A 72,089-nucleotide genomic window follows, 5' to 3' on the forward strand; every position below is an offset into this window, starting at 1 on the left:
TTAACGCATAATTCCTATAGCGTTGGCTTCAGTTCGACAATAAAACTCATAAATGGCGAAGCGATATAGACAGAATTCTTGGCAATGGCGACCACACTTAAGGAAATAATATCACATTTTTAGGAAAAGAAAGAAAAATCGATAAGCCTGTCTAGACAAAGATCACCATTTTGTTTGTCTTTCTTTTAAGATAATTTATAATGAAAACTCCAGTTAAGCGCGAGTTAGGCTAACACACGTATGGTTCCTTACCATTATTTACAACTAGCTGACCCGCGCAACTTCGCTTGCGTCACATAAGAGAGAATTGGTCAGAATTTTCCACGTTTTTGTAACACTTACTGTTATTCTGCTCCTATTCTATTGGTCGTAGCGTGATGATATAAAATATGCTTTTTTTTCACGAAAAATATTCTCAAAATTATTTATACCTCATAATATAACGAAGTCGCGCTAACGCATATCCGCCATTAAAACAGTTGCCATGACAACGGAATGTTGTTAATTCAATGTCAATATAATATTGGTTATTTGCGACTTCGTTCACCACCTGAATTTTCCCGGGAAATGCGCATTTTCCCGGGGTAAAAAGTAGCCTATGTCCTTTCTCGGATATCAAAATATCTCCATACCAAATTTCATGCAAATTGGTTCAATAGTTTAGGCGTGATTGAGTAGCAGACAGACAGACAGACAGACAGACAGACAGACAGACAGACAGACAGACAGACAGACAGACAGACAGACAGAGTTACTCTCGCATTTATAATATTAGTATGGATATGGCAAAGTAACGGCTATTGTATAATTGCCCTTAAATATTTATTTTATCCTGGTTTAAAGTATTTATTGTTAAAGCGACGGAAATACATTATCTGCGAAATTTCCATCTATGTTACGATCACGGTTCATGAGATAGGTACAGCCTGATGAGTGTTGACAGACAGACAAACGTACAGCGAAATCTCAGCAATATGGTCCCGTTTTACCCCTTTTTTAACTCTAAAAAGACTACAATGTTGATAAAGAAATTTCTCGCTTGATATGTAGGGTAAAAAGTTAGGAAGGTTCCTTTCCCTCCGGAATCCAGTTTTCTAACATAGTTTAGACCTTTCAAGTTAGGATAAACAAATGTGGATGTATAACTCCTCTGCCAACACTTCGGGTATAACAGGCGTGATGTTATGTATCTTATGATCTTTGAAGCTGAAGTAAGACGGGAGTGGCGGTGATTTGGTCTTATTATAGAGCCTAGAGGGATAGTGTTCTAAAAATATATAATGTTTTGCTAAAATCTGAGGTCAATCACCTCTGCATCAACCTAATACCCTGGTACTTGATTCTATTTAGTTACACATAAGACAATACGATATTTTCCTGTTTGTCAACTTGTTATAATTTTAAGTCTACTGCAACTGGCATGAACTGTTGCTAATTAGGTAATATGTTATCACTGCGAATTGCTCAAGGACACCTACAAGACTTGACCGTGGGAAGGTTGCTTAACCTTACGCGCTACTAATCCATCATTGAATCAAGAATAACTTTCTTAACCAAAGTTATTTATATTTTACCTCTTCCATCATAGTCACACGTGTCGAGATAAAAAAACACGAGGAAGTCTATGGTCGTTGTAATTTGGCGCCAACTCTTAATTTAAATAAAGAACAGTAGTTCATCATGTTAAAGATGGCGACCTTGCTTGAAATTGTTTTCCCGCCCTAAAGTGACATTGTGTGGATACTACAATGTCACACTAAGAAAAATACATACCTACATACTACATACATCATTATTATCACGCTTGTTATTCCCCTGAGGTGTAGACAAAGGTATGATATTATACCTACATCCACGTTTCACTATCAACGATGTCAGTCCCATGTAACAAAGGGCAAGTCTATTTTCATACAAATCGAAAAAAACTAAAGGGACTTAGTCCGACCTAGATCTCGTACCCGGGATCTGGTGGTCAGCAGTCGGATTCACTCCGACTACGCCACACAGGCAGTTAACGTCAATAAAAAAATACTTTGTAATAGGTCATAAATAGTCGTGTACGTAATTCTCTATGTATCCATAATTTGAGCTCTAAAGGCCAGATTAACTTTTTCTGGATCGCAGTAACTCTCGGATTGCCTATCTTGTAGATAAAGTATACCTAAACAAATGTATGAAAATACAGTTAAAATTTCACCTGCTATGAGTGCTAAGCTAACTATTAGATACTTATTTGTAAGTGATGAAACCGGCTCTTATAGTAACTGAATCTCAATTTCATTCTTATGAAAATTGATAATGATTTATTATCTGACTGAAAACATTGTCATATATGTAACTAAGATCGGAACCGAATGTTATTATTATGCAAACGAATCCCTGCAAGTCTTAGAAATACAATAGTATTTAATGCCCACATCAAACCAACCAACGTTCTTAAGAAGGGAATTTTATCTTACTTCCGGTCCCGGATGCTATAGACTAAGATTTTCTTTTTCTTAATCATGATTTTGATTTCGCATTTGGCGACTTTTTCAGCCTATGAATGATAGTATAACCCTATGCCTTGTTCAGAATAGGAGGTTTTATTGAATTATACGTTTTTGTATACTTGACAAATGTCGTAGAAATTGAAAGATTTGAATCATATTCCTGACGATAAGAATGAAATAATTATCGTATGTAGCCTAAACACATAACAATACACTTCACCGGATATTCTACAGCACAATACAGACATTATACAAAACATTCACTGCTATTATTCCTAATCTTACAATTGCGACCTGACTACGATAGATCCTTTACAATGAACTGCATTCATTAAAATGCACTTTATTTTGTAGAAGATAAGTATCAAATTAGCCTAAATGTAATCTAACAGCTGCGTATACATCTGTTTCGTTCATAAACGGACAAAAGAAAAAGGACACCTTGATCGCGTCGGTTACAGCCAGATTGTGCGAGTCGGAGCCGTATCGCGGCGACCAAATCATGTATTTTGGCAGACGCTGAATGAACTATTACCGTTGCCTACTGGCGCATGGCGTATTAAAAAACTGTTAAGTTTTTACTAGACTACATAATTGTGCTCTATTTTGTTGAAATTGTGTAATTAAATTGCATAAATTGTGGTTAGGAGCGTAACCACAGGGTTTCCTTCATCAGGCGCAGTCCATAGGCCATCTGTCCTATTTTAACGCCATTTTAAGTCTCTCGCGGGAAAGTCCTTAGCGAATCCTAGTCTGAGAGGAATGATTATCGAATGACTAATAAGATATTAATGGCATTGATGTAACTCTGGCTAACGACAAGGTAATTTACCTTGGTAAAAAACCTTTTAACATTTATTCACCTTCCCCATAAGGAAAACTGTCTTTTAAGGTATAATTGAGCGCAGGACAAATTACAAAACAGCCACTTTAGAAAAGCGTTAAATTAATTTTCTAAAACGTTAAGTTAAGGAGTTGTTGTTAAATTAAGCGCCTGTAAAGTAAAAAATAGCAAATATTCGTAAATCTCTATCATGGCAACGACAATATACTAAAAAAGGTTGATAATAATACTTATTACTCGTTAAATAATAATTTAAATTGAGTCAGCCATTTGTTCTTAGATAACAATATTGCTCCGATAAATTATTACCGAACGCGTACACGTGTCAATAATTGATGAGTCAACATAAATTGTAATTGCTACTTTGTAAGGAAGTGAAAATGTACCCTACATTTCGCGAAATGAAGTTTAATTTCCCTTGTACACGTCAATTCAAAGCGCTCTCAATTGCAAAAGTATTGATTGATAAGCCGTTCTTGAGGTTATTGCTTGCCGGCTCTAGTTTTTTCTATATTTAGAATCAGAAAATGGTAGGTAGCAGAGGTCACCTACATATATTATTATGTTGGTAGATACCTACCTACATTTTTGACTTATAAAAAATGGGGCTGTCGTACAGAAATTATTACGAATTCTTATCAAAAAGGACCTAAATTAAATGTCAACCCGAAGGTCATTGTGTACTTTTAAGGTCAATTTGGGGTATTTCCCCAAGCATGTCTTTCCTACTTTCATTTCGACGCGTTGTTACTTTTAGCTGCATCCTAGTTACGTAATAGCTAACCTCAAAAAAATATTTCCAAAAAGGTAGGTAGGTTTAACCTTTCTACTTTGGTAATGTTTTAATAAATTACGAGTTACCCAAAAGATAATGACCAATCTAAATAATAATACCTATGCTTATTTAATTGTCTCTTTAAAACGTGGCCAAAAACGCTAGTTCCGTTCGTATAGACAAAACTATTATAAAATCAAGCAGCCTTGACCTTAGTGCCACGAATAATGAGGCAGCGACGAGCCAACGTTTCAAATCGTAAAAGCTAACCTAAAAAATATTTCTCACTTGTGTGGCTTGGTACGACACCTACTGCACGAATTAATTCTCTAATTTAATGCTCCACGTGATTGTTCGTGACGTTATGTAATTTTGACGTCACAAATAGTTAAATATTTGACGGCATCTTCGTGTACTAGCTAGTACTCTACTTGTATCAGTTGTTATCATGAATGAATGTAGGTTCATGCAGGATACCAAGTCATTGAGGAAAATTTTAATTGTGGTCTCAATGGGAGCAGACCTTTTTCCTTTGTAGGATTTCAGTTTTGGAATCATTGACTTGATGTTTAAAAAAAATAATTTATACAATTAACAAGACAATTTCGGCCTTTTTAGGCAATTTTTTTAAAATTAAAACCTTTTTGAATCTTTGCATGTTTGCGCCAGGAAATCTGTAAATAGGTAACTCTTTGGATTGAATAAGAAAAGACAGTAAATATTTCTTTAACATTTAATTTCTATAATTATAATTATCTCTAAGCATGAATTTTTCCCTCAAAAAACTCACACCGAGCATAGATGTTGACAGGAGTTGTCCACCGCCTGAACAAGTAACAGCTTTGTTACCTAATGATGATCTTATACATGTGGTTGGAACTACATTGCATAACACTTTTTAAAAGTGAACTAAAATTAAAAATTTCTACTAGGTCACCATGCACACACCATAGCACAAACATACTGCATTGTTACATAAGAGCTTTCTCACATGATTCTGGATTCCATAGCTTTTACATGAGTGTCACTGCATTGTGATATCACTCTTATTACAAAGTACAAGGTCTCACTCCCAATGCCACTTAGGTTAAGTATTGATTAAATAACCACTGTGAAAACCTACTATTTTCACAATATAATCACTAATAGTAGTCTATTCCAACAACATTTTAGATAATTTAGTGCACATAGACAATAATATAATGTCTCAACCTTGGCCTCAAAGATAGAATGAAATGAGGTTGTTACATAACACACACTGGCTGAATGAGTGATCACTGCCACAGTCACTACATGAGAACTTCTAAATTCAAATAAATAGTAAAAAGTATGAATGTTGAGTTATGCAACAATTTCAGCTAGGTGTAGCCAAGCAATTATATAACATCTACATTTATAATAAAACAATTTATGTTGGAATTGGTGTATAACGCTTTTATTTAACTAAAATAAGTTACTAGGTTAATTCCGCGTCTAATAATACATGATTTTAAAGGGAGTGGCTATCAGTGGTGATTTGGAATCACATTAATTGTAATTATGGTAACAATTCTTACATTAGATTTAGAGAAGCTTCTTGATCTCATCGTATAACACAAGCACGAAGGCGCCACCGGTTCCTCTGAGTACGTTGGAGAAGGCTCCCTTGAAGAAGGCACCGGTTCCCTCGGACTTGGCGATGGTGGCCCAGCAGTGGAGGGTGTTCTTGTACAGGATGTCGGCCTTGGCACGTCCGGACTGCATCATCATACGCCTACGGACCGTGTCGAAGGGATACGAGATGATACCGGCGACGGTGGTGACGGTTTGAGCGATGGCCCAGCTGATGACGAGAGGGGTGTTCTTGGGGTCGGGCAACATGCCGCGGGCTGTGTCGTAGAATCCGAAGTATGAGGCACGGTAGATGATGATACCCTGCACGGATACTCCGAAACCTCTGTAGAGACCGACGAGGCCATCAGTCTTGAAGATCTTGGACAGGCAGTTTCCGAGACCGGAGAACTCACGCTGGCCATCACCTTTGCCGACATCGGCGGCGAGACGGGTACGGGCGAAGTCGAGCGGGTACACGAAGCAGAGGGAGGTCGCACCGGCGGCACCACCGGAGGCGAGGTTACCGGCGAAGTAGCGCCAGAACTGGGTGTTCTTGTCTACACCACCGAGGAATACCTGCTTGTACTTGTCCTTGAACGCGAAGTTGAGCGCCTGGGTGGGGAAGTAACGGATGACGTTGGCGAGGTTACCACGCCAGAACGACAGCGGACCCTGCTCCTTGGGAATGCGGACGAAGGCATCGACGATACCCTTGTAGCGCTGGTCAGCGGAGATCTGTTTGCTGACGTGCTGTACCTGGAGCAGCAGCTTGACGCGCTCGATGGGCGCGACAGCCGTCTTGGAGACGGCGGCGGAGACACCGCCAGCGATGAAATCTTTCGCGAACGCGACCGGATCAGCGAGGTTCGACATTTTGTTCGATTAGGTGGGTGCTCACTTGGTAATTACCTCGCGGGCGTCGAGGTGGAATCTACACACACGGAATGGAATAAATCACGAAACACGAACCCCTGATTTTATTTAATCAGGAGATTTAGAGTTATTTCGTGATCACGGGAGCACAGGGGTAGGTGTGTGCCTTTTTTGAAATTCGATCGATCACGTTCTCTCGCAGGTCTGCCCAGAGGATCGGCGCAAAAGAAGGAAGGAAGGGGCAGATGTTGCCAACATCACGATAAAGCACCACGAGGTCAGGGTGGCCATTGCAATAAACTATTTTTCCACTAAAATCTAAAAATAAAACTGTTGCTAATTAGCGCTATAATTTAAATGGTGGATCAAATATGCTGCTAAAAATTAAAATCAATATTTAAATATCATTTTAAGTTATATTAAACACCGCGGCGATTAAATTACGATAATACTTGATATGAAAGCTCTTTGAAAAAATCGTAACATTTACGTGTTACTTCAGATATGCGGGTTGATAGTGTAATCATTAATAATTGTAAGGATTTCATTCATAATTCAACAAATCCATAATATTAACATTTCCCACATTACTTATAATAATGCAACTTTGGGGTAAAATACTAGAGGATAGAAACACTGGTATGACGTACGCAGTTTGCGTTTGGTTTCAGCTACAAGGATGATACAGAATTATTAATTTCTATGCATTTAACTTCATAATACACCTGTTACAAGGTAATATGTATCATTAAAATTATAAAACAATTGAATTTAGCACTAAAATTACTTGAAATACAAATACAAAAACAAAACACGAGTTCCAAAAAAGATGCATTCAAATACCATAAACAAAACGTAATCATGTTAGCCAACCTGTTTGTTCAATGACAATGAATATTTGTAAAAAAAAACTTGAAGAGACATATTTTATCTGTGCAGAGTAAGCAGTGAGTGTATTTTGAGTATACAAATTGTTTATTTTCTAAATAATTTAGGCATGATTATTGAAACAGTGCCGCTGAGCCGCATGGGGTCCCCGTCTGTGATCGAGGATGACGCCGGAGCTGGGCACGCTTTGAGCGATTTTCTGCTGCAGTTGGAGAATTACAGTCCTTCGATTCCCGACTCCGTGGTGGCCCATTATTTAAACGCTTCTGGCTTCGAATCACAGGATCCTAGGTAATTATATCTTGACTAAAAAGGTTTACTATTGAGTTTAGAGTAGCTACAAGTATAATATTCGTCGATATAGCTTCTTAGTAAACCTGTATTGTAATTTCAATTTGTATATTTTTTTTTGACAATTTTACCTCTAAAACTAGTCTTAGAGTCTTCAGGGTTGAAGGTATTGGTTTCAAATTATCGTAAGTAATCATTTTGAGTAAGTTTTTGTATTAAAAATACTATAACATTCATTCATTAAAAGATTTCTCATGTCTGTGCAATCTTTTGACTCATTGTCTTTTTCAATTCTTTGAGACCTAATTTATATGCAATATAAAGCACAAATAAGATAATAATACCTTAAATAATATTTTCTTGCATCTATACATGTGTATCTTCCTAAATGAACAAATAGTAACAGTTCTCATTTCATGGTTTTCAGGTCTAAGATTTAGATGTCTCATCGACTCCTACCTCCTAACGAATAATTATAATTAGATATCATAAATAGACAAAAGGCTGAAGATTCCAACATAATTTTACTTTCTCAAGCAATAAATATTATGGTGCATGAAGAATCAATCAAAAGATTTGTGTATTGCCCATGAACAAGCCTAAATAAATATTAAGCTAAACCATATTGTAGTGATACATTACATAATTGTTTCTATATTGACACACAAGAAATAAATATAGACTATAATCAGACCCAAAAAAACTTTATTTGGATTCCAAAAATTTTAATACCAGTAGACAATAGAACTACCTTATATACTAGATGGCAACAGTAAAGGCAGCAAAGTCCTTATCTCAGTTTATATACTACAAACTCAATGCTCCTTGTGTCACCATTACACCTTATCGTCTTCAAAACAATATCTAATACAACTCTTTAAACTGATTCCAGGTTGATTCGTCTCATCGCACTCGCATCTCAAAAGTTCCTCTCCGACATCGCCAACGATGCTCTCCAGCACTGCAAGATGCGAACATCCAGCCAAATTACTCAGAGCTCCAAAAACCAAAAAGGTCCGAAAGAAAAAAAATACGTCATGTCTATGGACGACCTAGCACCGGCTTTACAAGAGTACGGAATTGTTGCGAGAAAACCACATTATTTTGTATGAAAAGGTATTTGTTTTTATTTGAAGATGGAGTTTGTTCTCAGAAGATAACGTTTCAATTCTACTACTTAAGTGATGACACAATGATATATTCAAATGTTAAGATCTATACAAGGCATCCTTACCCGTTACATTGAATTGGTCCTGTGGGTGGAGTACGTCTGTGTATTACTTAGAACATGTCACATACATCAGTGTTTCTGTGTGCTGTCACATACATACAATAATACTAGCGGACACGACAGACGTTGTCCTGTCTACACGTTACTAATAAATTAAAGAAATATTGTCCAGCTGACAAAATTGTGTATCTAAACCATTCTCAGATCCCCTTGAACACACACAAAAAAATTCATCAAAATCGGTCCAGTCGTTTAAGAGAAGTTCAGTGACATACACACTTACAGAAGAATTATATATCTAAAGATGTGTACCAGTTAGTGTAAGACATATCTCAGTTGACCACTAGTGTCCATTTTGACTATTGAGTACATTGCTGCTTCAATGTAATGTGTTAATTACTATAATCTAAGAGAGAAAACAATGTACATGAACTTTCAAATAGTTGTCAACTAGCCATCCTGATCATAGAAAGGAAGCCGTAAGACACTTAGTTAAGTGTCTTTTTTATCATTGTGAAACATTTATTACTTATGTAGAACAACATCAAAAATATACAGCTGCAATTCAATAGTCTGGCTTTATATAGCGCTTCCACAGAAAATAAGAAGAATATCAAAAAAACTCAGATTAAATTAAACGTGGTCTCGCTCTATCTATACTTCTATACTAATATTATAAAGCTGAAGAGTTTGTTTGTTTGAACGCGCTAATCTCAGCAACTACTGGTTCGAATTGAAAAAATATTTTTGTGTTGAATAGACGCTACGGCCTTTAGGAGCGGAGTAGCAACGAGAAATGTTACAAAAACGGGGAAAATTATCTCTCTTATTTGACGCAAGCGAAGTTGCGCGGGTCAGCTAGTTAGTTATACAGTGTTTTGTCACTTACAATCTATTTCAAAACTGTATATGAGATGAAAAAGGCAACGCTATGTTTCTAATCAGCTTACACAACTTTTATTACTAAGACAGCAATTAACACAGTATAAAATATTGACTTCAGTCTCTGAAAAATATGTATAAAATAACATTCATGAATCAAAAGGCAAGTCTTTTACTATGTAGATGCTTGAAAGACAAAAAAAAAATTAATTATGTGTCAGCTGACGCTGAAATATAAGGGCAGGCTCAAATTGACTTGAGAAAGAAGATGAAACAAAAATTAAAATTAAAATCAATAATTTGAGCATAGTACCTCCTTTTTGAAGTTGGTAAATATGAAAATGAAAATTAAGTATAATTTTGGTAGAAATGTTATATAATTTTGGTTTTATGGGTTTCAAATGTTCTTATAGAACAAAATTTCCTTTTAAAACACATAATAAAAAGGGTTTTGCCTTTCAAACGTTAATAAAAGAAATATTATAAAGTGTATGGCGGTAATCGTTGAACACTAATATTGTTGAGTATCGGAGACTTGCATAGCCTTGAAAGAATAATTTCATCTTTCTATATATAAATCTAAACTTGTTTTATATTAGACAATTACCCTCTTATTCATAAACACACTATAAACCTATTTTAGTTGAACTACTATAATATGTTTTCTCTTTTTCATTTCGCTAAGGAAAGAAACAAAACTCTTTATAAGCCTTTCATAACTTCATATATTATTATGAATAAGAGGGTTGGTTTCTATGATATTTCTTGTTGTGTAACTATTAGCTAATATTATATGGGAAACTGACTGCATTCAGTTTCTGCTGTTGAAATTATTATCTAAGACGGCCTCCGTGGCGCAGTGCTTAAGGTGATCACACTTCTGCCACTGCGTCGGTAGGGCGAGAGTTCGATTCCCACGTGAAACAAAATTTCAGTTTCACAGATTTTTTCGGGTCTGGTTGTTCTTTGTGTCCGTTGTTTGTATGTTTGTAAAAGTACTGAGTCACAAGAACAATTCTTAGTGCGGGAGTTGTCTTGAAAGAAATTAAGGTTTAATATATGCCATTGTCCAATGTGTGCCTGTTTGTGTTAATTCCCATAAAATATTAGTTATTAGCTATTTTTTGTATATTCATAGTAAACTTTTTAATTTGGGTTGTAGTTGGTTCCTTTAATCTTGCTTTATACTTTTCAGTTAATAACAACTAAAGCAATAATCTAGTTGTAATATTGATGACAATTTTATTGAAGTCTGAAGGCTAATTTTTAAATTTAAAACATTCATAGTAGCCCGGAGTAACGTGCCCGGTATATGGCAATAGTCTCGCCCCCTATTACATGGGACTAACATTGTTAATGGCGAAACTTGGGCGTATTGTAAACACCTCTGCCTACAACTACGGGTATGTATGCATGTTTTCAATACCTAAATGATTAGAATTAGCCTTCAGATGTGTATGAAAGTCTCTGTATTTGTCGTTTAAAATTGAATGGTGGTCAAGAAATTAGGAATTTGTATGCTATTTCTTTTTCTATTATAAATTTAGCCCATTTATGTCCCACTGCTGGGAAAGACTCTACTACCGTAATGAGGGAGGGGTTAGGCCTTTTTTCATTGTATTACTTCATAATTTTCTAGGGTAGCTGAATACTGACAATGCCATCTTTTGGCTAAAGGCTCTCAACCACGCGACAGTTTGAAGTTCGACATGTTAGTAAAAAAGCCTTGCATGTATGATTAATCTAATAATAAATAATTCTATGTATTACCAAAATAAAGTATCTGTATCAAACAGGCCACCGTCAGCTGTATAAGCCGAGTCACTGATGTTATAAATACTGAATGTTGTATACCTCCGTCAGCGAAACCTTGCGTACAAGGCTCTCTACTAAAGACTATCCTTCTTATTCATAAACACACTATAAACCTATTTTAGTTAAAACACTACTACAATATGTTTTCTCTTTTTCATTTCGTTGAGGAGTGAAAGAAACAAAACTCTTTTTAAGCTCTTCATAACTTCATATGTTTTTTTGAATAAGAGGGTTAGACTATTACTGCATGTCGTGTGCATGAAGTTCCTAATAATTTGACCACTAACATTCGTATCAATGTGATCAAAAGTAATTGAAAAGCTGCCGCATTCCTGTGAATTATTGTATTTAGAGAAGATCTTTACATCGCTAAATAACATAATTTTGACAGTTTCTCTATACATTAACCTACAAAAAATTACAAATATTACCCCGATTTTAATTTATATTATTTGACGATGTAAAAGTCTACCGTTAGTCTGTTTGACGATGTAACACGATTACAATGCAAATACTCAGATAGCTTCTCGACAGAATTGAATTCGATTTCAAACCAGCGCATGATGGAATCGACTGCAGACTATTTTCGCTTTATTAGGATTCTGTACCCGAAGAACAAAAACGGGACTCTCTCTCTCTCTGCCTGTCTGTATCTCATGAACCATGATAATTAGACAGTTTAAGTTTTCACAGATGTATGTGTTTCTGTTGTGGCTATATCGGCACGGAAACTCTTGTGCACGAGCATATTTTTATTTTAAACCAGCGTTTTATGTGCTACTCTAAAATTTAAGAGTAACAATTTGATATTAGTTCGGATTGATTTAGATCGAATTCAATTCTTTCGAGAATAAGCTAAGGTCTTAAACAACATAAATAAAAAGTAACGATATGTATATTTTTATTTTCTGATATTTTGGTACAACTGCTCGCGGAGGACTTGCGAGGTCAGACATGACACTTTCTAACTTGAACGAAATATCAGAAAATAAATAATCTTGTTTAAAACCCGTTTGCATTGTAATATGTGTACAAGTCTTGATAAATGTTAGTTTAAAATCATTAACTCTGTATGCCTATGACCAAAGACTATTATTAATAGTGACATTTAAATATAGAATAAACTTGATGCCTTGACTTGTGTGTTTGTGAAAAAAAACATAACATTCATTATGGTGCTGCCTTAAAAAACAATAGTATTAATTTATGTTTAGAATTTAGAAATAAAATGTAACACTAGTCTATGGTCATAGACATTCTAGAGTTATACTGCTTGACAAGAATGCTTGATCAAGCTTTTATAGTGTATTGAGAAGTTACATGTAGGATTGCGTCTTTCAAAGGACGCAATTTTATTTATGTTTTGTGGGTCAATTTAAGCTTAAATTCAGGTTGGTGGGGTCGCCACCCTTGTCCCCCAGCCACGAACCCTTTTTCCAAGATTGCGGCCGGTAGACGAGGGTGGCGACCCCACAAATTTGTTCTTTAGCTTCCATTGACCCCATCTACACATTTAAAAAAATAGTTCCTCTGAAAAACGCAAGATTATGCCTAAAAGTAAAATTTCAATCGACTATTATTGAATAATATTTTAAAATAAGTAATTAAGTAACACATTTATAATATTGTAATAAATCTCAGAACACCAATTTTATTAATCTACCTATACCAAGTACTTCCGATATAATAATAATAGGCAAATATAAATAAATGTTTTTCAAAATATATGATGAAGTTTTTTGAAGTTGTTCAGTGTTTTTATTTTTTATTTCAGGGCCCTATTATTATAATAACTATTCTTAATTCTCCCGTACATCAGAGAGCACGTAAAGCCGTCAGTCCTGCCTATGATCTCTTCACTGATCGTGTCTACCGTCCCACCGGAATATGAGAGTGAAGGAATAGAGAGTACCTGCGTATTTTGCACATACAACCCATAGTACCACATTGTTGGCTGATTTCAATGAAATTGGCTGCAGTAGCTGGCTTTCTGCTAGGAAAACATAATTCTTTTTCATTATTTTTATTTAATCTTCGCCTGTGTACCACTGCTGAATAAAATATTTCCTCAAAGATTTGAAGTCACTTTCTGTCTCTAGCTATTCTTCTAGGAACGTCTGGATCATCCCGCCATCTTCGTTGGGGCCTCCGCCGTAAAACCGTTACGGCACCAAGTTGGTGATAAAATTAACTTTTTTATATTTTTATCTCTGTGTATTTTCCTTTACATTATTTATGTCAAATCTCAGACTCCTTGGTCTGCTATTTCCAAAAAAAATATCCGGGCATTTTTCTAAATAAATCTGATTATTACAAATATTGAACAATCTCAAATAATTTTCATCACAAATTTTGAAAATATCTCAATATTTTTTAAGCCACGAATGAGAGTATCCGCGTCAAATTGTTGACTGTTAGAAATATCACCTTAGAAACAACAACACAGAACTGGGAGCCGTATGTGATGGATCTAGAAATTATTTCTTGTATTTTCTAGAGAATTGGAGACAGTTGTAACACATAAAATGTGTGTTTGATTTTTAAGAACATGGACTTATAAACGCTTTGAGTTTGACCCGGTACGTAAAAGTGATGTCTGGGATCGTTATTTCGATGAAAATATGAGTGTAGCAGTCGTACTTCACTTAAACGTTGTAAGACACAAGTAATATAAATACTATTTTTATAATTCTTAATTAAAGTACGCGTTTGAAATACATTCATATGCTTTTTTACTTTTTTATTATTTACCAACAATGGATTGTACTCAATAACAACATCCATAATTACAACCATTTTTGAAATACCTATCAACTTAAAATTTATTAATTCGTTTATACTTATTATACAAACCTATATAAAGGCGGGTTTAATGCCAAGTTTATTTACTGCCAGTATATGGCTGGCCCATCATAGATTACCGGTTTTGAGGTACATTTAGCGCGGCGGTAGTTTATCTATTCAATAGCGTTTAAACTCATATAAAAAAAATAATTGCTATTGAATAGATAAACTACCGCTTAATGTACTCGGGAACGGGGTATTACTAACGTAAAATTATTGAGGTTTAATGTAGGTATTTGTATAATTTGTGTTAAAATCGAGCAATAATTTGTAAGTGCACAATTTGTTGAATAACTCACTGTTTTAAATATAACTTGATTATTTCTATAACTATAGTGATTGTTAAGGTACAGATTCAGGTACTGTAACATTAATGCCAGATTTCATTAATTCTGAATAGATATTGGATAGCTTTTAAACTCTCGCGTTGCATTTTTAATGTATAATAGAATACGGGAATTAACGCGCATTTTACCTTAAAATGCCTAACGTTTCGGCGACCACGGCGAGTGCGCATGCGTAATGCGTGATCGCGTTAATTCCCGTATTCTATTATACCTACCTACATAAAGTATTGGATAGCTTTACAAGTTTATTTCATGTTATAATTTTAACTATCGAATACATTATCTGAAACTTCCGTAAGTCGTGAAATTGGCTCTTAATTTTACAGATTGCGCGTTTACTAATAATTTGTATATTTTTTTAACTGTCAAAAATTACTCCGCATGATTAACTCTCGCAAGTGCGTGCTAATTGCAAGGTGTGCATTGAACGTATAAACTGGAAGATCTGTGTTCATGTTACAATAATGTTTGGATGATAAATTCTTGTATCGCATGTTACAATGCGTGAATCTGTAATAAAATGTATTGATATGTAGTGTAAGGTGTTTTCGGTGCTTGATAACTAACTACCTATGTAAAATTAATTTCTTACTTTCGTGAATTTGTCTGATGCACTAAGGTCTAACTGAATGTACTAGAGCTTAATTCAAACCTTATCGAATAAGGTACCTTTAATTTTCAATCGCGTTTAAATACCCGTTTCATTATAATATTGTGTGTGCAAGTCGCGAGAGTTAAAAATCTAGTGTGTGAATTTCCTTTCGTAAAATATTTAATTGCTTTACTAACTGTCGTCATCAAAGGAGTAGGATAGTGTCTTTTTTTTGTTTTCCAATTAGTGACATCTATCGACCAATAGCAGAACTAAATAAAATTAATTAAAAACACGGCTTTCGGTAAGTCCTAGTCCTGTTATGTTATTATTATTCTCACTTATGTTCTAAAAGTGTTTTTTGTTAAACCTATCAAGTATATCTTATACCTATTGTAATGCCTTACACTATTTTTATAAATAGTTTTTTCTTTATACAAAGTTATCAAGCATAAATAACGTGAATGTATGTATGACTCCTTGATATGTTAAGTTGTTGGAAATAAATATAAGCATTATATTTTTTTGTTTTATCTCTGAGTGTGCTATGAAGCAGTGTTGGGACAATCAACAATTTTTTTTTTCAATCAATTAATTATTCATGACTAATTTAGTCATGATTGATTTAATCATGAATAAAAATAATAATCATAATCATGATTAAATAAATTACTCATCAGTCATTCAATCATCATTTTTGTATTGTTTGAAGAAAATTACATTTTATAAATAATGGACTTATTTTCTATCAGTCAACTTAAGGTTGTGATCGGTTATAGTTTTATAGATATGTGTTGAATTAAACTAAAATAGAAAGATAGAGTCACCTAACTTATTTTTTTAGTTTAATCATCATACAAAAGTAAATAAATAAATATTGAATGAATTTATTTAATCGTGATTATGATTATTATTTTTATTTATGATTAAATCAATCATGACTAAATAAGTCATAACTAAATTAGTCATGAATTATTAATCAATTGATTGAAAAAAATTGTTGATTGACCCAACACTGCTATGAAGCCAGTGCCTAATATTTTGGGATTTTCATTTAAAATCTATACTAATATTATAAAGCTGAAGAGTTTGTTTGTTTGTTTGAACGCGCTAATCTCAGGAACTACTGGTCCTTTCTATCAGTGTTAGATAGCCCATTTATCGAGGAAGGCTATAGGCTATATATCATCACGCTACGACCGATAGGAGCAGAGTACCAGTAAAAATGTAAAAAAAAACGGGGAAAATTTTGACCCATTCTCTTATGTGACGCAAGCGAGCACGTGTCAGCTAGTTAATTATATCTGAGAACGGCTTAATGACACTCCGAAATACAGATGCCTATTTTCACTATAATCGCCATGTCGCTTTACAACTATTAAAAGCTGAAACAGCACTCTTATTGATGTCAGGGATTACATAAAAAAACAACAGTCATAAAAAAAAGAAGTTTATTATAAAATCATTTAAATAAAGCTTACACAAGTAGACCCTAAAGATAGTCACAGTCATTTCATCAATGTATCACAACTTAACAATTTCATGAAATAATTTACACAATAAAACAAAATTTTGATTTCAGTGTCTTAAGTTTTGCAGTATTTTTTTTTTCGTATACAGATTAGTATAACCAAGTCTACACTATGACTATGGCTGTCATAGGAAATAAAATTTTAATTATATAAAAGATATTTTTTTGGTGATTTCAAGAAACTTCTGACAAATGACCAAAAACAATTCGCTCAATCTCGTAATTTTTTTTTATATGTACTGTGAGAAAGCTTGTATACCATCATATTAACTAAATATATTAGGTTTCAGGAACTGTAAAAAGCCTTACATAAAGTAAAAATGCACCTTAACCCTATAAAGTATAAAATATGAGAATATTTGGTATTAGATAGACAATAATGGCTTGTTTCAATCAATATTTTATCATAAGTAGTGAAAGTCTACTATAGTTATAGTTCTAGTATCTTATGAAGGTAGATCTATAATTGTTACTGATAAGGAATAATGAGTATATCAAATGGATTACAGACCTAACCCTTTACTAATTTTCTTTACCAATGATGGGAAAGTAACAGGTTAGTTATATTTTTTATCCATATTTAAAAGCATATTATAATCACATAGGTCGGTGTTATACCCAGGTAACTGTGTTGTGGAGGTTTGATAGGCAGTCGCTCCATGTAAAATACTGGTATTCAGCTACATCTGGTAAGACTGAAAGCCAAATCCAACAATAATTTTACTGAGAATTACTAAACTCTCGTAAAGTTGCAAAAAATTGCTTTTAAGACAACCATAGTAGACTTATCCCCAACATACGAATACAAACATTATTTAAATGGCCATAGAATTACTAAACTTTATTATAAACAGCCTTAAGATGTTGCGTGAGCGGAGTATTATCGGTTTCCATAAACAAAACGATTTCCAAAGTGTTCGGAGCTGTTAATTTCATCACCCGCTTCAGTTTCTTAACCGCTGGAGGTTTGGCGAACGACATACGTGATAAATTCACCGTTTCTAGTACAATTTCTTTCTTTTCAATGTCGAACGTGCCTTCTTCGAGAGACGTGAGGCCAAAGTTATGGCTGACCATGAAAGCTAGTTCATTAGTGCCCGGTTTGATTCGCAGGAAGCCTCGTTCTTGGTGCATCGGTGTGTGTTTTTCTGGGTGCGTCGATTTAGACGTGAAGTTGAACATTGGTTGGCCTGAAATTTAGCAAATTTAAGTTAATTAAAATTGTTACTTATTCATTATTAAAGTAATTACAGGTAAAGTTATTGACAGTCAATAAGGCCAAATAGTTCTTTGCTCTTGCTTAGAGAATGGAAGTTATGGAACATAGACTTTTGACCTTATCTAGTTATTATTGAATTAGCAGAGATAGCCAAATGTCAGTAAAAGGGATTATAATATGGTAAATAGTGACAAAGAATAAAATATTTTTTAAAAGGCTGTAAGTTAATTTTAATATTATTTACAACAATATACAAGGTTTCAATACACTTGAGGTATGTCCGACAACTGTATAAACAACAAATCATCGGTATTGACACCAATAGTGTTAATTACCGGCGAAATTGTTTACATAACAACTAAATTACATCACACAATATATCCGCCACTTTAACGACACGTAGACATGTTTTAAATCATATTGTTTAATATTAACACTCATTTATAACGTTACAGAAGTATTCAAAGAGAAATCTAGATAAAAAAATCACTTTCTTTTTACGCACCAATGCAAGTGAATTCCAACTCTTCATGGTATTCGAAATCTGGGATATTGGGGTACGTTCCTCGGCCTTCTGTAGTCGACCAGCGTCCTGCCAGCCACGATATTGGCATTAAAGCTTCGAAAGACATTTTATCAAGTTATTATTTAAATTGCGGAAATCCTGCTTTTGATTAAATCCGCGAAAAGACGGAATCTGTCAAACCGAGTCGCGAACCAAAATGTCCTGGGACACAACTGTCAAACTCACAGCATAGACAAGAATGGCTTTTTGTGAATGATAAGGTGCGGGTGCGGTCCAATTACCTAATAACAAATTTTCTATCGCGATTTCTTAAAAATTTAATAATAATTTCTATAGAAATATCTTTACTGCCCCTGTAGATCGAACAATATATGGGTAGGATTATAAATAGTCGACCACAAAAATAGCATTATAACATTAATTAGATATGAATTTTCTAATAAGATTCTTCTTTCTCTTCTCTATTCCACTTATTGAAAGAAGCAAAAAGTAACACAGTCGCTCATAAACTCTTTAGTCAGAAATGTCGTCACAACAATCAAACCATGTAAAATGAAATAGAAACAATAAAAATAACAAAATGAAGAGTTACAATTGTGTAAAATTAAACAACTTAAAAATGCCGACAGTCAACCTATTAAAGCGTAAGGAAAAAGTAATATATTCGAGGCTAAGACACTTGAATCCTTCGAGCTCGCTGCATACTATGATGTCTAAGAAAACAAAGGATTTTATTCAAAAGCTGTGCTACAAAGTGTCTCCATCCAAAGATATGACTAGATATGGTTTCGTCAACGATAGAAAAATACACCCAGTCTATTTAATGATGAAGCCATTGAAAACTCAATTTGAAAAAATAATCGGTAAGTTTTTTTTTCTTTTACATACTGTGACACAATCTACAGAAAAGGAAAGTTACTATAAAAGAAAGGCATGCTGTTGTTGCATGGGATTGCTGATTACGCATGTTATTTTAGCCATAAACTGTACCCTGTGCTTGAAACTACGGGATCGTAATATGACTTACTTGTCATGCAATGAGTCACACCAATGATTTTTGTTATGAGCATATTTAAAAACTAGGTACTTCAAGGATAAAAAATCTGTTTTTATTTTTTTCGTATCTTCAAAAATGACCGAGATATTAAACGTCAAAGTATGGCCTTCGCATCAAACTCCGGCGAAGCGGCCGCACGGACGTGTGACGTCATCTCGTGACACTGCTATTTCGTCAGTACTTGCCGATACCTACATAGGCTCGTTGTCTCTCGCGGTTTCGCTTTAAATAATTTGTTTTGCTTATACTGGACAAACAAAATGGTTAGAAAATATTGTATTGTTCCTATGTGCACTAACTCCAGTGAAAAAACACCCCAAAAATTGTTTTTTTATGTACCATGTAAACTGTTTTATATTTTTGCAAAAGACACCTAATCTAAAACTTAAAGCCCGGTTCAGATACTGTCAAGCGCAAATGTTAAATACAAGTTTATTGCCTTTTGAACACTTCTTCATGATCAAGATGCCATATCATGTTCATACCTACCTAGCAATGAACTTCTACTAAACAGTTGATACTATTTAATGAGCAGTTCAATGACCTCACAGGCGGCGGCGAGCCGAGCGCGGTGGTTGAGTTGGCGTTGGTTTTTTTGTTTTGAAAAAAGAACCCATGTTTATTAAATCTAATAATATCAAAATTAAAATGTTAGTTTAATTAAAAGTTCTCATTACACACCCAATCATATAAGACTAACTACCTACAGAGTAGAATGTAGATTCATGCGTTCATATGATAGCCATCAACCTGACTAAAATCAGAGGCAGGGGTGACAATTTTTTTTTTATAATATTATTTTAAAACTATGTTTTCCAAATTTACACTTGGTAGGTACGTAACACTCATTATTTGTAATGCCAGTTGTAACAAACTTTCAATTTTATTGTTAACTACACACAAAAATATTATTAGTAGTATACGAGTTCAACTTTCTTTACCTGGGTCTAGTTGATGATTGTGTGCGTGGCGATCGAGATCGAGGATATCTTAGTGGAGGCTTATTTTACAAAAAACACGATGATTAAATTTATAACACATACACATACACAGACTCTTTAAATATTAAATGCAAATCACTTTTCAAATCAAAACTCCGCATCACCCGCAGTCGAACAAGCGTGTCTGTCACGACGTGACGTCAGCGCGTAGCGCGCGAAGCAACGCAAATTTTAAAAAAGCAGTGAAACTTTATAACGCTGTAACTTCGGTAATTTTGACCCGATTTTGATAAAACAAAAACTATTATTATCAGCATAAGTACACAAATTAAATGCAGTATGTTTAATAGTCATATTTTGATGTGCTGGTGTGACTCATTATTTGATTTTGGTTTCTATCGTCCAATTTTATACGATTCTTCCCAGTTCTGACTACTTTTTACAAGCGAATATGAAACTCAATTCCTGCAATCTGAAACACATTTTTTAAATCCTTGATTCACGTTTACGAGTGCTGCATGATCTGTATTCAGAACACTTTTCAGGTAAACCTGCCGAAAAGGTTATAATCCCACGGCCTGTTTCACCTACAAAAGGTTAGTATTTGGTCACATTATTTATTTTTAAGAAAAATTACCCAGTTTATAGAAGAGATATAATATTTGTATAATGCAGTTGTTCGACCGTCTAATTATTTAATTAAAATCATAAACTTTCAGTTAAAACGAGAATGTCAAGACGCATGATACCAAAAAAACTAAATTTTGAAATGAGAAGTTCTCCAGCCGGACGGTCACCGACTCGCAAACAAACTACGTCAATTCAAGCGAGTCCAACTCAAGAAGTAAAGACAACTTCTAAGAAAAAATGGCCGCACAGATCTCACACTACCGATGTCCAATCACAGTAAACAGTCTTAAATAAAAAAAACACATTAATTGTAACTCTTAATTTATTATTATAATAGTTTAATTTTTTAATATAATATACGACGTACTTAACTTGGCAAAATTGTACTTTCATTTTATCATTTTTAATTGATTATCCCAGAATATCTCGTATAAATAACAATCTATGAGAATATTTCAATTTAACTTTTCAAAATTGTATTTTTCCTCATATTTTTTTTAAAGACCATTATTAATTTACAGTTGTCTCTAAATTACAATAAATAACTTTGTAAAAAATACTATTCTTCTTTCGGACAGTTACAATTGCCTGTTATAGCTCCCGTACACTGAAAATATTCGCTATACACTGGCGGGAAATGGCAAGGACATTTTATTGCTTTCGGTACCTCATCTTCCGGACAAAGACACTCATTTCGTGTACTTTTTAAACTAGTCTTACTACTTCTGCTGTGTCTCAAAGATTCCCTGCTTCTTCTACTGCTTTTTTTCCTTCTAGATTCGTCACCTGAGATGTTAATTTCGTCTTCATTTTTGTACGGTATAAAACTGATTTCACTGTCTTCCATTTTGTTTTTTCTAACTTCTTTGCTTTCTCTACGTGGTTGGTCATCGTCACGTCTGTTTTTAAGACTTGATCTGCTGCCATTACGTTTGATATTGCTATCTAGTTGCTTTTTAGGGACATCTTTTTTCACTTCATAGTTTCGTTTTTTAAAGTCGTGAGTACTCGATCCACTGCTCCTTCTAGATTTATTACTAGTTATACTTGTTTTACTACATTTACAGTCAACTTTGCCCGTTCTACGCTTCTTAGACTTTTTTTTATGACGAGAGCTCGATGCTGAACTTCTTTTAGATGCATTACTTTTAAGACTCGTGGTACTGCACTTGCATTTGACTTTACCGAGCTTCTTCTTAGAACTACCTTTTTTAGATTTTGAAGTCGTTTTCGAAGGTTTTTTGATACGACGAGAACTTGATGCGCTACTTTTTTCTGATGTATTACTTCTGAGGCTCGTTTTACTGCACTTGCATATGACCTTCTTTTTTGAACCGCCTTTTTTCTTCTTCTTCTTTCTGCTATCGTGTGATTTGGTACTCGAACCGCTGCTTTTTTTAGACGCCTTACTTTTTAAACTAGATTTGTGACATTTGCACTTGATTTTACGAAACCATTTGCGTTTATGGCAAATGCATTTAATTTTTTTTGACTTTTTATTTTTGTTACTTTCATACGAATCATTGCTGAGTTCGGATGCATAACTGTTGACGCTCGTTCGACTAACTTTGCGTTTCAATACTGCTAATTTTATTCGACTGGTTTGTTTTGCAATGCCGCAGTTGTGTTTTCGAGGTGCTCTTCTGCATGGAGGCATTTCTTGAACCAGTGATGTGTCATCTTCATTTATACACCTCGGATCCTGGCAGCACGTTGGCGACAGAGGTTTTTTGCGGACAGGACTACGAGATTTTCTCAATATTTGAGCCTGAAGTCTGAGATCACAGGGAACCGGTGATGTAGGTCTATCACAGCGTGTTAGTCTTCCACGTGGTACTGGTATTTCGCAAGACCTCACGCATGGTGGTAATATCTCATGTGAATAAGGAGCTAAGTTATCTGGCCCACAACAGCGTGATTCTCTCGCGGCTTTATCATACGTGTTTTGTACGCCTGTGTTGATTCTGAGTGAAGATCTAACTTGTCTGACTCCATCGCAACATGTGTTTGATGTACAATAGTCGTCGCAGAAACATGAGTCGTCGGGACGCGGCGAGGGCGGTGGAAGCTGAATGCCTCCATCAGGAATGGGAAAACTTTCTATAACACGCCTGGATGAACACGTTGATTCACTTTTGTTATTTTGGTTGCTGCAAGGCATATGGTATTATAAATTGCTATTTTAAAGCATCGCCGTTGCCTGTAATTTTGTTGTGAGTATTTGAATTGTTTGGTTTTGTTATGACATTTTGTGTAATGACAATTTTACAGAAGACAGCCAACGTGACAGGCGTTACGAAGCAGTATCATCTGCTGTCAATATTTATCAGAAGATGGTTTGCAAAAAGTTTGTACATGTCACTGATATGATGTAGCTACTAACTCCTAAGCTATGGATACGTCCGTAACTTAATTGACCTTTATTAGATTAGACCCTTTAATCTCTATTTGTAATTATTTTAGCCATTATTATTTATTAAAGTTGATAATTGATCTGAAAGATTTAACTATCATTTATTATTCCATAATCATGTTTGTAAAGCCCAACGCACACGACGCTTGTTTTGCTGCTAGATAGCTTGCTAGAATTTGCCGCTGGGTTCGAAGTTGGCTGTGGCGCTGGGTGCGCTGATGGCTCCCTTGGTAGGTTGGCTTCACACGGTGCTTGTCGCTAGGCGTGCATCGAAGTGACGCACCCATTAAAGAGACGAGTGTTTCTAACCTCTCTCAAATTGTGAAACTTGGTTGAGCACTCTTTTGCCGTCACGGTTGGCTTTAACCCCAAAACTGCGTTCCTCACTCTATCAAGAGCCTCAGTTCGAAGACGTTTGTTGTGGTAATTCGGAGTATTTGTTGCATACAAACACGGTTCTTCTTTGTATGCGTCAATTTTATTATTAATTTGCTCCGGAGACCACCTTTGCGACATATTTTTTCAACAACAGAGGAAGAAGAAAAGAGAACACGCAAGCAAGCCGTCACGAAAAATAGCACACGTTCTATCATCGACAGCCAGCACGCAACCACGCTGCAGAGCCAGCAGTGACGTCACTTTCTCGCAGCGCTGCCAGCAGAGTAGCCAGCAGAGGGCCCCGCAAGCAATCCAGCAGCAAAACAAGCGTCGTGTGCAGCGGGCTTAAGTCTCATATTATGCACTTTTTTTTAGGTGGACCTCGTCTCTGTTTCCAGCAAAGGATGTCAGTTTAATTACCAATAGATGGCGTTGCTTAAAATATTTATAAAAGAAACACATTTTTATCGATATGTTTTATCTTTGTTTAATCTAAAACCCTTTTTAATTAACTGTTTTCAGCTAAAAACTGATAAAATATTTATTGTCAGATTAAAAAATGTACACGTGATTATGTAACATCCGTTATGGCGCTGGCATTGTCACATCTGTTTCCTTTGACACTGTGCGTCTGGCGCGGTGCGGTTAGTTCACGGTGTGTGCTGTAGTTTCCATCGGATTTAAAACATGTAAGTAAAAATAAATATATTATTCTACTCTCATTTTAGTTAATATTAAGTTTGTATTGTAGCCGGAGATAAGTTTAATACTATATACAGTGAATTTTTGAAAATTGCCGTCGTATTCCCTTACGTAACGATAATGAAATTATGTTTGCACGTGACCTTGCTCTATATATTATTTTGATATTATATATTTCGTGAACGAAGCATTAGAAAAGGATCAGGATTTATAATGTTCATAATTCCCTGTATTATGATAATTGCATCATTGGAATCTTGAATCTCGGTGGCTGGAACTGACGTACGCCCGGTTCGAAGCAGTATTGATTAATTAAAAAAAAGTTTTTTGTCTATGCGCTATTCTTATGCCATTCGGCAAATTACCGGGAATAATCAAATTGTTTTCAAAAGTCACTAATTTAGTCTAGAAAATATATAAAAACAGCTGAAATTCTTAAATTTTCGTTACCTAACCTTCATTTGTTAGCTATGACAGTTCTGGCAATGGCATTGATTTTCAACTGTTTCGTAATTCATAAAACTGCGTTTTCTTTCAGAATTTTTGTTTTCTTTTTTTTTGGATTTGTCTAATTATACTTAAGTTAGTCATGGTTAGGTAATTTGCTTGGTAACTAGTTAATATTATCCTTTTCGGTTAATAATTAATAATCAAAATTAGAATTAATTTTCACTGTTATTTTGTTGTTAAATAATACTTACTTACAAAAGGTATAGGAACAATAAAACAGCAATTAAAATAAATTATTATTTTTTTCCTTATATGGTGCATATAATTAATCAATAAGTGCATTTGATAAATTTTATCAAATGCTGCACACTTATACAATATTTTACAATAAATAAAAAATATTGCATAGCAACTTACGAGGAAAATGATAAATCACTAATACTTAGTTACAAGAAGGTTGTATATTAATAGAAAGTTATGGGGTCTCCAACCATTGGAAACTAAATGTTAGTGAGTCATTGGGGTCAATGTTTTAGGAAGTGTTATAGCGATATATTACTTTACAATAAATAGATGTTAACTGTATTTTGTGTATGTAGCAATAAGCTTTATTTAATTACATAAAACATCAATAGTTTTTTTTAGTACTTTTATGTTCCCAAATTCTGCATCCGGTCTTTACATAAATTGCACACTTTTTTCAAAATTGATGACTAAAAGCATCACTATATTACATTTTCTTTCTATTAAACATTCAATATTATTGCTGCACTTCAATTTAACTCAATTTAAGTTAAGATTTTTTTGGCCATATTATTTGTAACTTTAAGTTTTTAAACAGCTTTTTTGTTTGACACAAAAGACTAAGGTATATTAGGTATATACTATGCCTATCTAGAATACATTGTCCTTTTATGTGTCAGTCTATAGCATAAAGTTCGCTATGGCATTTACTAACACAAAAACAGCTTAACTATTATGAAGTATATAATTATATACCTAACTGACTCTCTAGAGACTTCTTTCCTAGTATTTAAACTGTAATATCCTAAGTGTATATTATGTAAGCAACTCCAGTTGGTGGCAGTCAGCACTTATTGATTGACCCACTTTACAACATAGACTGTTTCAATACAGTTTTGTTCAGTCTTTAAGTGGTTGTTTAAGACAATCTTATATGAAACTATTTCCGAATAATGAAAAGGGTGTTCCAAAAAGGCTAATTTGATAAAAAAAAATATGAAACTCAAATGATAGTCCTTAAAGTTCTTTATCACTCCTCGAGGGTATGCTAAGTCCTCACACTCTGCACTTGGCCAGTAATGGATACAAAGGCTTAAGCCTTCCTCATTTAAGAAAAGACCTTTGCCCTGCAGTTTGACAGTCATGGATTAAAAAGATGCAAGCTTCCATGATAATTAAATATGCTGACTGCCTTCCATACTTCCAAGGACATGGAAAAAGTTGGCCTTGGTTATTGTTAACTATCCTCATAGTTGTTAAGCTATGTCAAAGGCCTTCGGGGTGGCTTGAACAACTTTGAAGTAAGGTTGATCACTAACCGTATGAAAAAGAAAATATAGACACTTCACAATGATGCGGAGATATTTTATGTTGCCTTCTATTAATTACATTTATATTTCAATATTTTTCATTCGTACATAATATATTATTAGATTTTAAATTAATATTTAATAAATCAATGTAAATAGTAATTAGCAATTATCCATATGATGTGTAACTAAATATAAAAAATGTTAAGTTATAAATGTATTGAGATCTCTGTGTTATTTGTATTGTATTGTTTCAGAATAATGTTCTCGTCCCTATTAGACGTGGCGCGGAACTCGCCGTTCCGCAGCCCCATCGCCTCTGCCCAGTGCCAGGCTTCCACACCCGCCATTGAAAGCTCACAGGTAAATACTTAGCTACTGCATTTGTTACAAAGGATATATGTAGGTTTAACAATATGATTTTTTATTTGTTTATCATTTTATCTTAGGACCTGCTACCATCCCCGTTAGAAACCTACCTTTTGTATAAAAGACACTCTGCAATAATATCACTGTTTTAAAATGATTATCGCAATTTCTACAAATATTACAATGAGAATGGGTTGATCGAAATTTAAACTTTTTGTCTAAATTAGACCTTTCTTAGCTGATGGCTTGATGTTTAGCAGTGAAGAAGAAAAGGCCTTGCAAAGAATTTAATTTCCTAAGAAAGTTACCTATCATATTTTTAAATTTTATGTTATTTAGTTCAAAAGTTCACTTAATATTAGTTAGAATAGATATTAGGAGGATTTTGTCTGTGTTGCCCGATGATGAGAACTCATGCCGGAGGGGGGGTTGTTGCGTGACGTCGTCTGACGTCGCACATTTGTGACGTCTTGTGTTGAGCAACGTGGGTGACGTCACGCGGCGGCAGTTGCCCTGTGACCAGTAGATTATGAGAGCTGAGGGCTTAACACATAAGGAAATTATAAATTGATAGTCGGATCGTCTGTTGAACGCAATAATGAAGAGATTTATGACAAAAAAATCTTGAAATTTTAAAGATGTCTACAAAAATTTCCTTAGTTCTCATCAAATGGTCCAAAAGGTCCAAGTAAGTAGGTAGTATTTTTTCGTTTGAGTTTTTAACCCTCTCGATACTATTGATGTAAAAAAATATTATTTGTCTGTACAGAGCGGAATGGCGGCCGCCGCCGAAGTGCAGGGTGACTCCTGCGAGTTCGCTTCCGGCAAATACTTCGCCCTCTGCGGGCTTGGCGGTATCCTGTCTTGCGGTAAGTGCTACAACTTTTACAGAAAATCATGCAACAAATTGTATTGATGTCATACAACTTGTACAGAAAGTCCAGAAATTCACGCATCAAATTTTACTGCTATGCTACAAAGGAGAAAAATTCTTAGCATCCTCATGATTAGCCTAGCCTTTCTTCCAACTAAGATGGAGTCGGCTTCCAGTCTCACCAGATGTAGCTGAATACCAGTATTTTACATGGAGCGACTGTCTATCAAATGTCCACAACCCACAGTAAGGAGATATGTGCTGTATATAGATTCTACCGCTTTGGCTGATGAACACGAATGCTAAATGGACTTCCGGATTTAAGATATTCTGGTCGAGCCATTAGCCTATCATCACAGTCAAGTAATCTTGTGAGCATTGTCGTATTGGCAACTTATTTACATATTCACATACTTTTTTGTCATCTTTACGCCATATTTTAGTACTACAGTACTGGGTAATGTGTTTTATGATGATGGAATGAAAGCCACATCGAATTTTTTTTGCGTGAATTTCTGGACATCACATTAATTATTAATTATTTCCAATAAATCGCAAAATTAGTCGATTGTCTAAATAATGCAGTGAAACTTGCCCGATGATGAGAACTCATGCCGGAGGGGGGGTTGTTGCGTGACGTCGTCTGACGTCGCACATTTGTGACGTCTTGTGTTGAGCAACGTGGGTGACGTCACGCGGCAGCAGTTGCCCTGTGACCAATAGATTATGAGAGCTGAGGGCTTAACACACACTTCAAACACTACACTAGTATATTATTAGAGATATCACTAATAGCTAAGCTTTATGTTAAACTAGCGACCCGCCCCGGGTTTACCTTTAACAAATTATACATTATAAGCGCTAAGGAATCGCTCTATCTATTGAAGAAAACCGCATCCTTTTGGCGAGGGACTGTTATAGTGATCTATGGAATCAAGTCTACGGCTAATAACGTTTTTAAATCTAATATTTAATTCATTCAAAATCTTTCTAAGAATGTTTCGACAATAATCTTCTCTTCCGGGAAATAGGCACGTGAAGTCTTCCCACGCAAAGTTAGGTAATGTAAATACGGTATTCTTAGTATAGTCGCACTTGCCTCCACCCACGACTTTTCTCACGTGAAAACGATTAGACTTCCCAATATTTACAACAATACATTCCTTGGATGGTGATAACCCTGAAATAAAAGATACAAAATTCTAAGTAAGGATCGTAGCTCACATAACAAATCGTAAGTGAAACGGATCAAACCTGTATCACTTCTAGGCTTTCGGTATTAGTATTAAATTCTATACTGTCACACTTATTAATTAATTGGCTTTATAGCACCGCTTCGTAGACACTTAGACGATTAGATCAATCAACTATCTAGTAACCGTAGGTGTTGTGTCATCGCCTAATCTTTGTTTCATTTTGACGTCTTTACTAGGCTAGGTTTATAAAGAAAAGGATAATATAATAATAATATTGTTATGTACTTAATGTAGATTTTAAACGATCTAATTCACTTACCCGAGTGAAGCTCAAATAGTTCACTGCCACAACAAAGTAAAGTGCCCTTTTCCCAAAAAAATCTAGGTTCCAAACATTTATGTGTGCTTAGACCTTAATTTCAAAAGTTAGTTTATTCTTTTCTACATGTCAGGGCTGTCGAAACAGTCAAATAGTTTCGTTTTATAAACAATTTCCACAGCTGATTTTCCCCACAAATAGCTAGTGACGTGATCAGTAGAGACAGTGACAGCAAGGCCATGCGTCGACATCGGAAGGCCGATCATTTTCCATTGATTCTCATAAGGTTTCCGACGGTGTAAATATGTTTACTTTATCTTGTTTTATAGAGATAATATCAAGAATTTTATCCGATAATAGGCTAGACAGTTGTACCTGCAGTGCTACGAAAATTATCTTATTTAATATTGTTCGTGTTTACATAACTTTGGTAGATTTTCAACATTAGATTAGATTACAAGTCGCCCGCGACTTCGTCCGCGCTGAAACCCTTCCCTTGTAAATCCCGATCCCTCAGGAACTCCGGAATAAAAACTAGCCTATGTGTTATTCTGGGTCTTCAGCTATCTACATAATTTCATCGTAATCGATTCAGTAGTATTTGCGTGAAAGAGTAGACCCATTGATGAGCAAGGGTCTCCTCCCGTAATGAGGGAGAGGTTTAGGCCTCGAGTCTACCCGGCTGGCCCAGGGCGTGTCTGGAACTTCGGATACCTTTAAGAAGTGTTCTGAAGAACCATTAGAAATCAAATTTTGAACCAAAAGTTCGACAGTTAGTGCATTTAACGATAGCTTTGCAATAACGTATTGTTAACCAAGAGAGTTTGAGATACTGTAGTTTAGTTACTAGGCAACTAATATTATCTTTAAACTACTATAGTCGGCCTATCCATTGCTAAAAATAGTCAATTCTTCTTCTTGTCGTATGGTTAGTGGTCAACCTAGTGTCAAAATTGTTCAACCCGCCCGAAGGCCTGTGACGTAGCTTAATGACTGTTATCTTAATTAACTACAACCGGGGCCTACTTTTTACGTGCCATCCGAAGCACGGAGACGGTTCAAATACCACTATGCGATCGCCCATCTAGTCTAGATAGTTTATTGAAAACGGCTATTATCTAACTAACTTCCAATACCATAGTTTGTTTACGTAATTCGAATAACATATTTTACAAAGCGTTTTTTCACTTAGCAGCTTGGGAAAGACGTCTGTTCTGCCTATTGTACGTGGCATAGAGCCAAAGGTCGAATTCCATTAACGAAATTAAAGCGGGCCATTACCGGTTTATACTTAGTAACGAATTGTATGATTTATAAAAATAATGTCTTGTTTTTGTCTTAGAAGATAAATAGTAATTATTTGAATAATATTGTTGATAACTAGCGGTCGCCCGCTACTGCGTCCGTGTGGACTAAAGATTTCTCGTTTCCGTTCTTTTCATATATAAACGTCTTTCCTTCTTTTTACTTCCTTCGAGAGGGAATTTCCAACAATCCTCTCTTTGTGCTTCTCTATACTTTCTAAGGAATCTTCATAGCAGATTAATTCACCTCTGTACTCCATAATTTAAACGATCAATTTAACTTCCATGGAGTGGCGAAACATAGTTACACCTACTTAATCTGAGACTGACCTTCGTAGCATATTATTATTATTCTTGCAGTTTTTCCCAAAATACTAACTCCAAAAAACGCAATTTGTGGTTATAAGAGAAAGAAATTAACCTTAAGTAAATAAGTACCCCCCATGGTAATGAAAAATAACACAATCCATTATGTAGAAACAAGTGAAAATACACATTGATAAGTTATCAATGAGTTGCATTATCGTAATCAGGCTTTGTCCGTGATTGAATACATTGATAACCGGTGTCAGTAATCCGTTAAGTAATCTCAGTTATGTGGGACAAATGTTCAAGGGCTTATGTATTTTAGATTATTTATCTGAGAATGTGAATGGAGTAAAAAAAATTGGGATAGTCATATGTGACGTTCTTATGGTTTCTTATTTAAATAAAAACATAAGCACGCGATAACGTTTTGTCACATGTGAAAATTTTACACAATTTTATGGGCTGAATTAATAAATAGAATCATATGTAAGCCTTAAAAAATGTTATTTATAAAGAAGTTGTTTCCATGGAAATATATTATGGACGTTATTTGGTCTCTATCTACCCAAATGAGAGAATAGCGAGATTTATGGCTGTTATCCATCGCATGAGTCTGTCTGTCCTCCTAGAGCTTTCCCTAACTTTTAGAGTTGAAATGTGCCATGTGTTAATTCAGGTTGTGAATTATCCATGCACCAAATTTAATTAAAATACAAGCGTCCGTACGTTTTGCGTGAAATAATAATAAATGTAAATACACCCAGAAAAAAAGAGGATAATAATTCCTAAGGCAGCATTAGCGTGTACCTCTTTTCTATGTGGCTGCCTTTCCTTTACAGTTTTTCAATCTTTCTTATTTAAAGAAAAACATAAGCACGCGATTACGTTTTTGTGACGTCACATGTGAGAAGTTCACACAATGTTATGGGCTGAAATCTATACTATCTATCTATACTAATATTATAAAGCTGAAGAGTTTGTTTGTTTGTTTGTTTGAACGCGCTAATCTCAGGAACTACTGGTCCGATTTGAAAAATTATTTCAGTGTTAGGTAGCCCATTTATCGAGGAAGGCTATAGGCTATATATCATTACGCTACGACCAAAAGGAGCGGAGTAGCAACGAAAAATGTTACAAAAACGGGGAAAATTTTGACACATTCTCTCTTATGTTGCAAGCGAAGTTGCGCGGGTCAGCTAGTAATTAATAGAATGATACGTGAGCTTTAAAAAATGCTATTTGAAAATAAGTTGTTTCCATGCGAGTAACAAAGTTCCAATTATATTATTGTACAATCAAGCACGTGATGTAACGTCAATCACTTTCACATGATCGATCAATGATAGAACGATAGCTTTATCTTGCCAAATATTTATATATTATGTCTTACAATGTCACATAATTATTTATATTTAATGCTGCGCTCTTTATCTCCGCTAAAATAAATAAAAAGTTAATCCATTGCTGTCTTCTTAAATGATTCTTAATTCTGAATTTTGTACGATGTTTTTCTTTGCCAGAGATATATGTGGACGATTAATTTAACATATTTAGCTGAACTAGTCAATTTAAGGCTCCTAATCTTGTAAATAGAATATCCTAATCTCATATAAGCTATAATCTAGACATAATGATAAAATTTTAATAACTTTCCTTACCTGAAATACCTGAAAAAGGTTACTGAGTTTGCCACTACTCCAATATAAGATCCTTTTGTTTCTATAACTTAGTAAGCAATAAATGATTTGAATTTAAATGCGAAAGTTTGTGAGGATACATACATGTTTGTTACTCTTTCATGCAAAAAGTGCTGAACGGAATATGAAATTTATCATATACGTAGTTTATAACCAGTTCTTGGAGGTATGCAAAGGCCCCAAGCAGCACTTTGAAAGCGTGGTGGTGGACTCAAGGCCTAACCTCTCCCTCATCACGGGAGGAGACCCCTGCTTAGCAATGGGTTAAATTTATAATTTACTAGTTTTTATTCGCGACTTCGTCGCCACCTAAATTTTCCCATGGGAATGCGTCATTTTCCCGGGGTAAAAAGTAGCTTATGTCCTTTCTCAGGTATCAAAATATCTCCATACCAAATTTCAAGCAAATTGGTTCAGTAGTTTAGGCGCGATTCAGTAACAGACAAACAGACAGACAGAGTTACTTTCGTATTTATAATATTAGTATGGATTGGATGTGATTTTTATGAACCTAAGCACACAGGTAGTTTGTAATCTGAATGATCACAAAGTGCTACTTTTATCAAACGACATCGCGGTCGTCCTAAGGTAGTCCCCAATATTTTTCTCGTGGTACTGACAACTTAATAGTGTTAAACGTGCGCCAAACACATTTCAAACTATTATTATCTGCACGTGTTGGTACTGTGATCTCTGACCAAATAGATAAATAATCACATACTATACGTCTACTAGTAGCGTGTTATCGTAGAAGTTTATTGATAAACGATAACTATTGTATTGACAAACTAAACTGAAATACAGTTTTGTAATTCCATTTGTTCTGCTAGAAATATAGTTTCATTGTTGTTGATTTGCGATAAATATTATGTACTCGTCACTTTCATGCAGGTAGAAAGTAGAATGATGAGTATTTGCGGGACAAACAGATTTCGAAGGAAAGAGGGGAGACCTTTGCCTAGAATTAGGAAAATAAAAAAAAACAATAATCTCTTCTAGACTTAATAAGACGTGAAAAGTAATCAGTTTTCCTAATTCTGACATGTTTTAGTCAACTATTTTGATTATTTAATACTAGCTGACCCGCGCAACTTCGCTTGCGTCACATAAGAGAGAATGAGTCGTAATTTTTCCCGTTTTCGTAACATTTCTTACTGGTACTCTGCTCCTATTGGTCGTAACGTGATGATATATAGCCTTCCTCGATAAATTGACTATCTAAGACTGAAAGAATTTTTCAAATCGGATCAGTCGTTCCTGAGATTAGCGCGTTTAAACAAACAAACTCTTCACCTTTATAATATTAGTATAGATTTTACATTGCTTGTAATTTACGTAAAAATCATTCAGTGATTGTTGCTTGGAAGGAGTAAGAAACATATATCCTTAAATAATATAAGATTTAGCTAAATGTTCCTTTTTACCGTACAGAATCGATCTCGCGACCACTCCCATACATAAGTCATTATGTAATATGATTTATGAATTACTGTAACGTTATCGCTGCAATTTCGCACGACACTGATAACCGGTGATAATGATGATAACAAATATAATTCGCGCGGTGACACACTGCTTCACTTTTTATTATGTAATCTATACTATTTCTTGCTAAAGTTGTCTTAACGCAACTTTGCCGATATCGATGTTTGTTGGGGAAATAACATATTTTCTCGTGATAAAATATATTTTAATCCATAATCCTATGTCACAACAAAATTGTCGGATGACCTGCGCGTAAAAATTTGTATTTCATATATATTTAAGGAATGAAATTTAAATAAAGCTGCTAGCTTCGAAATCCGTAATGTTCCAACAATAACGCGGGAGAATAGAAAATTTGAGACCAAGGAAGATATACTCGAGATAGTTAAGACTTTGACGAAGACTATCGAAGTTGAGATACAGGACTTTAACATAAGAGATGTTTATAGGATTAATTCGAATAAGGACGGTAATAAACCTATCTTAGTGGAACTGAATAGTGTTATAAAGAAAGAAGAAATAATACAAGGTGTGAAGAGTTTTAACGGGAAGAGGAATAATATTGAAAAATTGAACACAAGTCACATGAATATCACCGGTCCTACTAGGCCTATATTTGTCTCCGAAGCCCTAACAATAAAAGCCCAAAAGCTCTTTTATGCAGCTCGTCAGTTCGCTCGTGAAAATGGATTCTCCTATTGCTGGACGTCAAGAGGCGTAATTTATGTACGTAAAGCAGAAGGTGAGCCCCCCATACGAATCCAAGCAGAAACTGATTTTCATAGAATAAGCATCAAAAAATGACTAGTACGCTTCAGTTATATCGCTTTACAATTAAGTTCTATTTTAACGTTACACTTCAAAACTGTTGATTTTCATATAGTAAGTTTTATATACCATATTTATGTTAAAATTGTACGATGCTTTTCATTTGTGAAATATTTCACCAGATTATGTCAGTTTAAACCTCACATATCATCGAATATTTTTATTTATTCCAATAACTTTATTTTACTTGGTATAACCCCGTCGCCTTTACATATACAAAACCATTATTCGAAAACATATTCCCATCAGAAATCAATAACAGAATTTCACACACGTTTTGCTGTAAATATTATACTTTACATGCCATTATTTCAATTTAATCGCATATTAGATAAAGTTATTTATGGTAACACCATTTCTTTGCGATGTATAACCCAATTATACATAGACACACTCATATTTACTACACAACATATACACATACACTATTTCTACTCAATAACATATTCTCGATATAACATGAAGTACTTATCTAAAACTCTCCTGAGTACTAAACTCTCGAAATCTTTAGAGCAATGTCAGCTAATTATGGTCATCATTAATTTCAATCACATTCAATCATTTAAATGATTTTATTGCTAGTATAGATGATTATAATGTATCAGGTTCCCATAGATGTGTCCCAGAACAATGCAAAAGCCTTATTAAATTAGGTAGCTTCACAATATTGTCACAAAACATACGCAGCATTACGGCAAATATTTCTGGTTTACATACGCTGCTGGCCAGATTATCTATGTCACAGGATATTATTATATTGACTGAATGTTGGTTAGCGTGTAATCCCAACATACCTGCACTGGATGGATACAATCATTATACAACCTCGAAATCATACAATAAGAGCGATGGGGTTGTTGTGTATATAAAATCCAATATGACTAATGTTACTATATCCGAACCTAACTTATTAGATGCTAATTGCTTACAAATAAGAATTGGGAATGATATATGTATACTTGCTATATACAGACCACCGTCTTTTAAAGAAATTTCTAACTTTCTTACCACTTTAGACCAAATACTTGACTCAAATAGTTCGTTTCAAAACATAATAAGCATTGGTGACATAAACATAGATATTGCTGATAGCACTTCTGATATAAAAACGCAAGAGTATTTGAATCTAAATGCCAGTCACGGACTCTTACCAGCACACAATATGACCACTCATGGTAAAACTTCGCTGGACCATATCTTCCTTAAAAGTAAATTAAAGGCTGTTTCATTAGTTATTGACTCAACGATCACTGACCATAACGCCATAATGCTTGCTCTCGATAAAGTTAGCTTTGACAAACAACATACCGTTAAAACTAAAATCGATTATAACCGCCTTGGGACTAATTTGCAGAACGTGAACTTCTCGTACACTTATGAATGTACCGATGCTAACTTGGCTTTCGAGTATCTCATTAACACCATTAATAGAGCCATAGAAATAAGTTCCTCGACATACACTGTGCCCCACCGCCTAAGAATTATAAAACCGTGGATAACTCCTGGCGTCCTGAGGTGCATGAGGAATAGGGATAGAATGTTATTAAAAACAAAACGTGAACCTAACAATACAATCCTAAGCACCACTTTTAAAAGATACAAAAATTATTGTTGCACTCTTTTAAAAAATCTTAAAAGACAATACGAGATTAAAGAACTAAGTAAAGCCAAATCAAATCCAAAAAAAATTTGGGATGTTATAAAAGAGGTTACCCACACGAAGAAAACTAAAACGCATGCAAGCGCATTACTCAAAATAAAAAATACTGTAGGCGAGTCTATAGACACTGTTAATGAGACTTTTACGAATATTGGCAGAGACATAGCAAACATGGTACACAAAACATCAAACCACGGTCCAAATCAACCTACCACAATAAGGGAGGATTCGCAATGTAACTCACTTGGATTCTTGGAAACCGATGAGGCAGAAGTCGAACGCTTGATCATGGCTTTGCGCAACGACTGTGCTGTTGGTATTGATGGAATACCAACGAATCTTCTTAAACAATTTAGACCTATTATAGTTCCACCACTTACCTATGCCCTTAACCTATGTATACAAAATGGCGTGTTTCCAAACATATTAAAAAGAGCTGTAATTCATCCGGTGTATAAGTCTGGGGATAGAGATCGTGTTGATAGTTATAGGCCTATTTCAATACTACCCACGTTATCCAAAATCTTAGAAGAAATCATGAACAATCGCCTGAAAGATTTTCTTAGCACCAATAATATCCTAGCTGATAATCAGTATGGTTTTCGAAATAATATGTCTACTAACGATGCTGTTCATGATTTAACTAATTATATTGTTGAGTCTTTGGATAGTACCAGGAAGTGTGTTGGAATTTTTCTGGATCTAGCCAAGGCATTCGACACGATTTCTATCCCTATACTAATAAAAAAGCTAGAAAAAATAGGTGTTAGGGACAAACAATTGAAGTTGTTTCAAAGTTATTTAACCAGTAGGACCCAGTGTGTTAAAATAGACGACCTTTTCAGCAAATATCTTCCAATAGAGCATGGTATTCCACAGGGCAGCATTCTTGGTCCTACGCTCTTCTTAATATATGTCAATGACATGTGTAAACTACAGCTTTCGTTGGGAAAACTTTATGCTTTTGCAGACGATACGGCCCTCATTTTTAGTGGAAATACTTGGGAACAGACCTTTAGTGCAGCCCAGGGTGGCATGGACAAAATAACAAATTGGCTAACAATAAACTCACTATCTCTAAACGTTCAGAAAACTAAATTTCTAACATTTAACATAAAAAATCCAGCACCCTTAGGTTCCAACAGTTCATTGACGTTATCGGTACATAGTCAATGTTCGAATACCAATGCTTGCAATTGTCCTGAATTGGAGCATGCTACTACTGTAAAGTACCTAGGTATTATCTTAGATGAGAGACTTAGCTTCTTACCACATATCAAACTCTTGACAGGTAGAATCAGGAAACTTATCTACATATTTAAGCACTTGAGACACGTAGCCGACCCTAAACTCTTGAAAAGTGTTTACTATGCTCTTTGTCAATCGTTGATAGATTACTGTGTCTCCAGCTGGGGTGGTGCTACTAAGAGTAATCTACTACAAGTAGAAAGAGCCCAAAGAGCAGTACTGAAGGTCTCTTATTTCAAGACGTTTCGCTTTCCTACAAGAGAGCTGTACGCTCATTGCAAGGTCCTAACTGTTCGGCAACGTTTTATTCTCCATACAATCCTAAGACAACACTCTTATCTCGCAAAAGTTGGCCATTTCACCACTTCGTCTCAAGGGCAAATAACTCGAAGGCAGCGGCTCCCTCTTGGAGAGACACGCAGAACAGCGTTCTGCCAACGTTTCTTTTGTTTTCTTGGACGTTATTTATATAATAAGGTAAATGGAATCATACATATTAAAAATAAAACTAGGTATGAATGTAAAACAGTCATTACTGATTGGCTCCAACAATTACCCTATGATGACACAGAGAAACTACTCCATGTTATTAGATAAAAATCCACACTCCAAGTACACACGCTTACACACACACATTTCCTCACTCACACTCCCCTATACACTTCAATATACACACTACCACATAAACACATACATTATTGCGATGGGTTAATACAATTTACGCTGATTTTAAAATTTTAAGATTTACTACTGCATGCTCTAAATATTGTTAATTTGTATTTAATTTATTTTATTTCACTTTTATGTTAATATATTATGTCTGAGTTTAATATTGAAATTATGTTCAATTAACGTCAGAATATATGCACAAATGCCGTTTGTGACATCGGAAGGTTGCTGGTACTTATAGCACAGGATCAACCTATTTTAAGTACCAGCCGCACATGCTAATAAAACACTTGTGAAATCAAATGTACAACCTATTGTAAGATATTACTGTGAAATAAATAAATTCATTCATTCATTCATTCATTCAAATATAAATGTATTTATTAATAAAATATAAGCTTACAGTATCACACCAATTTACTTAATTCAATTCCTATACTGATTATACAAAATATTAGAAATTTTATTTAGTATCTAAACAATAAACATAGTAAATAAAATTCTCTTATATCTACACTACATACATAATAGCATTATCAATTTTATCTGTAAGACTTATTAAAATTATTAGGAATATTGTTTAAATCATAGTATCAGCATCCAATCAGAAATGAAAGTCTAAACATATAAAATATGTTGTTTCGCAGGTATCACACACACAGCGGTAGTGCCCCTCGACTTGGTGAAGTGCCGTCTCCAGGTCGACGCGGACAAGTACAAGAATGTTGTGAACGGGTTCAGAGTGTCCGTCCGCGAGGAGGGCATGAGGGGGCTCGCCAAGGGATGGGCACCCACCTTCATTGGATATTCTCTTCAGGTAAATAGCTCAATTATGGCCTATTACCGCATGGGCTGTGTGTTAGTAGTTAAATAGTGCTAGACTTAACCTTTAATTATGGCCTATGACCGCATGGGCTGTGTGTTAGTAGTTCAATAATGCTACACTTAACCCCGGTTTCTGAGTACATTTAGCGGTAGTTTATCTATTCAATAGCTTTTTTTATTTGAGTTTAATAATGAATAGATAAACTACCGCTAAATGTACCTCGGAAACCGGGGGTTAGATATGTACCTTAATGAAATCTTTATAATCTGTAAAAAAAATAATGTATAATCCTTAATGAAACATAATTAATTTGCCTGCAAAGCTTTAACTTTAAAATAAGAAATGTATGAAGTTTTACAATTACTAATTAGGCAGGCAATTCCTAAAATGTAAAGTTAACTTGAACCATTATTTGTTGCTGTATAAATACATTTAAAACACGATTTTTGCGAAAATAACTCACAATAATCTCTTAATTTTGTTGATATTTTCACCCAATTTTTGTTTTAACTTCAATATTACATTTTTAAATAACGCTTATTTTGTCATGCTGCAAACTCGATAATCGTTAACAATATTAATTTTACCCCAATGGAGAATGTTACTAGGTATGCCAAATCGCTTTAAATTTTGACACAGTATAGCCTGTATGTATACATATAAACTAGTTTTTGTTTCAGTCAAAAATACCGAATAGTTTTGATTTTATAAGCATTCAAAGTTTCGAAAAATATCGAGTCCCGCTAGCAGCCGCGTGAGCGGCTGTGACGTCATACTACATTGCCGCGCCGCGCGGGCCGCGTCCCGCTTAGTATTTTGGTTGTCTTAGTATAGCTTGCGTAGTAGTTTGTTGTGTTTTCGTCCGCTTATGTATAAAATAACTTATAATAATAGTAAATACTATTCGATTAATAAAATGGATAAAGGATTTGAAAAAGGGCAATCGGATAAACTACCTAAAATAAATGGAATAATGGTTGCGAATTATTTTGTGAAACAAATTGAGCTTTTATTGCCTGCAAAATCCTACTTAATATTATAAATGTGAAAGTTTGTGAGAATGTACATATGTATGTATGTCATCGTATGTACGTATGTTTGTATGTATGTACATATGTATGTATGTATGTACGTATGCGTGTACGTACGAGTACGTATGTGTGTACGTACGTACGTATGTATGTATGTACGTATGTTTGTATATGTATATATGTATATACGTATGTATGTATGTAAGTATGTACGGATGTTTGTTACTCTTTCACGCAAATTTGACTGAACCGATTACGATGAAATTTGATATATGTATAGGTAGCTGAAGACCCAGAATAACACATAGACTACTTTTTATCCCGGAGTTCCGAAGGATCGGGATTTACGCGGGAAGGGTTTCCATGCGGACGAAGTCGCGGGCCGCTTCTAGTATATTATAAGTACCTAATATGTTAGATATTTACGATCACTGCATATTATAATGAAACAATTTTTAACCGAAATAATCGCGTACTTATTGATTTTACATTTTTCCTGCCACAGTAAAATCAATAAACTCGCGATCAATCCGGTTAGAAATTGTTTCATTATAAGATGAAGTTATTTATTATTCCTTATGTACTTACCTACATAAAATTAAATTACATTTAGGCACAATATATGATTTCCTAGTATTTGAATTGAACATTTTTAAAAGTATTTAGGAATAATTTCAACGCATTGAGCGCGCGACCGTAAGCGGACTGTGTGAGCCAGACTGAGCAAGTGTAGAGTGACGTCACACCGTCACCGAGAGCTAGCGTCGTGCGGTTACAACTTGTTTTACTTATAAATCGAAAACTAATTGACGTATCGAAGTAATTCTTTCACCAGTATTTTTTATTTTTAAACGAGAATCTGGAGTGCCAGAAATCAAAATTAGGTAACATTCTCCATTCCCAAAAAAACAAAACCTTAATTTCTAACATGATTAAAATTAATAACCAATTGTTCCTACTGAACCGCATGAAAGACAACACTTATTATGAGCAGAAACACTACAAAATACATCCGTCTCGCTCTAACACATACAATAAACAATATGTCTGTCTCAGGGTCTGTGCAAGTTCGGCCTGTACGAGGTGTTCAAAGTGCAGTACTCGAGCATGCTGGACGAGGAGACGGCGTACACCTACCGTACGTTCGTGTACCTGGCTGCGTCCGCGTCGGCTGAGTTCTTCGCTGACATCGCTCTGTCACCCCTTGAGGCCGCTAAGGTATGTATAACGGCTATAAACTGGTATTAAATCCCTGTATTACCGGGATGTAGAATTACGTGACGCACAATTTATCAGACAGCTGTTCCATTATTAGATAATATAATTCAAGAATGATCATCCTAAACAAATTCTGAACAATACTGCTGTAAAAAAAACTCATCTTGTTCAGCAGTCACACAGAAATGGTTTTTGTGACGAAATCTGACTAAAAATCACTTTCAAAGCAAAATATCGCAAATAAACATGGACACTTTGCATGAACATCATCAATGTGTTTACAAAATTATCCATTATCAAAAGATATCCCATAATCTCGACAGATCTGTCTCAAATTTTGATTAGGTTCACATTAGAAAGAAAAAAAATGTTAATGGACTAATTTGCGAATATGTACTGTCTTTAAACAATATATCTTATAAAGTTTACCCTTTTAATACACTTGTGAAGCTGATTTATAGCATAATAAATAGTTGAGTCAAGACAAGAAATAAATAAGATTGCCCGATGACGAAAAAAAAGCGCGATTGAGGGAAGTCGGTGTGCGTTCGTTAGTGATACTGTTTGTATCGCTCTGTGTCTCACAGCGTAGCGGACAAGCGCCGAGGTGGCCCTGTGATCGATGATTATGAGATCTGAGGGCTTGACTATTACAATTAACTAAAGATATGGCTACTACAAATACGACAATATTAATATTAATCAGAAATAATTGTTGTATATCCTTTAAGAGCACCGCACTTAAGAATGCAAATGATATTTTTCCGGAAAACATTATCTGTTTAAACTTATGAGAGAACCAGCCTCTGTAGGTGCCCTAATAAGTAATGGAAAGACTTTTTTTTGACCGGGGGTGTCAGATTCTAAGAAGACTGTTGTTTAGTCGATATTTTTCATTCCTAACTGCAGTGCGGTTTTTTAAACTATACGCCATCTATAGGGAAATAAACAAACATTCTACACTACCAGTTCACAATGTAAAAAAATATTTTTAAACCATTTTTCATTTATAAAAACATGAACAAAAAATCTGAACATCTATAACTGAATAAATTTCCAGGTCCGTATCCAAACCATGCCTGGTTTCGCCAACACCCTGCGCGAGGCGTGGCCCAAGATGGTGCAGAACGAGGGCTACGGCACCTTCTACAAGGGTCTCGTGCCGCTGTGGGGTCGCCAGATCCCTTACACCATGATGAAGTTCGCCTGCTTCGAGAAGACCCTCGAGTTGCTCTACAAGGTGAATATTAGTCTTTCGCTTTATTATGAAATCTACAGAACGTAACTGTTTAATAAAGAATCATCTCAGCAACTTGTAAAAAGAAAGTGGTCGATATTCGACTTAAGTGCGTAGACCATAGAAGTTTTTATTATATAGCAAGAATGACTTATTAATTTTGGAAATTGAGTGAACCACCATATGTAAAAAAAAATGTTTAGCTGACTCATAAGCTGTACTCGAATCTCTAGGTTAACAGTGATATAATAATATTATGTTTAGAATATATCAAATTTAGTAAAATACATCTCAAAAGTATTAATAGATAAAAAAACAACGTAAAATAACACAACTCCAGAACAAATTAACTTCAACTTAATTAAAACTGTATTTTTACCAAAAATCACCATGATTTTGTTCCAAAACTCTAGATAAGAATGAATACGAACTAATACACACCACCTGTTTCAATTATTTACTAAAATGTATATTTGTACCCACAGTTCGTAGTACCCAAGCCCCGTGAACAGTGCACGAAGGGCGAGCAGCTGATCGTAACCTTCGCCGCTGGTTACATCGCCGGTGTGTTCTGCGCCATCGTCTCCCATCCCGCTGACACCGTCGTGTCCAAGCTTAACCAGGTTTGTACACAATCAAATAAATACTATAATTATAATAAGTAATAAATTTAACCCATTAATGTCCAACTACTGGGCAAGGGTCTCCTCCTGTAATGAGGGAGTGGTTAGGCCTTGAGTCCACCACGCTGGCCAAATGCGGGTTGGGGACTTTGCATACCTTGAAGAACTGTTCTAACGATAGACATGCAAGGTTGCATCACGATATTTTCCTTCACCGCTGGAACAATAACTTCGAAAAGTCATTGGTGTTGCCTCGGGTTCGAACCTGCACGAACTAGGAGAGTAACTATTTAAAGTTTTTGGAAGCACCTGAGCTCCTACACCTCGATAATGGATTGGAGAGTGATGAGAACATATAATTATCTCTTTTCTCTACGATCATCAACTAAATACAGATTTTATACATTCTTCTCCTAATTAAAAGACACTGCACCACACTGCACTGGACTCTCTTTTAACGCGAACTTATTTGTAATACAAGACTCCCAATGTTACTGTTGGAGTGAAAAAAACATCTAACTTTATATGACTAGAAATTAAAAAAACAAATCCCTTTCGAAAGGAACCAGTGAAGATAGACTTAAACTACTGAAATTTTAACTGTATATACTTATTTGTAGCTACTAGAACAGTATATTTAACAAATGATGTTATCAATTGCAGGACAAGACCGCGACAGTCGGCTCCATCATCGGCAAGCTTGGTATGGCCGGAGTATGGAAGGGTCTCGGCCCTAGGATCGTGATGATCGGTACCCTCACCGCGCTTCAGTGGTTCATCTATGACGCCGTCAAGGTAACGATAAAATACACTATTATATTTACAATACTGGTTGTCTTGGCATATCGGTAGTGCAGGCAACTGCCTCACCAGCAGGCTAAAAAGCTGAGCTTTTCTGTCAAGAAATTCTCATTGATTGACTAACCCTCGGTTCCTGAGTACATTTAGCGGTAGTTTATCCATTCAATAAAATAGCGTTTTTTATATGATTTTAAACGCTATTGAATAGATAAACTACCGCTAAAACTCAGAAATCGGGGGTAAGTAAAGGTCACTATTTGTAGTGCCTAAAAAAAACACGTAAAAATGGAAATTAGAGAACTTGTGTGGTATATGATCGCATGTTTTGCATTGATGAGCATAGTCACCACACTACTATCACTGTTCTTTGTCGTGGGTTCGAATCCCAGTGCTTACACTGTCTGGTTTCCACACAAGCTGCAAAAGTGATTTAATGTCAATATTTTTTTACGCATTTCTTGCTAAATTGTGTGCAAATAAATAATATGTGTGATGACTTGACGAGCATGAATATCTGTTCTAAAATGCATGAAACTTAATCTATACAAAAGTGTGTATGAAAAAGTATATTTATCAATTTGTCTGTCAAACATAGTAGCTAGTAATACCAGCTCAGCTTAGTTTGAGACTATATGACCGTGTGTGGTTTTATTAAAAAATGCCTGCGTTTTACTATGATTATGAATACTAACCAATTGTTCCTACTGAAATAACTTTGTGGACACGTTTTTAATATGAGAAAACCTCCCTAAAATAATAAAATAAACATATATCAAGCAGAATACTTAGTTATTATATTTTTCTAGGTATGGCTCCGCATGCCCCGACCACCGCCAGCTGAGATGCCCGAGTCTATGCGCAAGCGACTAGAAGCCGAGGAGGCCGGCAAATCTAAGTGAAAATATTAGCATTAGTTAGTTATTACGCATCGCGCGCGTTTGTCTAGGATTGCTATTAGAACTTTACATACTTAAGTCTGTTGACATTTTATTGGTATAGGTCATATTGGTCTAAAAATAGGTCTTTTGGGTCTAGTACTGCCTGTACGAACTAATATACTGCCTTATGTAAGCATGGATTATATTTTGTCCCTTTCTATTAAGTTTGAAACTGTATGCATGAGAGAGATAAAACACTAACCTAATCTGAGCTTACATGATTTTTGACAAAATTAATTTTTTAGTCCAATGTGAATTTATACTGTATTTTAAAAAGGTCTTATTGAAGTGGCGTTAAAACTTTCTAGTAACAACCCTAGCGTTGATATTGTCTATGATATTGTGAGGTCATGATATTTTATGGTCCATTGGCCCTATGGCCTATGGTAGGCCGCTATGGTCGTGCGCGCGATGTTAGCAAAACTGTTCCAGACACCGCCACGCAGTATGTAGTACATTGTGATTACCATGTTACAGTATATTATATAAGTAAATGATCATGTTAAATTATTTTTTTTGGAAATAAAAAATATTATTTTTATTTTATTTTCATTTTTTTTCTTTCGTGGTTCTCTTTATGTAAATATCGAGTTGCGTGTTATTTATTTACGATTGTATGTATGCCGATGATCATTGAATAAAATTGATAGATCCATTGCTTGTTTTAATATCAATTGAATTCAATTAAACGCAAGTATCACATTATAACCAAGGTAACTGCGGTTGTGGAGGTCCAATAGGTAGTTTTGCATGTAATATACTGGTACTCAGCTGCATCCGGTGAGACTGGAAGACTGAAGAAATGCAAGGCTGATGATGAATTTAACACTTTGCAGAAACTTAGTAATATGGGAGAGTTTCCAATCACACAACCAGCACCTATTCAATCTATTTGCAGATCTAGGAATTTTCAATAACATTGGATCCCTGCAGCGTCGTCTACCAAACAACAGTACTTCAATTCTAGAGAAAATGGAGTCTGAAACAAAATATTGATATATTATTACTTTTACAACCTTGTTACAAAGGAATTATACTCGAGGTAAGTCGTGTGTAAGTTTTTTCCAAGCCTTTATTATATCTCATATTGTATTGTATCTTGGGATCTACTATAGAACTTATTATTCTGTGATCTCGGTATCCCAGGACTGTAATGCATATGACAGACTGATGGGCTCAATTCGTTATTGAAAGTAAATTCCGAACGCGTAGCTACAAGAAATAAAGTATATTCGCTTGTCAAATCATCTGTAAGAAAACTATACTTTTGCTAATCTTCCGATACGGCTAGAATTTTAACGGGACTTTCTCAGACGGAATATAAATACGGAAACGGAATTATATATCGAAGACGCTCAGGATTTGATGTATTTATTAGCTGGCATGCATTTTGATGTTTCCAAAGCAATACGCAGTCTATACCAGGCACAAGTAAAGCCACGTTACAAAAAACGGCTGCATTAAATGTAGAACCATCATAACTCCAGATACTGAAGTCATTATAACACTAAAGTTATTTTCTTTGTAGAATCTAATAAATCGTTGCTTTTAAAACAAAAGGGCCACAAATCAAAGAAAAAAATAATTCTCTTCATTATACAAAATTGCAATTTTATCGGGCTTATAAAAAAGACTAAAGTAATTTTTTTTTTGCTTAATGTGGCAAATTATTAGAAGTCTTTTTAAAATAAAAATTACAATAAAAAGGAATTTGAATCATTATATTCGTGGCCTTTTTGTTTAAAAGCAGCGATATATGCATTATTATCTGAATAAATATTTATTTATATTAAACTGAATGTGTAATAATTAGGTGAAATATTCAGTAGGTACTAGCATGATAATTAAATTTACCCGCATACCTACTATTTAGTTGCACGTTTTTGAACCAAGTACTCGAGTTCTAGTTAGAAACAATTTTTTTTTATTGACAGAAAAACTAAGCAAATAGAAAAGTTAAGATTAAAAGCCCTTGTTTCGAATAATAATTGCGCCATAAACTAAATATTTAGTCTATGGTATATTAAGCTGTCATTTTTTTACCGGCCATTCCATTTTCAAATTGTCTGCGCTCTGGTAAGTTTGCTATCTGCCAGTTTCATTTTTAATTTACCGAAATTAGTAAAAATGTGATTTAGCTTGAAGATAATCGATTTGCTAACAACGATCATGAGTTTTATTTTGGTAAAATAGCTTTTATTTAAATTTCTTTTCACTTCCGCCACGAGGTACCTTTGACCTCATTTCAGTTGAAATACTCACATTTTTTAATATTCATAGTTTCGTTTTGCATTCAACACTTTTGTATTTTATGTTTTGGCTTAGCTTAATACGTAATTATCGCAATTTAAAAGTTTTTTTTTTCAAATGTGGGTAGGTAGATACATGATCGGCGTGGCTTCGCAAAGCTGTATTTAGCTTATATTCACGTTTAAATTTTATTTTGGTCGTTTATTTAATGTCTTTGCTCAACTTATTATCTAATTTAAAGTAGTTTTTTGATTATCTTTTTAACTTCGGTGGATAAGTACATAACTGTCCAGCTTTCGCGAAATTTCTTACTGTTAAGTTTATAATATTTCAAAAAATATGTAGATTTTTTTAATTATAATATTAAGTTAACTTGGTACTACTGTTGAACATTATTCTTTGGATCAGTGAGTTAGACAAAGTGTTATTGATATTATTCCAATTTATATTAGTACATTTTTTTAACAGTATCCTGAAGTTTGGTTACGTTTCCGGGATATGGCAAAAGACTCGTCCTCTATTACATGGAACTAATATTATTGACGGCAAAACGTGGCTATTTTTCATACCACTGTCTACACCTGTGTATGCATGTTTTCAAGACTGGTACTAATGGATATTATCGTCAATAGATGGCTGTAGCAAGCTGATGCGGAAAGCTGCGTGATGCAGTGCAAGACAAGTGTGTAAGCTGTTGCTGACTCCGGAGTTAATAAGGTAAGGTCTTATTGTTTTAACCATAAAGCTTCACACAGAGAAGTTAAGATTAAGAGCCCTTGTTTCCATTAATAATTGTGACAAACTAAATATTTAGTCTATGGTATAATATCCCATCTGCGGTCATCTGCCATTTTTTTCACTGGCCATTCCATATTCAAATTGGCTGCACACTGGTAAGCTTCTTTTCTGCCAGTTTCATTCATTAAAAATTTACTGAAATGAGTTAAAAAAGATTAAGCTTCAAGATAATTAATTTAATAACAGCAATCAACAGTTTCACAATGGCAAAAAAGATTTCTTTGTATTTCCGCCATGAGGTACCTGCTACCTCGTTTTAATTAAAATAGTTATATTTCTTAATGTTCATTATTTGGGTTTGCATTCAAAGTTTATTATTTTAATTTATTTTACGGGTTTGCCCAGCCTCATACGTAATTATCGCATATTAAGTTTTTTTTATTCAAATGCGGGTAGGTAGGTACATAATTCGGTGTGCTTTCGCAATGCTGTGTTTAGTTTATATTGACGTTCAAGTATTTTATTCGTTTTTTAAATGCCCTTACTTAGTTTAATAATTTATAATCTAGTTGTAAAAGTATTTTTTCAAATTTTCTATTTTTAAAAAACAACTCCCGCACTAAGAATTGCTCTTAAGTCGCGGGGACTTTTACAAACATACAAACAACGGACACAAGGCACAATCGGACCCGAAACAATTATTTGTGGATCGCACACAATTGTTCCGTGTGGGAATCGAACCCACGACCTCTCGACGTAATGGTCAAATGGCAGTCGAAAAATTTTAATTTTCAATTTGTGGGTAGGCACATTACCGTCCAGCATTCGCGAAACTTGTTATCATTACGATGCTAATATGTATCCTTGTCAATAGATGGCTGTGCAAGCTGCTGCGGGAAGCTGTGTGATGCAGGATGCTGATGCAGTGTGACACGTGTGTGAGCTGTTGCTGATGCTGGAGTTAACCAGGTAAGAGATTATTATTATGCTAGAAGCCCTTACAGAATATTCTGCCTGTATTTGTGTCTTGTAGACTGCAGTGCAACTGTCAGTGTTCACACTTATATCTTATTCACGACTAGCTGACCCGCTCAACTTCGCTTGCGTCACATAAGAGAATCATAATTTTCCCCGTTTTTGTAACATTTTTCACTGGTGCTCTGCTCCTATTGGTCGTAGCGTGATGATTTATAGCCTATAGCCTTCCTCGATAAATGAGCTATCTAACACTGAAAGAATTTTCCAAATCAGACCAGTACTTACTGACTATTCAGCTTTATAATATTAGTACAGATACAAAGTGAGGTTGTAGCGGATTTCGATTTTTAGAATACCGCAGATGCTATGCGGTTTTTTTTATTTAAAACATCGGCGGATACAGACACGGATGTCTGAATTAATACTGATGTTTTACGCGTTTGAGCATTCGAATGTCCGTAACAAGTAAAAACCATTGTTGCATACTTCGAGGGTTTGAGTATACTAGCTACTAGATGGCGCTACAGTCGTTTCTTATGTTATAGTCGTGGCAAATACAAGCTGTTAGGTAGACAGTTGTCTAAACAATATAGGTAATCTAGATAAATCTAAACTACTCCCGACACGTTCATACCAATTAATTTAGATTAGGAGTAGCTGTTTCAGGGATATACTTTTGTTTCTATTATTAATAAGTAGTTGATTTTTGTACATTCACCCAAAGTTTTGTACTACCTAAGGCACTTGTCTTATGAGTGTCATAACTGGTTTTAGGAAAGTTAGTGAAAAGATTATTAATAATCTTTTATTTATTTATTTCTATAATTAGTATGGCTAGGCCAATAACACTTATTACAAAGCACATAATACAAAAAAACAATGTACATAAAAATTAACATAAAACAAAAAACAAAACCTGCAGTAATAAATCTATAAAATAAACTAAAAAAATTACAATCATATTACTTTACTATCACACATTCTTCTTACAATAATTCAAGCAAACCGACAAAATCACGCTCCATTCATCCGCAAACACATCAAAGTTCGGACTAGATTTTTTAAAATGTTCTTTTATTCTTTGGTTATTTTTGTTCATAGGACCTGTATATTAGTGGGTTTAAATAAGTCTGTCAGATTATAATCTATTTAATATATTTTTAACTAGCTGACCCGTGCGGCTCCGCTCGCGTGAATGTCGTGCTGTTGCATTCGTTGCAGCTCACTTAGACCTAGATACTTTCAAAATAATATACCTACCTACATGGAAATGCTTTAACAACTTTTTCGCTTTGACCTATCCTTCTGTCCGTACCCGTCTTCTCTCATGTTCCTGTCGGCGCCCGCGTATCTACCTGCTATAAAGCGTACGCGTATGGAACCGCGCTAAAGTTCTTTACCCGCGAATTCATGTAGGTATCTACGATGATACGGCCGGCGCGAGCGCCGCGATCATTTTATATTCATAAGATATTGTAGATAATTTAATTTTACCTGTCATCTTGTCATATGATAGGTACATAATGCATAAAAATTTAGATTGACATTAATTTTTTTTTTAAATAAATCCAAAACAAATAGGCTTGGTGCATGTCGTAAAATGGATTGCAACGCCATCTATGATGTGTATGTGTAAACTCAGGTTCATATATGAAATAATGCACTTTGAAATAAAATGGATTGCAATGCCATCTATTATGTGTACCTATATGTAAACTCAGATTCATATGAAAAAATGCACTATGAAATAAAATTAATATTAAATTATACAAAACTCTACCCAAAATGTATAAAAAATGCTAAAAACGTATTTTGAATCGTAAAATAGTCACAAAAGTCATTGTATCCGATGAGGTTTGATCCTAAATAAAATAATGCACTATAAAATAAAATTTATATCAATTTCCACAAAAATCTAAACAAAATCCATGGAAAATGTTTATAAAGTACTTTGAAACGTAAAACAGTCACAAAAAGTACTGTCTGCGATGAGGTTCGATTCCTCACCAAAATGATAAAAAAATTAAAAGCGGATCCATAAACCAATATGCCACAGCGATGCTTCTAATAAGAGCCAAAATCATCGCTTATATTTTTATGTTACCTGTGTACGATTTTTACTACATATTTGCTATTTTCTAGAAAACTAAGAATTTTTATGAGATAAAAAGTATCCTATAAGTTGCTCCACTACTTATTCTATGCATATACCAAATTTCAGTGCATTCTATCCGGTAGTTTTTACGTGGCAGCGTAGCATACAGACGGAGGACAGACAGACAGACAGAAAAGAAAATTATAAATTGCAGATTCGGTATCAGTATCCGTTACCAAACATCCCCCATTGGTTTTTTTTTAAATATATTCCATGTACAGAATTGACCTCTCTACAGATTTATTATAAGTATAGATAACACTAACATCTATTTCTTTCAAAACAAAACTAACTCATTTTAAAGTTTTATTTCTCCATTCATTCAAAGCTTTATAATTCGTCGTCACACAAAATTGCTGTTTTTAACCGACTTCAAAAAAGGAGGAGGTTCTCAATTCGACTGTATGTTTTTTATACATTGCTGCTTATGGTTCATTAGGTGTGTGACTTGTCAACAAGCCGCGATGTACACTCTTAAACACATTAAACTTGATCGTTGTGCGACTGTGTAGCACAATTCGTCGAAGCCAAATACCAAAAAACTGTTGCATGAAATGTAGAAAAAACTAAAACCCAAACGTTTTTAAACCCTCGCAACTAGTACAAATAAAATATGAATTCTCGGCTGAACAAATAAGGTATCCTAAAGTTTAATTTTCAATCACGTTTAAGACCCGTTGCATTATAATATTAGAAGCACCCTTACTTAATACTCCAGATACAAAGAAATTACTTGACACTTGAGATAATATAATAATATTTTCTTAGCAGAATCTAATAAATATGCATTATTATGTGATTAGACCTTTCTTATAATGTCCAGCCTGTTATATAAAAACATCGTAAGCGACATACAAGATTTACTAGGAGAAAGGTTTTATTGATTTGTTTTATTTATTTTAAACTAGCTGACCCGCGCAACTTCGCTTGCGTCACTTAAGAGAATGAGTGTAGCGTAACTAACTAAATGACTGTAGCATGATGCTATATATTGGGCTATCGAACACTGAAAGAATTTTTCAAATCGGACCAGTAGTTCCTGAGATTAGCGCGTTCAAACAAACAAACTCTTCAGCTTTATAATCGTTATAATATATGTCACTGAACTTCTCTTAAACGACTAGACCGATTTTGATGAAATTTTTTGTGTGTGTGTTCAAGGGGATCTGAGAATGGTTTAGATTCACAATTTTGTCCACTGGACAATGTTTTTTTTATTTAATTTTAATGGCAAAACAACGTTTGCCGGGTCAGCTAGTATTAGTATAGATATGGATGCTTGAGTTTTGGATATATCACATTAATATAAACACATCACACGCTACATATAATCAAATGAATTATATGAAAATCATTGGATTAATGAGTAGTTTGTATTGTGTAATAACAATTCCTTTTGTCGTTCACGATATTTTTTTTCACCCCTTATAATTGCGAAAACTTATTTTTTTTTGTCGCTTACGATGTTCTTTCATAACAGGCTCGATGTAGTGAATGTGTAATGCCTAGGTGAAATATTTAATAGCTACTAGTATGAATAATTAAATTTACCTACGTTCATACCTATTGTTAAGTTACACATTTTTAAACCATACACATGAGATTCATAATGGTTTCAAATTAGATACAAAATGTAGTTTTTTTAGCATTCATTTTGACATACAGAAAAGGTCAGATTAAAAGCTCTTGTTTCAAATAGTAATTGTGACATAAACTTAATATTTAGTCTATGGTACATGATCCCACGATCCGCCATATTTTTCGACGGCCATTTCATTTTCAAATTGTCTGCGCACGGGTAAGTTCGTTTTCTGCCAGTTTTGTTTTTAATTTGACCGAAAATAGTTTAAATGTGATCAATTTTAGAGATATTTGATTGAATAACAGCAATCATTAGTTTTACAATGGTGATTTTGTTTTTATCAAAGATTTCATTCTTTCGCCACGAGGTACCTTTTACTTTGTTTCAGTTGAAATAGTTATATTATTGAGTATTTTTCTTATTTTTTCATTCATATCTTATTATTTTCATTTTAATCACGTTTTAGCATAGTTTAATCAGTAATTCTCTCGTTTTAATTTTTTTTCTAATGTGGGTAGGTAGTTAGTGGTACATGACCGGCGTGGTTTCGCAATGCTGTATTTAACTTCTATTCACGTTCAAATTGTATTTTGTTCGTTTAATCTATGCCTTTGCTTAGTCAATTAAAAAGTATTTATCTTTCAAACATTTTTTCTTAAACTTTGGTAGGTAGGTACCTACTTACTTAACCGGCTTGCTCTCGCGAACTTCTTTCGTTTATTTTATAGTATTTCGAAAATATATACCTAGTCTTAGACGATAATTCAAGCAGTCTTGTATAAAAGTCAAGATTTTTTTATGGCATGGCTGGATTTAGCGTCGCGTTAGTAAAGCCTTGTTTTCGTCTACCTACACTAAGGAGATTTTATTATTTTATTTTATGCTCTCCAAACCACAACGTGAAGGGTGTTTCATTACGTTTTTTTTAAATCTTATGTGTAACTAGCTGACCCGCGCAACTTCGCTTGCGTCTCATAAGAGATAATGGGTCATAATTTTCCCCGTTTTTGTAACATTTTTCGTTGCTACTCCGCTCCTAATGGCCGTAGCGTGATGTTATATAGCCTATAACATTCCTTGATAAATGGGCTATCTAACACTGAAAGAAATTTTCAAATCGGACCAGTAGTTCCTGAGATTAGCGCGCTTTAACAAACAAACTCTTCAGCTTTATAATATTAGTATAGATTTTAACATGACATGTGAACTCACACATTGGCTGTAAGTTATCTAGCAGACAGACTATCTGACACTTATGTATGAGTTGTGAAACTGCTCCTTAGTATCCTATTTACACATTGTTTAAATACAGAACATGTTTTTAAATTTGTAATATATTTTTTAAATACAGTAGCCAGTACTCAGATTAACATTCAATAGGCACATTTTCCCATTTGACAACTATAAGAGCTAGTTCCACAGCACATTAGTCTCATAACGCATCCAGTTGATAAAGTGACAGCAGAGTATGAAAACAACTGTCAAATTCCACCTTATAAAACTTACTGTTACTTACATAGGTATTCAAATGTGGTAAAATGGATTTTTTTTTCTTTTAATGGTTCTATCATCATAGTGTCATATTGTGGGGATATGATGCCCTATACCCAACAGTAGGTTGCAAGCTGAATATATGTATAGAAACACTTTGGTTCTGCCTCTGAATTCAATATATTTAACAGTATTGATGGAAGCATTGAATCCAGTCCCTTCTAATATTATAATCAATAACCTTTTTATTCATAAAAATATATGAAGTTATGAAAGGCTTATAAAGAGTTTTGTTTCTTTCCTTCCTTAGCGAAATGAAAAAGAGAAAACATATTATATAGGTTTATAGTGTGTTTATGAATAAGAGGGTTAGAATATAATTAAGTACAAAAATAGTTTGAAATCTGAGTAAAGAAACATAATCATTTTTATTCTGGAAATCGCACAAGACCTAGAATACTAAACCATATATCTATAATGTATACTAATAATAATTATTTTTTATTTATCTAAGAAATCCTGCAGGAACAGGAACTGGTACTAAGCTGACTGTTCTATATATAACAGAGGGTTACAGGCAAGATATATAATATTTTTTAATTAAACAATTTCAGTGAGAAACCAGAGCAGTAACATGGTGCCTCAAATCATGGATCTAATTGAAGGTTCTCAAACAAATCTGGCTGGACTCTGTCTGTGTTACAACTGTGTGTCAACACTTAAAGATATAGGTCAGTATTTCACTATAGGTACCTTCATGTTCTAGAAAAAATAATATTTTTTTTTGTTATTGAAGTTATTTTTTCTATATTTGTAACATTAAGAATAAATTACAACAAATAAGAATCTTAATGGAGTATTGTTGTTTAATGTTTATTCTTATTGGTTTTATTCCTAGTTGACTAGTTAAAATCTGTTTGTTTTATTATTTTAAAGTTAATCTAGTCAGATACATATGTAACATTTCTTAGATTCACATCCAGGTTTATTCTTTTATGATTTTAAATGTTGTTAATTGTTGTTGGACTCTATCAGTGGAGTGGTTGGTAGTGTTACCAGCCACAAGGTCTTGGGTTCGATTTCCAAGTTGGGTAGTGCTTTTGGTCTTTTATAATATTCTACAGGTTTTTTTTCAATTGTTGAGCAGAGTTTGTTAATGGGCCTGGTTTATGGCAATATGTACGCCCCCTATTATATGAGACTAACATTATTGATGAAATGTGGGTGTATTTTTTATCTATACCTCTGCTTATACCTATGTATGTATGTTGTCAAGATTACCATGCTAATATGTATCCTTGTCAATAGATGGCTGTGGCGAGCTGGTGCGGGAAGCTGTGTGACGCAGGACGCTGATACAGTGTGACACGTGTGTGAACTGTTGCTGATGCTGGAGTTAACCAGGTAAGTTCGTTTATATTCATAACTTTCACAAAAAAAAATTGCATGTATTTCATTTGTGCCATGTAGTCTGCAGGTTAGCTGTCTGTGTTAGACATTTTTATGTTAGGTACCATATAAACTTTTCAGTTTTCTACTACTTCTCTTCGTATGGTTAGTGGTCAACCTGGTGTCAAAGTTGTTCAAGCCACCCGAAAGGCCTTTGACATGGCTTCACGACTAGTTAGGTAGGGACTTACTACATAACAACTGGGACCGACTATTTACGTACCCTCCGAAGCACGGAGAGGCTCAGTTCAAATACCACTATGTGGTCATCCATCTATAGATTGACCGCGCCAAGGGTTGTTTAACCCACTGATCGTTTACTTACTGGTGAGCGCAGCTGACTCAGCGTTTATTATATTGATAGTTTTTACGGAGAAATACATGTATTTCATTTTTGTCCATCTGGTCTTTGCAAAAGCTGTCAGTGTTCAGCATTTTTATGTTAGGTACCATATTAACTACGCAGTTTTCTTCTAGAATAGCTAGATGGCGTTACTGTCTTCGCTGGTCGCAAAGCATTAGCAACGGAATTGACAAAAAGATTCAAATAATTTAACCCTTATTGTCTGATTTGAAATGAGGAATTGGTCACGCATACGGTTCATTTGGCAGTCTTGATTTTAAGTTTATATTTATTACTTAATTCTGGTTTGATTCTTTTAGTTGATAGGGCCTGTAGGTAGGGTTAGTCCCCGAGTACCTCGTTCCTCCAGGCCCCCGACCTGGAGTACCCCGATTTATTTTTGTCTTTATAAACTATTAAAATTCAGTTTTGCAAAGTACCGTCTGTAAATGATATCATATATTTTTATTAGTTAAGTATTAACTTTAAGGTTTAAGAAGAAAATATAAAGTCGTGCTTGGTTAAGGTTAATATCAGAGAATATAATTTAGAGTCTCCTAGAGCAATCAATATTTAATTTTATAACTTTTATTATTAAAGTTGAATAATTTATATTGACTATTTACAATTGAAAATACAGATTTATCATTTTACTCTACCTTTAAACGTAATTATTATCTTATTTTGTTAAGATTTAAAATATTGTTGATTTTTTATATTTTTTGACAACACTGATTAAAAATTTAAACATTTTATTTTTTAAAATTGTTACTCCTAATGTTCATTATTTTTGTATTATTTTAGGGTTAAACTATTTGCTCTGCGCTTCATTATTACAAAATTATTCTGAAAGTGAGACTATTTTTGCGTTTAAATATAGTTAGATGTTAATATACATTTTCAGTTCGTATTTTGATTTTCTGTATTAAACAGGAAGTACTGCGATAATAAGTTAAAGCCTGTGATTGCTCTAGGAGACTAATTGAATTCTCTGATTATGATATTTACCTTAACCAAGCACGACTTTATAATCTTTTCCTAATCCTTAAAGTTAAGTATTAACTTATAAAAATGTACTTAACTTATCATTTGCTGATGGTACTTTTAAGCTAAACTGACTTTTAATCATTTATTATCTATACTAATATTATAAAGCTGAAGAGTTTGTTTGTTTGTTTGAACGCGCTAATCTCAGGATCTACTGGCCCGATTTGAAAAATCCTTTCAGCGTTAGTTAGCCCATTTATCGAGGAAGGCTATAGGCTATATATCATCACGCTACGACCAAAAGGAGCAGAGAAGCAATAAAATATGTTTCAAAAACGGGGAATTTTTTTTACCAATTCTCTCTTATGTGACGCAAGCGAAGTTGCGCGGGTCAGCTAGTTGTAAAAATAAATCAAGGTACTGATGGACTAACCCTGTAGGTAGACCCGTACATTTATATTAGAAAAGTGTGTAACTGTTCGTTTTCCCTAAATAAATAAGTAGGAGGGTTCAGATTTATTGAAATAAAATATTTTTATATTATATTTAGGTATACAGCAAATAATTTTCTACATTACTTAAAAACATTATAATTTAAATAACACTAGCACCTAGTTCTTTCAAAACAAAACCAACTCGTTCCATCGTTTTATTTCTCCATTCATTCAAAGCTTCATCGTTCATCGTCACACAATATTGCTGTTGTATACATTGCTGCTTGTAGTTCATTAGTTGTGCGACCTCCGTGTCCACGAGGCGCGATGTACACTCTTTAACACATTTGATCGGTGTCCGACTGTGTAGTACTATGACTGAAGATGTGTTGAACAATGAACGAATGCCTGCAAGGAAATAAGTACTCTTTTTAAATAGTTTCGTTGCTATGTTATTCATATTACGTATTTTTTTGTGATCAGTGTAGCTATTTATAACTTGAGGTCGATTTTAAACTTTGCTTAAGCAGGATTCTAACTTGCCTTATAGCATATTTTTTTTGTTTAACCCGTTACTGTCCCACTGTAGGGCAAGGGTCTCCTCCAAAACTAGGGAGGAGTTAGGCCTTGAGTCTACCACACTGGCCAAGTATAGGTTGGGAACTTGATTGCAACATTATGATTTTTTTTATCTTTGATATTCTCTTTCTGTCTAAATCAAAAGAAGAACTCGTCTAACGTGTAAAAACGCGGGATTTTTTTACTGAAAATTAAGTATGTCACACTAAGTTTTTACTTGTCCATTGATATTTTTGAAAAAGCATACCTTTGCAATATTTTCTATAATCTGAATTATAATTGCAATAATTACTTATTGAAGTTTTTGTAATATAACCTGGGAAAGATAATATTCTAGTTTTTATATTATAGTGTAGTTACCTGCGGGACTATAAGTTCTAGTTCGCCACGTGTGTCCGATCATTCGTTCATACTTGTGTGATATACTGCTCTCGTGCAAAGACTCATCATTGTATATTGTGACGGCATCCAGTGGGGAACCTTCTGACGCTAGCTCGTTCTCAATTAGTTCTGGCCATGATTTGTCTCTGGAAAAAGGACATTACATACATTCATATAAATACAAAAATTCTTTATTCCAAAATGGACCTAATACCAGTAAGGAGAGATATTTCTTATATCTATTGCCTTATAATATGTATAAAAAAAATATTTATAAGTAAGTTGTCACCTCTAAGCTATTGCAAATTATATAAGTATGTATTTAGAAGTATATAAGTTTGTTTATCAGTTATCTGGTTACCATAGTACAAGCTAGCTTAGTTTGGAATCAGAAGACCGTTTGTTAATTTTTCCAAAATATTTATTTATTTTAAGTGGCAGGTACAGGTATTTAATAATAATAAAACTCTTTATTGTACACAATGTATCAGTAAAATATAGGAGTAGATAAAAACTATAATCTAAGGCTGGATACAATTCCTATGCACAATCGGCGTATTTATACTTAAATAAAGTAACACCTTCTTTCCGTAGGGCTAGGAATATATAGTAGGTAGTGATACATACATAAATAAAATCACGCGTTCTTTCCATAATGGTAGACAGAGACCAGAGAACGCCATTTGGTACGATTCTTACAAACTTCCTTTGTTTACTCACATCCATGCATCTTGTCATACAGGAAAAAATAACTTGTTATATCTATCTTTTTTTTTAATGGAAAGCCACCTTTCTAATAAAAATCAAAATTTATCTTACTCAGTAAAAAATATAAGGAAACAAACTTGATAAAAAATATTGACGATAGAATTGTAATTCTCAGGCTATTTTTGATGCCTGTTTAAAACACTGTTGATATTCTTTCTTTTTTCTGTATATTGCTTAAACCCAATAAGTGTGAAGTTAATTTCGAGATATTAAATATTAAAGGTTTGGTGACAAATATATATTTTAATTTAAATCAATTTACTGTGCGGACTCTAATAGAAACGGCGGGAGAGGACGCACACATTTTTTTTCTTTTTTCTGTCACGGAAATCGTTCAGAAAGACGCACAGTTGTGTGATGTGAGTGAGGCAAACGAATTTAATTTGAGTTAATTTTTTTATAAATACTTAATGTTAATTTAATTATAGCATGTAACCGATTTGGTGTATAACCGTTCACTTATGTCAAAAATAAATAAATAAAAGGGATATTTTTAAGGATTGTTCCCTTCTTTTGTCTCTGCCTACCTCTATAGGGAAAAAGGCGTGAAATTATATATGGCACTAATAATACAATAGTGTTGTAACTCAAAATACTATTTCTCTTAGAATCGTCAAGTAATTCTTTTTATTACCCTATTATGGGTAAAAAACGACTAAATGCTCATTGTGTTTTAAAAATGGAATAGCAGATATTATTATGTTACTATTAAAATTTGTTTGTTGCTATTATGTATATCATAACTTTTAAACTCTCGCTTTGCAAGTTAAATACCCACATAAAAGAAAACTGGAATTAACGCGAACACGCATTTTACCTTAAAATGCCTAAATTGAATTGCTATTATGAATATCAAAAAAATATGGTATGATTATAGAGTTAAGTCTAGTTGAAGCTGTGTCGATGTATTTCGAGTTACTACACTATTGTATTATTAGTGCGATAGGTATGTAAATAAAATTATTTACCCCAAATGTAGTATGGTTACTTTTGGCATAAAATGGCTAATTTATCTTTAGCTTATCTTATATGGGGAAAAAGGCGCTATATTATAATAATATATATTATGTAAATAAAATCATTTACTCCAAATTATGTAGATGAGTTTTTTGATCAAATTTTTATTTTATTAATTTATTGGCAATTTTCAATTTATTGATTATTTTTTTGGGAAAAACAAACAGTTACCCTTTTACATTGTTATAAAGTAATACAAATCGGTACTTATTATAATAATATGTGAAACCCGTGTGCGTTCGCGCAGCGGAATGTTGTTGAATTTAAAGATATTAATTATGCAGATATTTAGTGTATGACGTCGTATAATTGTGTATGGTAAAAAAAAAATTGTGTACGCAGCCATTTTGGAGAAATTCACCAAAAACTGATTCCGCTGGGCGAACGTTGTCCTGGCGGAACTTATTTTAATCCATAGACTTTAGAAGAAAAGAGGTGTGTCCAAAAATTAGTGTGTATTTGTGTGTAATTGTGTATGTATGAATAAAATGAGTGCATGCATAAACTTCGGAGAAATTCAAGTTTCCGCTACGCGAACGTTTGGCCATTAGCTAGTTTTCATATAAAGCGCTTACATAGAGAGCTGTAGATTTTTACATACGTTGTTTTGAATTTGTTTATATTTGTTTAAAAAACAGATTTAGAAAAAATCGTAGGGCTTAAAAGATAAAAATATAAACGTAAAATACACTTAATAGATCTTAGTTCTTAAAGTATGCACTTTGGGGTCTAGATTTTCACGTTTATACAAACCTTGTAAGTATCTGAAACATGTTGCCAAGTATCAATGATGTTCCGTTAGTAATTAAAGAGTTAAAGGACAATTTTACCATGAATAGATCACTGTTTACAAAACAGTCAAATATCACGACGTTCTAAAGGAATTGCATGGTAAAATGTATGCCAAAAATTAGTTTATTCATTCAACTATTCACATGCAAAATTTCATGTCATTAAATTTAGTAATTAAAGAAATCAATTAAAATACTGACGAAGCATCGAAAACCTACATAACCCGACCAAGTTCGGATAGCTACAAAAAAGCGTCCATGCAATATATTTAGGTAACATCCCAAAATTTACCGTATAATACCGGTATTGAATTGGTATAGGTGATAACACAATTGTTGTTTCGATATAATTTAAAGGTCATTTATTTTTGTACACCAAATTGTTGTTCAATTGTTCTGATTTTTCAGCTCCAGAATTGACTGGAATAATTCCGGAGTTCCGATAGGTATTCACATTTTTTAAAAGTTTATATTTTGATTTAATTATATTCTTGTGAACGCACGTAATTTAACGTCTGTGGAATATTCCACAAACTGCTAGTCGAACAGGACGCGCGCGGCTTCCCGCTTGAAACGGTACTTCCATCCTTGAAGAAAAGAGAGGGCAATAATATGTAATATACTTAATAAAAAAAAAATTTGTACACGGATATTTAAATAGAAAAGTACTTGTTAATTTAAGATTTGTTTTTATCGTAGATGGTTGGGTTATTATTAAAAAAATATTTTTAATTCAAGAAATGCAATTGTTTTATTTTTTCCTAACGCTTGTGTACGGAACTGTACCATATTAGTATATACTATATTGGAAGGTTAAGAACGTCTCTTAGATATATGGCTGGGCCGCTTTTTTGTAGCTATCCGAACTTGGTCGGGTTATGTAGGTTTTCGATGCTTCGTCAGTATTTTAATTGATTTCTTTAATTACTAAATTTAATGACATGAAATTTTGCATGTGAATAGTTGAATGAATAAACTAATTTTTGGCATACATTTTACCATGCAATTCCTTTAGAACGTCGTGATATTTGACTGTTTTGTAAACAGTGATCTATTCATGGTAAAATTGTCCTTTAACTCTTTAATTACTAACGGAACATCATTGATACTTGGCAACATGTTTCAGATACTTACAAGGTTTGTATAAACGTGAAAATCTAGACCCCAAAGTGCATACTTTAAGAACTAAGATCTATTAAGTGTATTTTACGTTTATATTTTTATCTTTTAAGCCCTACGATTTTTTCTAAATCTGTTTTTTAAACAAATATAAACAAATTCAAAACAACGTATGTAAAAATCTACAGCTCTCTATGTAAGCGCTTTATATGAAAACTAGCTAATGGCCAAACGTTCGCGTAGCGGAAACTTGAATTTCTCCGAAGTTTATGCATGCACTCATTTTATTCATACATACACAATTACACACAAATACACACTAATTTTTGGACACACCTCTTTTCTTCTAAAGTCTATGGATTAAAATAAGTTCCGCCAGGACAACGTTCGCCCAGCGGAATCAGTTTTTGGTGAATTTCTCCACAATGGCTGCGTACACAATTTTTTTTTTACCATACACAATTATACGACGTCATACACTAAATATCTGCATAATTAATATCTTTAAATTCAACAACATTCCGCTGCGCGAACGCACACGTGAAACCCAGAATGTAGTTTTGTCAGTTTTTGGCTTTAACTTACCTAATAGATACAATTAGTTCCCCAACATCAAGTACAGCGATCCATTGATATTGTTTCAAGTTTCTATACAAACAGTCGTTCAATGGCGGCAGTAGTTGTCTCCTCGAGTCTGTGGTAGAGTGCACTGACCTCGCCGGGTGAGGAGGGTAGGACACCTCTGTGCTCACCACCAAACTAGACCTCTCGTAGTGTTGTAGAATTTGTTTGATTTCTGGTTGTAACTGTAATACGAAATAAAAATAGTGAGCCTGTTATGGAAGAACATCGTAAGCGACATACAATAAATTTTACAGGAGACTTTTTTATTGATTTATGTTTTAGAAATAGATGCTTGAGTTTTGGATATATTCTATTGTTATAAACACACCACACCCTACATAATGCCAATAAAAAGAAAATATCTGAAAAGCGTTGCAATAATGTATTTTGTTTGTATTACATGGGTAATAACTTTTACTTTTGTCGTTTACGATATCTTTTTTTTATTTCGTTTTACGGCTCTGTGATCTAGCACTTTTGAGCCTGATTTTTTTTCACCCATTATAATATTTCGTTCTTAAAATATGGATCTACTTGTCCTCGAATCCATACTTCCATACTAATATTATAAATGTGAAAGTAACTCTGTCTGTCTGTCTGTCTGTCTGTCTGTCTGTCTGCTACTCAATCACGCCTAAACTACTGAACCAATTTGCGTGAAATTTGGTATGGAGATACTTTGATATCCGAGAAAGGACATAGGCTACTTTTTACTCCGGGAAAATATCTCATTCCCACGGAAAACAGCGACAATCGGAAGAAACCGCTCCACCGCTTTGCGGTTGCACTGGCACTTTCACTAGATGGCGCTACTGGCAATATTAAATCGCACTATCATTACGTTTTATGTCTTAGCTGGGTAAGCCTACGCTTTGGAGATTTTTAACCGAAATTTGATTATTATGCTACTTACGTTATTCTAATCAGTTGAGGTTGTACTCTTTCGAATTGATATTAGTTTGAAATAGTTTCCACTAAATATTTCGTGTTAGATATAATAAATTTGTTTGTATATTCTCTTAAGTAGTTTTAATTACATTATTTTCGTATTTAATGTTAATATTATACCCATTTAGTGGTATTTGGTAGAATTTCGTGTTAGTTTCATTGTATATTCTTTTAAGTAGTTATGAGTATTATATTATAGTATATGGTCACCCATCCACGGAACAACCTCGGCAAGCGTAGTTTAACCTTAGAGATGGATGCACGCGGTTGTTACTTAGCTACGAGGTTCTCTTATCTATACAAATATTATAAAGCTGAGTTTGTTTGAACGCGCTAATCTCAGGAACTACTGGCTCGAATTGAAAAAATATTTTTGTGTTGACCATTTACCGAGGAAGGCTATAAGCTATATAACATCACGCTTCGGCCAATAGGAGCGGATTAGCAACGAAAATTGTTACAAAAACGGGGAAAATTATGACCCATTCTCTCTCATGTGACGCAAGCGAAGTTGCGCGGGTCAGCTAGTTAAGTTATAAATCATTCTAGCTATACATTTCGAAATACCCATTTTCTGTCGCTTACGATGTTATTTTATAACAGACTCGATACGTAACCAACCTGCTGAGCAATTCTACTTTTATAGGAGGTCCTTATTATTTTACCGATTACTGTCTCGCTGTAAGGCAAAGGTTTTCTTGAATGACGGAAGTTGTATATTGCTGACAATTATTATTAACTAATTTTATACAACTAAATTTTTTCCTAGAGTTACGATTTCCTGATAGTATAATTTTCCTGGTCGATATCATGAGGCTGACTTCACATGGTAGAATTTTCCCGGTACATGTCATGATACGAGTCAAGACGTCACATGGTAGAATTTTCCTTGTTGTTTTCATAACGTAGACGTCACATGGTAGAATTTTCCAATCAGTTTTCATTTTGAAGACGTAACATGGTAGAATTTTCCAAGTCATTTTCATCAGGAAGACGTCACATGGTAGAATTTTCCACGTAGTTTTCATGATGAAAACGTCACATGGTAGAATTTTCCCGGTAGTTTTCATGATGAAGACGTCACATGGTAGAATTTTCCAAGTAGTTTTCATCATGAAGACGTCACATGGTAGAATTTTCCAAGTAGTTTTCATCATGAAGACGTCACATGGTAGAATTTTCCAAGTAGTTTTCATGATGAAGACGTCACATGGTAGAATTTTCCCGGTAGATTTTATATTGACGACGTCACATGGTAGAATTTTCCAAGTACTTTTCATTGTGAATACGTTACATGGTATCCTTGTTGTTTTCATTATGAGGACGTAGCATGGTAGACTTTTCCTGCTAGTTGTCTTGATGAGGACGTCACATGGTAGAATTTTGGGAGGTGCTTGCCCACCAGATAGACAATAATGTGTTAACTATTAATTTAATTAATTTAATTCCTTTTTGTTAATTATTCATAGTTTAGTATACTATTTTATTAAGGTTACAAGTATGCTAATAGTAAATTGTAACACTTTATAGAGAAACTAGCTGACCCACGCAACTTCGTTTGCGTCATATAAGAGAGATTTTTTACTGGTACTCTGCTCCTATTGGTCGTAGCGTATGTATATATAGCCTGTAGCCTTCCTGCTATTGGTCGTAGCGTGATAATATATAGCCTTCCTCGATAAACGTGCTATCTAACACTGAAAGATTTTTTTAAATCGGACCAGTAGTTCTTGAGATTAGCGCGTTCAAACAAACAAGCTCTTCAAGTTTTATAATATTAGTATAGATAGATAGTAGGATTACATACCGAAGTTACATAGAAGAATGTTTTGTTAACTCCAAACTGCTTGAGTAGTTCCAACCACTCGACCATGGTAGTTACGTCGTTGTAGACTTGAGGTAGTTTAACACATACGGCTATTGATGTGTTGTTTTTTGTGTTGGGAAATCTTTCTTTAGATTGCGTGCCCTGAAAATATAAGATATCTTATAATGATACTTGTTAAAATAAATTTAAATTATAATGACTACGATGCAAATTGATCCCTTATATTGAGATTAAAAATAAGTTATTAAATTTTATTTAAATTAAAACACCCTCCCGGTGAAACGGGGTTACTTTAAAATGGAAAGAAATTAGCATTTTTAAGGTCAATTACGCTGTTTGAAATGCTAAAATTTTATTCATTGCAATATTTAGTACCTAGAACCGGAAAACTGAACTCGTCCCTAGCTTTTTATGCGAGCTATTTACTTATTTTAACATACAGTATTTTACGGTAAATGAAATACATTTTTGCATATCAAAAATATAAATCCATAATTTTTCTTTAAGATAATGCTGGCAATATGATTAAAATTTTATATTTCCCGACTGATTTGTAGCAATCACATTTTAGCAAAACAAGAGAAACTGGGCAAAAAAACCTTGGCAACCATGTTTCTGATAATATATTAGATTTTCACTAATTTTCACTTGTTTGGCAACAAATTAAACATTTTTTTCAATCTACTAGTATTAAAATTGTACTGTAGCCAGTTGCGCTCACCGGTCGGTAAACGGTCTGTTGGTTAAGCAAACCTCGGCGCGGTCATTCCATAGATGGGTGACCGCATAGTGGTATTTGAACAGGGCGTCTCCGTGTTTTGGAAGGCACGTAAAAGTCTGTCCGGTTGTTGTCAATTAATATAACAGTCGTTAAGCCACGTCAAAGGCGTTCGGGCGGCTTGAACAACTTTGACACTAGGTTGACCACTAACCATACGATAAGAAGAAGATAAAATTGTTACCTGAACATTCAATACATTAGTTGCTATGCCACAAGGAGCGGTCACCACGCTGACGGCTGCCGGTACTTCGTCTATACTCCGACTCTTGCACGTCAGTATGTAAGGTTCATTCACCCCGGGCCGAGGTTTTGTGTCCCAAGCGTAGAGGACCTCAGCTATACTGATGTGAGGCGCATTGTTATTTGTGTACCTGAAAATTTCAGTTAGGAAAAGGTTTAATGTTATTACATGCCCTTCTTGCTGAATTTTAATTTATTTAAATTCAGAATTATTTTTATTCGCTGAAAATATGGTACAAAATCTAATACATAAAATTCTCGCGTCACAGTTTTCGTTACTGTGCTCCTCCGAAACGGCTTGACCGATTCTCATGAAATTTTGTGAGCATATTGAGGTCTGAGAATCGGCCAGCATCTATTTTTCATACCCCTAAATGATACTTTTTTTTTATTTATATGGCAAGACAATTGCCGGGTCAGCTATTGTAACAATAAAATAGTTTTCACATATTTTGTCATTAAGCTGGCATGAAATTATTAGGCATACATTAAACATTAGTAAAACTGAAACTAATATGAGGTATAATTTTACTTTATTGTCAGTATGTAATATTGTCTAACCAGAAATATAAAGAAAATTATGAGTTGCTTTGAGAATAGACCCTTCAAGAAAAGGCCAAACAGACCCTTTTCAAGGTCGTGACCGTGATTTTTAGTATATAAATACGACATTAAGACGTCAAACTATCCTAATTTCGTTGGTATCAAATGAATGCCATTAAAAAAAATTAAGAAAAAAAAATACGAAGAAAATTGCACAGCATGAGCATTTTAGATGAACCTTTTACGAGTACAAGTTTAATATTTTTTCGGTAAACCCAGTCAACTATTCAATGGAAAATGTTAACAAATTTTGATTATTAGCACTCCATATTCTGTTAAAAATAAAAAAATACTAGTGAAAGAATTACTTTAATACGTCAATTGGTTTACTCGATATTTTTCGAAACTTTGAATGCTTGTAAAATCAAAACTACTTGGTATTTTTGACTAATACAAAAACTAGTTTTCATGTACTGTACAGGCTTTACCGAGTCAAAATTTAAAGCGATTTGGCATACCTAGTAACATTCTCCATTGTAACACATATTATAAACAGTTTAGAAATAAATTTATCTTTATCTTTTCAGATAGACGGCAAGCCGATGACATGTTATGTGAGTGAACCTGCATGACGAAATATTATGAGTGAAATTATACTTCACTACGGGAGAGAACATCATGCGGACACGATATTAAGGTATTTCTTAGATTTTCTAAACGTTTCTGTTCTGGAGAAAATGTTAATTCGGGTTGCTTAATGCCAACTGTAACTTCGCTAGTATTCAATGTTGCAACAATTAGGAGATCTTCGTAGAAAAGACGCATATGACGCGAAGTGATTCTCTGAGACGCGGTAGTCCTCGGAGCGCCAGTTCTGTTTCTAAGACGGCTAGGCGTGCGGTGGCTAATTCCACGTGTAGGCGCAGCAGCTCTTCCCGGGCTTTTGCTATCTTCATAGCCTTGACACGGCTCGCGGTCGAACCCCCTTGCCCCCTTAGTACTGGCGGGGGGGAGGGGCACCGTGGTTTGCTTGGTTCCGGTTGTCCACTGATATTCCCTCTTCTATGCACTGTAGCAGTTTCGCCTGGCTGCGTGGTTTCCTTGTAGTGGGTCGAAGGGGGACCCGCCCTCTTGCCAGGCGGCTGCATGCACGCAGCGTCCATCCTTAGCGTCGGTGCTGTAGAAGGGGTCACTGAAGGTGCTTCGTCTGTCGGTGGCGCAAGTGTTGCCGTCCCGAGGGCGCTGTCGTCGCGGTGACCGATGTGGTGGCTGCTGTACTTTCGGTGTTGTCGGTCGTTCCCGTGACGCTGGTGCCTGTGGCCTCGGTGGTTGCACCGGTCGCCGAGGTGCTGGCCGTGCCCTCGGACGACGACGGTGTCTGTGCTGTTGTCTTGCGCCCCTTTCCTTTCGATCTTGTGGTAGACATGTTTTCGTTTGTTCAAGCTTTGCCTCTTCGAAAGGTAATTTCTGTCTTCAGTTTTCTTTCTTCAATATTTCTTCAGAATTCTTTCTTCCTGTATATCCGGCTCGAAGGACCATTTAATGTACTGGGTGGGTACATTATGCTGTGCCGGAAACGATAAGACTTCTTGATGTTCTGAAGAAAACTTTATTTTCTTGTTCTGTACTGTATCGATGCTAGCTGTGGACTGTATCGCTAGTTTTGGTTGTCTTTGTTACATCGTGTTCGATGTAACAGCTGCTAATACCAGCCCGTCGGGCTGTTCCAGCGGTTTCTAACGCCGCCTGCGGATACAGGCGGGTCGCTGGGGCGGGGCTTTTACCCCTTGGCGTGATGCCGGAGTACTGTGTGGTAGTACAAAATTGTCACCATATTTATACAAAAAATTACTAATTAAATGTAGGCCCTCCTATTGGCCGCTAAAAATAAACCAATTAGAATCTCCGCATTTTAGCCAACAGGATTCAAGTAAGATATTTTTGACAAAAGCTTAAGTACTACGAAACTTTAATGTGGCGAGAGCCGCTTACATTATTTAACAATTTTTTGTATATTACTGTACATTTTCTTAAATAAACTATATACATATTTACAATCCTTATCCTAATATCTAACTAAGAAAAATATAATCAGTTGAGTATTAAAAACTAATGAAACAATTCTTAAACCTAACGCTTAAGTGGCGCGCTCAGTGGCGCCACCCCGCACAGCTACCATCACCACCGAACACACTTTTGTCATAAATTAAATCAATATATTAAGGTACTAATAAACAAGACACAAATAGTATTGGAACCATGATGGAAGCATTTATCTAGTTCGATGTACTTGGGGCGTTGACCTGCCCTTACAGCTGACGTGATGGCGTCGACTCTTTAAAGTCGTGTTGAGCTCCCGCCGGTGGATGAGTCGTGTGTGGCTGTTGGTGGAAGTCTTCGTAGGTCTTCTGATGGCTGGCTGTTCTTTTGGTTGATGAGGTTCATTGGTGATCGCCATGGGTTGTGGGTTCTGTTTCTCCAACCAGTTGTAGACTCTTTTGTTGGCTTCTGTTTTAGAGCAGACGGATATATCCTCTGGTTCTTCATCTCCTGAGTCTTCTGTTTCTAAGACGGCCAGGCGTGCGGTGGCTAACTCCACCTGTAGGCGCAGTAGCTCTTCCCTGGCTTTTGCTATCTTCAAAGCCTTGACACGGCTCGCGGTCGAACCCCCTTGCCCCCTTAGTACTGGCGGGGGGGAGGGGCACTGTGGTTTGCTTGGTTCCGGTTGTCCACTGATATTCCCTCTTCTATGCACTGTAGCAGTTCCGCCTGGCTGCGTGGTTTCCTTGTAGTGGGACGGAGGGGGACCCGGCCTCCTGCCAGGCGGCTGCATGCACGCGGCGTCTATTCTTAACGTTGGTGCTGTAGAAGGTGTTAAGGTGCTTCATCTGTCGGTGGCGCAAGTGTTGCCGGGGCTCGTCCAGAGGGCAATGTCGTCGCGGTGACCGATGTGGTGGCTGCTGTGTTGTCGGTCGTTCCCGTGACGCTGGTGCCCGTAGCCTCGGTGGTAGCACCGGTCGCCGAGGTGCTGGCCGTGCCCTCGGACGACGACGGTGTCTGTGCTGTTGTCTTGCGCCCCTTTCCTTCCGATCTTGTAGTAGGCATGTTTTCGTTTGTTCAAGCTTTGCCTCTTCGAAAGGTAATTTCTGTCTTCAGTTTTCAATTTTCCAATGCTGCTTTAGGATAATTTCTTCCTGAATATTTCTTCAGTTTTTTCTTTTTTCAATATTATTTTCAGGATTCTTTCTTCCTGTATATCCGGCTCGAAGGACCATTTAATGTACTGGGTACATTATGCTGTGCCGGTAAAATAAGAAGACTTCTTGCGGTTTGAAGAAAGTTTATTTTCTGTTCCTTATTGTTTCGATGCTAGCTGTGGACTGTATCGCTAGTTGTGGTTGTCTTTATTACATCCTGTTCGATGTAACAGCTGCTAATACCAGCCCGTCGGGCTGTTCCAGCGGTATCTATCGCCGCCTGCGGATACAGGCGGGTCGCTGGGGCGGGGCTTTTACCCCTTGGTGTTGTGCCGGAGTGTCGTGTCCGGCGGGCGAAGCGGTGGGCGAGGTCAGGCCCGTGCGGGTTGATCCCCGCGGGCGGACCTCAAGCCGTCCGCTTCTGTGTCACGTCCGGGAGTTGGTGGCAGGGGTCCCTCCTGTCCTTGGCGAGGTCGAGCTCACCGCGGCGGCGTCCGCGGCGAGCGCCCGTCAGCCCGGCTCAGGAGGGTGCTGGTGGCGTCGGTCCGGTGTTTGCGGCTATCAAGTCTCGTGGCAGTGCCAGCCTGTCCGGCGGCCGCCTGTGGTACGGGGCGATCCCGTGTATCAGGCGGTGTTCCGAGCGTTCGGTGCGCTCGAACAGGTTGGTGCTCAGGCGTCTCACGTGGTCGTCCAGGCTCTCCATGCGCAGGTCGCGCGCGATGGTGTCGTTCCGCACGAAGCGCGGGGCGCCCACTACAAGGCGCAGGGCGCGCGATTGCTGGGCTCGCAACCTCTGGCGGTTTGTTGCCGACAGAAGTGCGAACCACGCGGGGGCAGCGTAGGTGAGGCGCGTCCTGATGTACGCCTTGTAGATTCCGAGCTACCAGCTATTATAAGAAGACAAATTATTAAAAAAGACTTACCATAACTGACAAAATATCTTAGGCAGCGGCACCACGTCGGCATAACCAATAATCCTGACCAGAGCATCATTGAACCTGTCATCGCAATACGCTCCTTGCACGTACAAACTCCCTCCCTCCACTGTGATCACTTGCCATGAGTTGCCCGCGTACTTTATATCACTAATACTAGGAAACTTAGTACAGGAAGGATCTAGGTACAGTTCTGGATGAAGAGTACGATGGTACCAGTATTGGAATGGAAGTAACCGGGTGTTGGAATGTGAAGGGACTGGTGGAGTTTCCTGCTTTGTCTTCGAAGGTGACTGTTGCAAGTAAAACCACGTTGTGATGATGGCTGCTCCGACTGCGAAGAGTCCACACCATCGGTATGTGATTTGTCTCATAACTGTAAAGATTTTATAAATTTCTTACCCCCGGTTTCTGAGTACATTTAGGGGTAGT

General features: G+C 35.2%; 6 protein-coding genes and 1 long non-coding RNA gene across 9 annotated transcripts in view; 3 read left to right on the forward strand and 4 right to left on the reverse strand.

The window, feature by feature from the left end:
- Positions 1-4,830: 4,830 nt before the first annotated feature.
- sesB (stress-sensitive B) lies at positions 4,831-6,818 on the reverse strand. Its single transcript, XM_076133409.1, has one exon. It carries the CDS (start codon positions 6,575-6,577, stop codon positions 5,675-5,677), a length of 903 nt encoding a protein of 300 aa, XP_075989524.1. The 5' UTR covers positions 6,578-6,818; the 3' UTR covers positions 4,831-5,674.
- A 624-nt stretch (positions 6,819-7,442) lies between these two features.
- LOC142985173 (transcription initiation factor TFIID subunit 10-like) lies at positions 7,443-13,431 on the forward strand. Of its 3 annotated transcripts, none has more exons than XM_076133186.1 (3): positions 7,443-7,517; positions 7,591-7,756; positions 8,649-13,431. In XM_076133186.1, coding segments are annotated over exons 1-3 (387 nt in total). In that variant the 5' UTR covers positions 7,443-7,516; the 3' UTR covers positions 8,869-13,431. The 3 variants fall into 3 exon arrangements, with proteins under 3 accessions (XP_075989301.1, XP_075989300.1, XP_075989299.1); XM_076133185.1 differs by having other exon boundaries at positions 7,453-7,524; XM_076133184.1 differs by lacking the exon at positions 7,443-7,517 and having other exon boundaries at positions 7,531-7,756.
- A 3,473-nt stretch (positions 13,432-16,904) lies between these two features.
- LOC142985109 (peroxynitrite isomerase THAP4-like) lies at positions 16,905-18,965 on the reverse strand. The gene is made up of 2 exons (XM_076133069.1): positions 18,723-18,965; positions 16,905-18,188 (listed from the first exon to the last, which is right to left on the reverse strand). The coding sequence occupies exons 1-2, from the start codon at positions 18,847-18,849 to the stop codon at positions 17,833-17,835; spliced, it is 483 nt and encodes a 160-aa protein (XP_075989184.1). The 5' UTR covers positions 18,850-18,965; the 3' UTR covers positions 16,905-17,832.
- A 259-nt stretch (positions 18,966-19,224) lies between these two features.
- LOC142985345 (uncharacterized) lies at positions 19,225-21,767 on the forward strand. The gene is made up of 3 exons (XR_012960198.1): positions 19,225-19,606; positions 21,287-21,337; positions 21,461-21,767. It is a non-coding gene; the product is annotated as an uncharacterized LOC142985345 (long non-coding RNA).
- A 2,924-nt stretch (positions 21,768-24,691) lies between these two features.
- Positions 24,692-46,045, forward strand: LOC142985014 (phosphate carrier protein, mitochondrial-like). The gene is made up of 9 exons (XM_076132927.1): positions 24,692-24,851; positions 27,125-27,230; positions 28,006-28,105; positions 39,473-39,642; positions 41,739-41,900; positions 42,961-43,140; positions 43,623-43,760; positions 44,424-44,555; positions 45,368-46,045. Exons 2-9 carry the CDS (start codon positions 27,129-27,131, stop codon positions 45,458-45,460), a joined length of 1,077 nt encoding a protein of 358 aa, XP_075989042.1. The 5' UTR covers positions 24,692-24,851; positions 27,125-27,128; the 3' UTR covers positions 45,461-46,045.
- A 12,021-nt stretch (positions 46,046-58,066) lies between these two features.
- On the reverse strand, positions 58,067-67,189 carry LOC142985063 (uncharacterized). The gene is made up of 5 exons (XM_076132981.1): positions 66,924-67,189; positions 65,941-66,102; positions 63,147-63,367; positions 58,846-59,012; positions 58,067-58,314 (listed from the first exon to the last, which is right to left on the reverse strand). The coding sequence occupies exons 2-5, from the start codon at positions 66,004-66,006 to the stop codon at positions 58,067-58,069; spliced, it is 702 nt and encodes a 233-aa protein (XP_075989096.1). The 5' UTR covers positions 66,007-66,102; positions 66,924-67,189.
- Positions 67,190-71,242: 4,053 nt separating this feature from the next.
- The window catches only part of LOC142984977 (uncharacterized), a 3,024-nt gene continuing 2,177 nt past the window's right edge, over positions 71,243-72,089 (reverse strand). Inside the window, exons 2-3 of the mRNA XM_076132886.1 lie at positions 71,646-71,991; positions 71,243-71,576 (exon numbers count right to left, since the gene is read on the reverse strand). Of these exons, the coding sequence (XP_075989001.1) occupies positions 71,243-71,576; positions 71,646-71,991 (680 nt within the window). The remainder of the gene's footprint in view (positions 71,577-71,645; positions 71,992-72,089) is intronic.

Source organism: Anticarsia gemmatalis, chromosome 29 (assembly GCF_050436995.1).
Source record: "Anticarsia gemmatalis isolate Benzon Research Colony breed Stoneville strain chromosome 29, ilAntGemm2 primary, whole genome shotgun sequence".
Lineage (NCBI taxonomy): Eukaryota > Metazoa > Arthropoda > Insecta > Lepidoptera > Erebidae > Anticarsia > Anticarsia gemmatalis.

Coding starts and splice junctions, on each gene's coding strand:
- sesB (XM_076133409.1), bottom strand. CDS start 6,577: ATGTCGAACCTCGCTGATCCGGTCGCGTTCGCGAAAGATTTCATCGCT.
- LOC142985173 (XM_076133184.1), top strand. CDS start 7,575: ATGATTATTGAAACAGTGCCGCTGAGCCGCATGGGGTCCCCGTCTGTG. Junction 7,757..8,648: donor TTCGAATCACAGGATCCTAG/GTAATTATATCT, acceptor AACTGATTCCAG/GTTGATTCGTCTCATCGCAC.
- LOC142985109 (XM_076133069.1), bottom strand. CDS start 18,849: ATGTCTTTCGAAGCTTTAATGCCAATATCGTGGCTGGCAGGACGCTGG. Junction 18,189..18,722: donor GTTGGAATTCACTTGCATTG/GTGCGTAAAAAG, acceptor GCTAAATTTCAG/GCCAACCAATGTTCAACTTC.
- LOC142985014 (XM_076132927.1), top strand. CDS start 27,129: ATGTTCTCGTCCCTATTAGACGTGGCGCGGAACTCGCCGTTCCGCAGC. Junction 28,106..39,472: donor TGGCGGTATCCTGTCTTGCG/GTAAGTGCTACA, acceptor GTTGTTTCGCAG/GTATCACACACACAGCGGTA. Junction 39,643..41,738: donor TCATTGGATATTCTCTTCAG/GTAAATAGCTCA, acceptor TGTCTGTCTCAG/GGTCTGTGCAAGTTCGGCCT.
- LOC142985063 (XM_076132981.1), bottom strand. CDS start 66,006: ATGGTCGAGTGGTTGGAACTACTCAAGCAGTTTGGAGTTAACAAAACA. Junction 63,368..65,940: donor CATTCTTCTATGTAACTTCG/GTATGTAATCCT, acceptor TTCGTATTACAG/TTACAACCAGAAATCAAACA. Junction 58,315..58,845: donor TAGAACTTATAGTCCCGCAG/GTAACTACACTA, acceptor ATTTCCTTGCAG/GCATTCGTTCATTGTTCAAC.